General features: G+C 41.0%; 2 protein-coding genes across 3 annotated transcripts; both read left to right on the forward strand.

Annotated features, from left to right (window-relative positions):
- Positions 1–24,260: 24,260 nt before the first annotated feature.
- On the forward strand, positions 24,261–58,887 carry LOC148011738 (cell division cycle protein 48-related / CDC48-like protein). Of its 2 annotated transcripts, none has more exons than XM_087669927.1 (12): positions 24,261–24,560; positions 25,021–25,212; positions 25,313–25,366; positions 25,447–25,542; positions 25,648–27,438; positions 27,526–27,714; positions 27,949–28,088; positions 50,951–51,193; positions 51,274–51,460; positions 51,545–51,610; positions 51,713–51,962; positions 58,236–58,887. In XM_087669927.1, exons 2-12 carry the CDS (start codon positions 25,075–25,077, stop codon positions 58,760–58,762), a joined length of 3,681 nt encoding a protein of 1,226 aa, XP_087526053.1. In that variant the 5' UTR covers positions 24,261–24,560; positions 25,021–25,074; the 3' UTR covers positions 58,763–58,887. The 2 variants fall into 2 exon arrangements, with proteins under 2 accessions (XP_087526053.1, XP_087526052.1); XM_087669926.1 differs by having other exon boundaries at positions 24,262–24,560; positions 25,447–25,545.
- LOC148011739 (uncharacterized) lies at positions 36,443–42,472 on the forward strand. The gene is made up of 3 exons (XM_087669876.1): positions 36,443–36,474; positions 41,269–41,674; positions 42,206–42,472. Exons 1-3 carry the CDS (start codon positions 36,443–36,445, stop codon positions 42,470–42,472), a joined length of 705 nt encoding a protein of 234 aa, XP_087526002.1.
- Positions 58,888–72,089: the final 13,202 nt, after the last annotated feature.

The following is a 72,089-nucleotide window of genomic DNA, read 5'->3' on the forward strand; positions in this document are numbered from 1 at the left end:
GGCTACAACATGATATCCTCCTCATGCTATGGAGGGCCTTGGAATCCACCCCAATGTCATAGTGCCCAAAGAGTACGCACTCTCAATAGATGGGGGGAGGCGGAAAACCTCAAACAAAAAATGTTTACAATTGGCAAAAGATGCTTGGAAATTTACAACTTAGCATTTTATGCTAAACCCTAGGCCTAAGGTTAAATATTGGCTAAGGTATTATTTTACTTTATTACAAGCCATCCCGGCATAAAAGAGCTTTGTCCTCAAAGCTACAATTGGGATAAATTACAATGAAGATTACAAGGATAGCACAAAGCATATGGAATTCTGCTCAAATGAAACTTCAAGTTGAAGAAGATTATATAAGTTGATGAAGGAGAAGTACATATGTTGAAGAAACTACTGTAAGCTATCCAAAACAAGCTACATTACAATTTTAGCAATAACTTGAAGTAGAAGTGTCCAATTTTCATGTGCAAACTATAGAAATGTGGAGGAAAATATGTAGTATTTAATCACACCATCAAAATCCAATTTTGATGAAGATAAGGCAATTAATTTCTGTACAAAATTTTAATACAATAAGTAGTTTACTAGTCATCGAGGAAAGTACCATCTTGAATAAGCCATGGAAATTGTTCCAAATATAAAGCATGTTGCCAAGAAGACTCTTTCATAGGAAAACCCTTCCACTTAATGAGATACTCCATAAGAATTCGGTTCCTTAGAACCTTCTCCCACTTGCCAACAATCTTTTTGGATTTGTAAATGATCAAACCATCTTCATCAAGGGGAGGTACTTATTCAAGAACTTGAATTTCAAAGCCAACATACTTATTAAGTTGAGATACATGGAAGACATGATGGATACGAGTAGTTGAAGGCAAATCAAGTTGATATGCAAGCTCCTCAACTTTCTTTATTATTTTTTATGGACCATAAAAGCAACGGGTAAGTTTATTATACCCTTCCTTAAGAGAAGCATAATGGGATTTTGGAACCCTCAAGAAAACCCATTCACCTTTGTCAAATTCTATATATCTTCATTTCTCATTCGCATAAGATTTCATTGTATCTTGAGCTTTTTGAATATTGTCCTTGCACCTAAGTTGCTTGGGAGATTTGGTTATAAAAGAAAGTATTGCAGCAACACAATGATCACTTTTGACTTTGAATGGCCGTTATAGATATGGTGATGCCACTTTTTAATAGCATGCAATATTGCTAGTATCTCTTGCTCATAAACATGTAGTTGGCATTCCTTGTCATTAAGATTTTGCCTCTAATAAGCTATGACTCCACGATTTTGATATAAAATAGCCCCTACTTCTCTTCCACAAGCATCTACACATATGATAAACTCCTTAGAGAAGTCTGAGCATGCAAGAATAGGCGTTGAAATTAGAAGAGATTTCAACTCATTAAAGCTTTTGTTGACTATGCAATCCCAAATAGAAAGCCTCTTTCTTAATCCTATCCATCAATGGAGCCATCACATGGGCATAAATATTGATGAACCTCTTATAAAAAGAAAAGAATCCAATGAATCCTCTCAAAGATGTCAAATTCATAGGGGTAGGCCATTCTTTGACACATTTCATTTTATTTGGATCCACTCTCAATCCTTGCTTTTCCATAATATGACCTAAGTATTCCACTTCATCTTCCATGAAAAAACACTTCATCATCTTGGCAAAGAGTATGTGTCTTCTTAGGGTATCAAAGACATCCCATACATGCTTCAAATGCTTGTCCTTGGACTTTCTATAGACAAGGATATCATCAAAGAATACAAGGATTGTTTTGAACAAGAATGGTTGTAATATTTTGCTCATAAGGGCTTGAAAAGTAGTAGGTGCATTGGAAAGCCCAAAAGGCATAACCAAGAAGCGATATAATCCCCTTTCAGTCTAAAAGGCTATTTTGAACTTATTCATAAGGGCTTGAAAAGTAGTAGGTGCATTGGAAAGCCCAAAAGGCATAACCAAGAAGCGATATAATCCCCTTTTACTCTGAAAGGCTATTTTGAACTTATCCTGTTCTGTCATCTGAATTTGATGGTAACCCAAACGAATATCTATTTCAGTGAAGACTTTGATATCCTTAAGCTCATCCAAAAGATCATCAATGCAAGGAATAGGATACCTATTCTTGACCTTGACTTAATTAAATCCTTATAATCAATGCACATGCAAAATGATCGATCCTTCTTCTTGACTAAGAGCATGGGAGAGACAGAGATGATTGACTTGGTTGAATTAAGACCATTTCTAGCAATTCTTTGACTTGTCACTCTACCTCTTCTCTCTCAAACTTAGATAAGCAATAGGAAGGTTTGTTAATGGGCTTTATGTTGGGCAACAAGTCGATAGGATGGTCAACCTTTTATTTAGGAAGTAAAGATGATGGGGCTAAAACAAGTCCTTACATTCCTCCAATAGCTTTTCCAATCTAGGTTCCCTTTTCTTTGAAGAAGAAGGTGGCTGATTTGGTAATTGATCTTCATCTAGTTTTGCAATCAAAAGAGTGAAAATACATGACTCGGCGTTGATTTTCTTACGCAATTTCTTCATGGAGATGAGCTTTATGTATTTGTGGTCATCAATACCCTTCAATTCTATGTACTGCCCTTGCCAATTAAATTCCATTTTCTTTCTTTCCAAATACAAAGTAAATTTGCTAAAAGTTGTTGGCCAATTATAGGCAATAACAACATCAATTGGTCCCATATCCAAAGTGATCAAATCCACTTTTATTGTGCAAGTAGGAGACAATTCAATAGAAGTACACAAACACGCTTCTTTACTAGACTCATAGGCACCATTTGCAACTAGTATCTACAAGGATGATTCCATATCAATGGGTAGCAACTTGGCCCACTAGAGGAGTTGGTATTGACAAAGCTATGAGTGCTGCCTATATCCACATGAATATATGCAATCTTACCATTAATGATACCTTTGAGTCTAAGTGCATTTTCTCCTTTACAGCCCATCCATGCATCATGTGAAATAGCACATAAGAAAGAATGAGAATCATTGGTGCCACCTAGATCGAATGGAAACCCATCCATGGAAAATTTCCTCATTTGTGACATCCTCTTTTTCATGCATTTCCCCACCATTAGATAAGCATCAATATGTAGTAAATTTCCCTCTTGTTCCTCTTCTTCTTTAACTTCCACATCTTGAGTAATCACTGTGTTGATTTTAGAATATTTGGCTTTACACTTCAACTTGTGAACTTGGGACCACTTCTCTCCATATGTAAAGCACAATCCTTTGGGGTGCATTTTCCTTGTCATTAGGAAGGAAGTTGCTATTGGAACAATTTTGGGTAAATTTTGGAGCATTTTCAGTCCTTCAAATTTTCAAATTTTCCTCAACCATATTTCTAAAAATTTATCCCTGTTTTTGAGCATAATTTCCACCCTATTTTGAAGCATAAATAGTAGAAAAGTTGGCACTTTGTTGTAGTTACTCTTATGACTACTGAAATCCTTGTTTTCTTGCTTGAAACCCTCTCTTGGCTGGCTAAAAAATTATCCATATCTTGTAGGTTGATTGGAGGAATTACTTCCCAAACTTCTTTGGTGAAAATTCCCTACATCTCTCTTGTATATCTGAGAATATCATTTAGCTAATTGAATTCTTAATGCAAAGTTTTGGGCTGTTGAGCTTCCACCTCTAATGACAAGGTGGGGTCAAGACCAAAGATATACTTATTTAACTTTGGAAAATCCAAAATGTCTTCAACATAGACATCCATATTCAAATAGGTATTTGAATAATTTCTAATGGACATTCCACTTTGGGCCCATGCATACCACCTTCTTTGAAGTCTTTCATTTTCTAAAGGAGAAACAAAAACATTAAGCATGGCTTGCTTGAACTCTTCCCATGGGAAAAAGTGTTGGGCAACATTGCATATATATTGCCACCAAGTATGAGCGTAGCCTTCAAGGTGAAGAGCCACAAAATAAATTTTTGCTTCATCACTCTGAGGATAGAGAGTGAAATACATCTCCTCAAGTTTATTTATCCACGAAGAATTTTGCCCCTTGAACTTTTCTTTGTACTCCTTCTCATTGTAAGATGGTTGAAAATTGTTATTCGGCTATTCATAAGAGTGTTGGTCTCCATGAATCCTTATTTCAAGAATGTTGCCTAAGTTCAAGTTGTCCAAAACCAAGTGACAGGGGTTGACCATTTGAGATGTGCTCTTTACTTGAATGATCTTGGGTTGATCTTCTTCCATCATTTTTCCCATCAACATGAGCTTGGTTATTACTGACTACATTCCCTTTAGGAATATTAGTGGGCTGATGGTAAAAGGATTTATAAAAGGGGTCACATCTATGATAATCTTCATCCATCCTACTGTCATCTCTTCATCTACATGTCTATGATCATCTTTAGGGCTTTTGAACTAAGGTCTCGAAGTATAATTGCTATGGGCTTGTGATGAAAAAAAGTTACCCCTCACTTTTGATGGTTCACCTCTTTCAAAAGTAGGCATACCAGACTGAGTACTTACCTTATTAGGATGAGCTAGATTGAAATCGCAAGAAACTCTATGAAGATCACCAATAGGTTGGGATTCTCTTCGAATAGAGATTTGTTGCTTTGTTGTAGCTCCATAATCCCCTTATTCATTTGTGCCACTCCTTGAGTCAACCCATCATTCATCTATTTCAAAACTTTATTCAATTTCTTTAAGTCATTAGAAATCTCTTCATTCATGTGGCCCAACTCTTTGGATAATAACAAGTAGTCATTGATTGTATGTGGCTCACGAGTAGCTTCAATCCTTTGATGCATGCTATAGGCAACTCCTATGCTAATATCTTCATCTACTTGCTCATGATTTTGAGTCTCATTAGTGTAATTTTGACCCTCACGAAACTCTCTAACATCATTATTCATTACTTTGAAAACAAGATCTTTCTTCTTATTCCTGGCCTTTGAAAGAAGAGTGCTATAATAATGGACTGCCTGTCAGTAAATCCTTTGTTTCTCCCCAAGTATAGCTCTAATCCAAGTGTTATATAGCTCAATAAGAAGCTTATGAGATGTGGATATACTATATTTAAATAGGTTTCAACTTGGAATAAAGATCTAGTTGAAATAATGTCAAACAATGTTACCTTGTTATGCTATTTGGGTGTTGTCCCACTGTACCTCATGTCAGTAAAACTAAAATATCTTGAGATCCCAATATTGTATCAATTATATTTTTTAATTCAAAATAGAGATGAATATCCCCTCTATGTATTAAGCTATCAAGCTCCAGTTATGGATCAATAGAGAAATTTCTATAATAAGATCTTTACTACTATATACAAGTTCTCTGCACCTTGTCTACTATCTATATATGCCCTATTTAGACCTATAAGAACTCCCTGAGTACAAAAAACCCTGCAAAACACCTATAGGGGCTTGGAAAGGGTTATGGGGAATCTATGGGAATCAAAGCAGACCTGTAAAATAATGGGTACCTACAATGTAAATCTATAAGACCTATAGAACCCTATAGATATTAAGAGAGTAAGAAATACTCTGCTCCTCTTCCACTGTTTGTTCCAATGTTTGAAGGGTTGAGATAATGTTGTGCCACTATCAACCATTGCCAAAGATGATATACCTGCACCTAAACTTGAAATTTGAGTGGGCTCAAAGACTTAATGGGTGTGCCAAGTTTCTCTTCAAGCCATTTGATACACCTCTTCACAGGGTCGTAATCAAGAAGGAAGGATATCTACTTTTTTCTCGTGGGAATGAACATGGCAATTACATGTTGTTTGGCTAAGAAAAGTGATGTTGTGTATTGACCAAAAAACTCTTTGAATCCTTTAATGAAATGCAAGTGGAATATAGTAATTGACTAAATTGAAATGAGCTAAGAATAGGGTATTACCCTTTTGCAGTGACTCATTGCATTACATGTATCCCACTTACCATTTTCACTAATATTTTCTATCATGTAGCATCAATGTTCAGCCACCAACAAATCAAATTCCATGTTAGATACAAAATGTAGGTAATGCACCAATGCTTGCAATCGATTGTGACATTGATCTTGAGTGGATAGGATAAATAAGTATGAAACAATCACAATCAAACCTATGTTAGGCTCTATATGCTCTTTAATATCAAGCTTGATGATCAATTACCCTTAATTTCCCTTTTCCAACAATAGGATTACCTCAACAATCGGATAATAAGAGAGATTAAAAGCATTAAGTAGTAGGAATACCTCTTGGATGGGCTTCAACCAATCAATCCCCCATATAATCCATCCTTAAACTGATCAAGATTGAGTGCCATAGGTTTAGCTTTAATCAAAATTAGGTCCCATAATGCTTGTCCAAGTATGTCTTCAACTTCTAGTAATAAAGAGTGCTCTAATGGATTATTAGAAATCCACGCTTGAGTAAAAGACTTTGATCACCATAGAAGAAGAGCCTTTGAGTAATGAAGAAGCACTAATTCTTGATGGAGATCAAGAATTGATGAAGATACCATATATTCAAGTGTTGAAGAGAGTGAAAATATCACTAATCTTGATGACATGCTTCAATATTGGCCAAATCTTGATGATATGGCTTTATTCTAGCCTTTCTTGAGTTGCATACATCATAAGCCCCATGGATTGAGCCTCATTGAAGCTAAAATAAAAAAAATTCGTGGCTACCCTTTTTTATCCCAAATTGGAATGAAGAGATTGCTTCAAATCTTGCCAAGAAGCTTCAATGTCAACTCAATTATGAATGTAGATGCTTGTCTTCAACTTTCTAAGGCAAGGATCATAAAAGCCCTCTCAAATCTTCAAGAAATGGTCCAAATATGCTTGTTGTCCTAAATCCCCCATAGCTAGGGTTTTGGAAGCTCCAAGAAGGTTCAATGAGAGTGAATATAGTGGCTAATGCTTCAAGAAAGAGAGTAAAGAACTGAAGTAGAAGCTTGTTCAAGCATAATGCAAGATTTTATGGTTAAATGACTTGTTGACACAATATATATAGCTTGAATGGTGAAAATGAAGCTTACCTCATGTTTGTACTCCTCTTTGATGCTATTAGAGGTCACAAAGATTCATGAAGGAGAGGTTATGATGAGCATTATCATGGAGGAGATGATATGCAGCAGTCGTGATCAACCTAAGGCCTAGAAATATGGCACAATTTGCAATGATATGCTGACTATCCACATGGCCAAAATCCCTTTCAATATGGTGCTTGTTGAGCTTGTAGAGAGGTCAAGAGTCAAGCTACGGAAGCCTCTTTGATGCTAGAAGTCAAGGGAAGAAGATATCATCAAGATTGATCTATAGAAGCTTGAAAACAAGCTAAGAGAAAGAAGAGAACCCCTTGTTTAACAAAAATAATGCTTATTTAAGCTTTTTTCTAATCTTTAATAACCCTAGTTATGCCAAGAACCTCCAAAATGAGTGTCCTCTTGACCATGAGCTACCAAAATGTCCAACAATCCACCATTTCCACTTCAAATCTTCTTTAGGAGCTCTAAATTTGGTAAAGGCTAACTACTATAGGAAACCCTGACTAGTCACAATTTGAACTAAACCATGTTCTGTAACCAAATCTTGAACCCTACCTTAGAATGGTGTTAGTGACCAATTCTAGACTTGAAAACAACCTTGCCAAGAATCAAATTCAAGGCTTTGATACGATTGTAAAAGAAGCTAATTTCCATAGCAAGCTAAAATACTAAAAATAAAAGAAATACACTAAAATGCCAAAAAAGTCATAGCCAAGGTAACTAGGTTGCCATGGATCATGTTACCACTTAATACAAAGGTTGAGAATCATTCATTAGAGGCTGTAGCATGATTTCCTCCTCATGCTATGGAGGGGCATGGAATCCACCCCAATGCCATGGTGGCTATACAGTATGGACTCTTAATGGATGGTGGGAGGTGGAAAACCTCAAACAAGAAATGTTTACAAATGGTAAAAGATGCTTGGGACGTTACAACTTAGGCCTTTATATCTAACCCTAGAACTTAGCCTTTTATATCTAACCCTAGAACTAAGGCTAAATATTGGCTATGGTATTATTTTGTTTTATTATAGGATCCCACACAGGTAACGTGGTCCATGGGCATGCAACACCGTGTTGCGTTTAGAACACATAATAGAAGCCAACTCAAAAGATTTTCCAAGAAGATGCCTTCACGTCACATCATGCACTCTTTGTGTCATGTCGCTTCATAAGGCTATCGTGCCTTAGATATCTCTTTCGCATTATAGCTCACTCATGGCATGCATGTCGCATTGATCTAACTTACACTTGGGTAACTTAGTGCTTGGAGTTGTTGGATCATGCCATAGAAAACTTTTGGGCTCACATGTATCTGCCTTCAACCTTCTTGGACCACGGTGCCACGGGGGTGACACAAGTAATCCGACGGTATCTGCCTTTAACCATATTGGACCATGATGCCACAAGGGTGATCCCACGATATCTGCCTTTAACTATCTTCGACCACCGTGCCACAAGGGTGACACGGGTCAACATACCACCTCTCCCCGTGAGTCTCAACTCCAACAAGTCCTGTCAACTTGAACTCGAAGCAAGGGACTCGGTTGCTGCAACTCGGTAGAGAAACTTGCACGCCAAGAGGCTAAAATGATGGTTGCTCCATGTGGCATGACCACCATGGAGGAGGGGGGGAGACACAAGGTTGTACAAAAGGTATACATAAGTCAATATGTTCAATTCATGGAGCTTCAAGTTATAGAGCGGTGAGTTTAGCATCCCATCCTTGGAGATCTAGGTGATAGTTGGGCACCTTCTCTAGTCCCTTTGGAGCCCCTACCTATTAAGTCTCTGGCTAAAGTGAAGGAGGAGACTACTTCACCACCACTGGATTCACCCATTTTGCAGCATCGATGGATTTTTTTAGAGACTTCAACAGAGGCTAAGCAATAAGGGGAATACTAGCCTTATTGGGCCAATGATACACTATGTGATTTAGGGATCAAGGGAGTCCTTGAGGAGTTGTAGTTATACAACAACCCACATTGTTCTTGGAGAAATAAGGAAAACTTCAAAGAGCTTTTTTGTACTAATTATTGTTTGTCGATGTCGTGTGCCATGCATGACAGAGAGGCTACCTATGTGAATGAGGTTTTATAATCATAGCATTGGAATAAGGCTATGGAGCATGATTTGGATACAATTGAGCAAAATGGCACTTGGGATGTTGTGACTTGGCCCACTCATCGAAAGGTGATTGGAGTCAAATGGGTCTTTAAGACCAAGTACCATAGTGATGGCAGTCTAGATCATAAGCATAGGGCGCATCTCATTGCAAAGGGCTTTGCACAATGGCCAATGATGGATTTCCATGATATCTTTGCACCTAAACTCAAATGGCTACCATTAGGGCTGTTCTTGCCTTAGCCCACCATAGGAGATGGCCAATTTAACAACTTGACATGAATTTTGCCTTTCTTAATGGAGATTTGAAGGAGGAAACCTATGTTGAGCACCCTCCTAGCTTTTCCTCATCTAATGACAAGGCCTATAGGTTGAAAAAGGCCCTTTACAACCTCAAACAGGCTCCACATGTTTGGAACAAGAAGATAGACCCATTCCTCCAAGGGAAGTTAGGGTTTTATCCCCAGTGGTATATGCACACCTTAGCTAGAGGAAACATGTTGCTCGTGCTTTATGTGGATGATCTCATCTTGACATGTCACCATACCCAAAGGTCAAGCAAACAAAGAAGGCACTATATGACATGTTCGAGATGATAGATGCCTTTTCCATTTCCTTTATGTCATGAGCTTTGGCAGACTCTAGGCGATTTTCATTTTTGAACAATAGTATGTGTAGAAGCTTTTGACTATGTTTGAGATGGAGGGATGCAAGTCTATTTCTACTCCTATGGATCTGAACTAGAAGGCTACAATCCATATAGACTCATTAGATGTGGATACTACCTATTACACACAATTGATTGGGTCATTGACATGGCCCCTTAACACTCAGATTGATTTGTACTTTCCTATAGGTTTGCTTGCATGGTTCATAAGTGAACCTAAGCTTATTCATTAGAAGGTTGCTATGAGTATTTTATGGTTCCTAAGGGGGACCCCTAATCTTGGTATTCATTGTCCAACATGGTACTAGTGATTCACCTTGGTTCTTACAGGCTGAATCGGAGATGTTGACCAACAATGGTCAATGACAGGATATTGCTTTGCTTTGGGTGTAGGTGTTATCTTGTGGAGCAGCAAGAAGTAGCCCACAGTTGCCCTTTCTTCTATAGAGGGGCAGTATATAGCGGCATCTTCTACCCCATTCAAGACAGTGTGGATTTGGAGGTTCCTAGGAGAGCTTGGCTACTATGGATAGGCTCTATGACACTTCATTGCGACAATGAGAGTTGCATTATTGCCTTGGCATGGAACCTTGTGTTTCATGTTAGGCTCAAGCACATTGAGATAACAAACATTTCATTTGGGAGAAGATATTGGATGGAACTGTTGATGTTGTATACTTGAAGACAAAGGAAAATTAGGCAAATTTGTTCACGAGGCACTTCCTCAAGTCACTCTTCACTCAACAACACACTATAGTTATACAATTAGTTCTCTTAGGCATTGTTACACATTTTCTATCAAATTTGGGCATTTTCAACGGTCATCGAGAGTGGGCACCTTTTAATGGGTAGGTCGTGAATAATTTGTGGGCAAGCAATAGTGCCATGTGGCACATCTACTACAAGCCATTCTTTTTATCATTATTTTATGTGCAGTTTTTGCAGTTTCACCAACTGGTCAGCTAATTTTAGCTAGACAACCTAGTCATTTTTATGGCTATTTTAAAAGTTATTTAGGCTAATTCCACATTCACTTGTGTTTTTAGGTGGGGAGATAAAGATCAACTCAAGGAGATACTTCATCAACCTGCGTTTTATATTTGCCTTCTTCATTTCAACATTCATTGATTGCAAATTTCCATGTTCTGCTATCTCTTTTCTCTCTTTCTTATCACTCATGTTCATGTCTTTTAGACTTGTCCATACACTTCCACATTCATTGCACTCTAACAATAATCATCACTCCTACATGATAGTATTGATGCTAAAAGTGTTCTTGCACAACTAGAATAGGCTTAAATGTCAAGATACACATGGCTAGAGAGAAAAAGGCAAAAAGAAAATGAGAGAAATAGACAAATCTCCAAAAAAGTATTTCTATTTTTTCAAAATTTATATGAAAAATTTACAAGAAAACTATACAAAAGAGGCCAAGGGAAACAAGCACTTAATGCCATACCAAATGCTAAGTTAGCCTCCAATTAGATGAATTTGGTTAAAATTGACAAAAACCCCAATATTTATTACAAAATTAAAGAGAATTTGAAGGTGCACAAGAAAAGCCCCAAAATTGTTGTTGATGACCAACACTAATTTTCAGTAAGCCAATGAAGAGATTCTTAAATTTCTTTTGAAACCATAAAATTGGGAGTGAATTCAATAAAAGCTTCAACAAGGAATCAAATTAAAACTGAAAAACCCTTATTTCTTAGATAAATTTCTATAGAGAAGTGGCTAATTGGGAGGGACAAACCCTTTGGTCCCAAGCTACATGGCTCGAGGAGCAATAACTATTGTTGAAGGTGCTAAATGATGGTAGCACTTGGCAAAAGAAAACACATGCATGTTGTATTATAGAGAAGTAGGTAGTAGAGGCTATCGAAACTTCAATAAGGTGATACAAAATTTGCACTAGTGTCATGCTAGAAGACCTCTAGAGGTAGTTTGAAAGGCAAGGTTGCTAGTGGTAGTCCAAGAGGAAGCATGAGTGGTGTAGAGTTTACAAAACAAGAGGGGCCAAGGTGGTGCATGCAAACTAAGGATGGTAGCTTAAATAGAAGCTATAGATGTAGATGCAATAGCAATAGACCTGGGTGGTACTACTAACTACACAAAACATAGCACAAGACAACATTAGTTGTGTTGGGGGTAAAGGCACCTCCGCTTAGCCGCTCATGTATTACTACACCGACAGTACCTGCCACTGCACACTCCAGGTGGCAGGTGCCCGTCACAGTCACTTATTCTTTATTCTTTTAGTGACAGTTTGAATAAAGGAAGGCATGGTCACACATTGTGGTTGTTGGAGTTCCCACTTTTGAGTCTCTCTCTCTCTCTCTCTCTCTCTCTCTCTCTCTCGGCTCTTGCTCTCCATCCACCATAGCTCTCACCGCCAAGCTTCTTCCTCCTAGGTTCCACTTCCCTTTCAACTAGTATCAAAGCAAAGGCATTGGAGCTTGCCTGACATTCTCTTCAGCCCAGACTTGAAGAGTTTCAACCCGAGCTTCAATGGCAACCATGGCAACTTCATTTGCAGGTATGTTTTGATCTCCCACCTCCTCCTCGTGCTTCCAGACCTTCATCGGCTTGTTCCCAGGCTGCATTGAAGCCCCCTCAACATTGCCAAGTGCCCTCGAGGACTACTGAAGACCCCCCAGCCCCTAGGAACAGCCAACGCAATTTTTGGCGCATTTTTAGGGGACTGGGCTGACCTGCTCTTGGCATTTCCATACTCTTCCTCAACTTCCCGGCACTCTTGGCAACCTTCCCAAGCATTGTTGGAGACTCCGACATTGGTGCTTGGCTCCCGGTGATCAACTTGAGTGCTTCCCCCTTCAGCCCTTTGTTGTATACATAGTCCCAGGACTATCAAAACAAGGCAACACTTGACATTTACTATTTGATGCTTCTTGGCATTGCCCTTTGATGCCTATTGATGCTTGGTGATATTGAGATGCTATGTTTATGCTTTGGGACTGATTTGGAGGATATTTGAACATCGTTTGAGCTTCATTTAATAGTAAATTTCTTACTGTAATACAGTGGAGTGAAGCTCATTTACTTGGTGTATGCATTGGTTCATGGATACAGGGTACTTGCTGGAGGTTTGAATGATCATACCGATGTATTTGGAGGTTGTCAAATGCTTCTTCTTGATTCGGAATGCTTTTGAGCTTGGAATAGGCTCCGCCTTGGTCATTATCACTAGCATTTGGCTTTAGTTGGCATGCTTTGGACTGGTTTATGCCTATGGTCACTACTTGACATTTAGGCTTCTTGCATTTATGCTTTGGTTAGATATGGATGCACTTGGTTTGCAAATGCTTGACAATTACTTGGAGCTTCATCTAAATGTATTTGAGCATTTTGGATCTATTGGGCATTACATTTGCTTATCAGTTACATGCTCTTTGAATGCTTTCAGGCTTATGCTTTATGGGTTTGAGATAGCTTGGGATTTATGCTCCGGATGTACCCTACTGGGATTTGGCATGTCTGATGCTATGTATTCAATGTATTAGAGCGTTGCTTGCTCTCTTTGCATCTGACTTCACTTCCAGTGGGAGTCTCTTGGTATATTCGGATGTACACAAAGTCTTATTTACATTTGAGCTTGAGCTTGTGGGATGGTTATATGCATTCGCTCTCTTGAGAGATTTATGTCTACACTTAGTCTGTAGTGGGTTGATTTGATACGCCTATTGGGGCAAGCACCTATCTCTATCACAGGTTTGTCAGTTTTGTATACATCTTGGATGGTTATGCATTGAGCTTCTTGCTCTATCAGTTGTGCTTGTGCTTGGTCTCTTCTCTTACCCTGAGACCCATTACATACATGACTTCTAGACCTATGAGATGTCTCTTGCCTGACAAGTCATTAGTTTGACAGTTCTTGGTATCTTCTTGCTCCTGGACGCTCACTGTTGGATGTATCTTGCTACCTGGCAGTTGTAGTGACATATGTATCAGTGATTGCTTCATTTTGGGACAGTTTTACATATTGCTGTCATTTATTACAACAAGCTGAAATCTGTAGATTTTGAGCATTTCTATGAGGGTAGTGCTTACTATTTGATGTTATCTTGGTCATATTTGGTAGATAAGAGCTTCTCTTGGTGAAATCCACTCTTTTAGCTAGTTTTAGCAATGGTTTTAGTGCATTTTCTCCTAATTACAGCAACCTGCAATTTTGCTTTTTTGCATTGATTTGGGACAGTATGGATGGTCATCTGAAAGCCACAACTCTCTTTAACATTGCCAAGTTGGATGGTACCAACTATGGGTATTGGAAGTCCCAAATATGACAGGTCTTGGTGCAGAAGTTGCAGATTAAACCCTCATGTTTCAAGGGTGTTAAACCTGAGGATATGGAAGTTGATGAGGTATGCAAGCCTACCATTATTTTGTCACTCTCAAAAGAGGTCCATCATAATGTTGTTGAAGATGACAATCAGAGTGCATGGGATTTATAGGAGAAGATTTAGGAGCTCTATGCGCAGCAGAGTCCTGCGTCACAAATGTATTGGCTGAAGCAGTTAATAGACCTTTGCATGGAGGGGACCTCCCTTTCATCTCATTTTAGTCAGTTTCATGCTATCATGAAGAGTATGTTGTCACAGGGTATTGAGTTCAAAGACAACTTTCACCCGTTGTTTCTGCTTAGCACCTTGCCTAAATCATGGGATGTCTTCCATACTGCCATATGCACGAATAAGCTTGATGGGCTGAAAAACAAAGATGTTGAGAGTGCTTTATTGACTGAGGAAATCAACAGGAGAAATAATGATGCTTTCTGCTCTTCACATTCATTGACCGTTAGAGGTGGCAGACATGGTAGGCATGATAATGATCATAAGGGTAGGGACTCTCAAAAGTCTAGGTCCAAGTCACGTGGTCGCAGTAAGTCCCGTGGACGAAAGTCTGATATTACCTGTCATTATTGTGGGAAAGCAGGACATATTAGGCCGCTGTGCCATAAAATGCAATGCACGATAATAAACGCAATGAAAAGGGAAAAGAAAAAGTGCAGGAAAAGTCTTCTGAGTAGAGTATTGTACCTGCAAAGTCTAGTGTGAAGATAGAAGAGGTTAATGTCATGCAGGCCACTGATTCAGATGATCATTACATACTTGTAGCTTCTTCATGCGATGCCTTACAAACTTCTGAGATACATTCTATGTATGCGCAGTGTTGGCTCTTGGATTCGGGTACATCCATTCATGTGACACCATGTAGAGATTGGTTTCATACCTATCGTACCATGTCTGGTTCTGTGCGTCTTGGTGATGACAGGTCTCTTGACATTGTGGGCATTGGAGATGTTAGGATGTAGTTTCCTTACAGTAGTTCTTTTGTCTTGCATGATGTACGCCATGTACCTGCATTGACTCATAGCCTTATGTTAGCTAGACATCTTGATGATGCAGGGTATTTTGTGTCTTTTGGAGACTTTGGATGGAAGATTACTCGTGGCACGCTTGTGCTTGCAAGAGGTGCCAAGTCTGGTAACCTCTATCCCTTACTTGTATCTAGAGCTACATTGGATCATGTTTTGTCTATGGGTTCTATTTCCCATGTATCCCTTTTGCATGCTCGTTTGGGGCATATGTCTCTTAAAGGAATGAAAATGCTTCGTGCTTTGTAGTATCTTCCACCTTTTGATTCTTGTGATCATTTTTTGTATGGCAGACAGACTAGAAAAACGCATAAAAGTTTGGTAAGAAACGCATGGGTGAGCCGTTGGCTCTTGTGCACTCAGATGTATGTGGGCCCATGCATTGTCAATCACTTGGTGGGGCAAAGTACTTTGTTACTTTCATAGATGATTACTCACGTAAGGTTTGGGCTTATCCCATAAAGAGAAAATCTGATGTCTTATACACATTTTAGCGTTGGCTTGCATTGGCAGAGAACCAGTCTGGGAAAAGGCTAAAATGCCTAAGGTCAAATAATGGGGGTGAGTGTGTATCACTTACTTTAGAGTAGTTTTGTGATGAGTAGGGTATTAAGCGTTAGTTGATTGCCCCTTACATCCCTCCCAAGAATGGTATGGCTAAACACATGAATAGGACCATTCAGGAAAGGGTCTATAGCATGCTTAGCCAGTCTGGCTTACCGCAGCACTTTTGGGCTGAGGCAGTTACTACTGCAGTGCATCTCATTAACAGGTCGCTAGGCAGTGGCATTGACTTTCAGGTTGCAGAGGAGATATGGGCAGGCAAGCCCCCCTCTTATGATCATTTGCGTGTCTTTGGATGTGAGGCATTCTGCCATGTGCCCAAGGACAAAGGCAATAAGCTGGATTCTAAAAGTGTCAAATGCATTTTCATTGGCTATGGAGATGCAGGAGAGATGGGCTACCATCTATGGGATATGCAGGTGTGGAAAGTGATCCGCAGCCATGATGTCATCTTTCGTGAGGACAAAATGCATGTGCAGCTTGAGAAAGTAGTTGAGGTACATAGAGTTATCTTTCAGGAGGAGCCACCTGTTCTTGTTCAGCCCGCTCCACGGCCAGCTAGATAGTGTTTAGCATCACCTGATGCTCATGGCCCAGATGTTAGATAGGATGTCGGTCAGGCAGCAGAGCCTGGGTTGAGGTGTTCTACTAGAGATCAATGACCTCCTTACCATTTTGCGTTCTCTATGGATTATGTGCCGGTTACAGATGCAGGAGAGCCTCTCACTTACGATGAGGCTATGCACAGGGGTGATTGTCACTCTTGGAAGAGGGCTATGCAGTTTGAGCTTGACTCATTGCATAAGAATCAGACTTGGGATTTAGTTTCCTTGCCTCAGGGTAAGAAGGCTTTGCCATGCAAGTGGGTGTACAAGTTGAAAAGCACCCTTGGACACCCCAAGCCAGCATACAAGGCTAGATTGGTTGCTAAGGGTTTTAAGCAAGAGCATGGTGTTAACTTTGATGAAGTCTTTTATCATGTGGTCAAGATGACCACCCTACGCTTAGTCTTGGCATTGGTGTCACAGCTAGACCTGGACCTGTACCAGATGGATGTTAAGACGGCCTTTTTACATGAGGACTTGCATGACGAGATTAACATGGAGTAGCGTAAGGGCTTTGCATACCCTAGCAGGGAACACCTAGTGTACAAGCTAAAGAAAAGTCTATATGCTTTGAAGCAAGCACCTAGGGAATGGTACAATAAGTTTGATGCATTCATGCAGTCACAAGGCTACAGCTGGAATACTATGGATCCGTGCTTGTACATGAAGAAAGCCCGTGACGGTTCTTTACTGATTTTGGTACTCTATGTGAAAGACATGCTTCTAGCAGGGACAACTCATGAGGAGCTAAATGCTCTGAAGGCTCAGCTCAACAAGAGCTTTGAGATGAAAGATATGGGACAGCCCTCCAATATACGTGGTATGTGCATTATGCGCGATCGATCTCAAGGGCTACTCTATCTGTCACACAGAGGGAGTACATTCATAAAGTCCTTGAGTGCTTCTGCATGTAGGATGTTAAGTCTATTGGCTGTCCATTACCTTCTCATGTGAAGGTTTCACAAGCCGATTGTCCGCAGACAGATAAGCAAAGGGTTGAGATGGCCAATATTCCCTATGCATCAACCGTGGGCAATCTTACATATGCCATGATAGCCGCCCATCCAAATATTGCTTTTGCAGTTGGGGTTGTGGCACATTATATGGCTACACCTGGCAAGAAACATTGGGATGCCGTGAAGGGTATCATGAGGTACCTGAAGGGCACAACAGATATGTCTCTTTGTTATGGCAATCAGGATACAGGAGTTGTGGGGTACACTGACTCTGATTATGTAGGACATATAGATAGTAGGAAGTCCACTTTTGGCTATGTGTTCACTTATGCTGGAGGAGCTATCTCTTGGATGTCGAGGACGCAGAAGTGTATGGCCCTTTCTACTATTACATCGGCCGAGTATATTGCAGCCACAGAGGCTTGCAAGGAGGCTATCTGGTTAGGCTGTTTGATTGCAGACCTTGGTATGACAGATGCTATGCCTACATTGAATTCAGATTCTATGAGTGCCATTCAGTTGGCCAAGAATTCGATCTTCCATGCGAAGACGAAACATATTGAGGTGAGGTATCGCTTCATTCGCAAGGTCATTGAGGACAGGTTTGTTGACCTTGTCAAGATTCCGATTGAGCAGAATCCTACAAACTTACTCACGAAGAGCCTCACTACTGAGCACTTTGCCTTCCTCAGGAGATTGATGGGCATTGGATGAGATGACATCTTTTTCCTCATCCTGTTGTACATGTGCACATGTTGTACTGTCTTTTATTTTTTGTCTCTCACTGGGGCAGATTCGCCTTTAAGTGGGAGGTTGTTGGGAGTAAAGGCGCCTCCGTCTAGCCGCCCGTATATTACTACACTGACAGTACCAACCATTGCACATTACAAGTGGCGGGTGCCCGTCGCAATCACTTATTCTTTATTCTTTTAGTGACAATTTGAATAAAGGAAGGCCCGACCACACATTGTGGTTGTTGGAGTTCCCACTTTTGAGTCTCTCTCTCTCTCTCTCTCTCTCTCTCTCTCTCTCTCTCTCTCTCTCTCTCTCTCTCTCTCTCTCTCTGCTCTTACTCTCCATCTGCCATAGCTCTCACAGCCAAACTTCTTCCTCCTGGGTTCCACTTCCCTTTCAAGTTCAACAGTAGTGTTTGCAACCAAACATGTTGGCTAGGTTGCCCTAGGTTGCGTTGCTAAAACCCCTTAGGCAATGTAGCATTGATTGTTATACAACATGCTAAGAAGTTGAATCACAAATTATATCTGCAATGGTAGCATGATGACAAACTACTGTGAATGGAAGTCAATTCCAAGAATGAGAACTAGCACAAGGGAGATGACTCAAATAGCAGAATTGAGTTGTGGTGCTCAATGGTAATGGTTGTGTGGAAAATTGTTGCCAGCAATGGCTATGAAAGTAAGTGGCTCTGATGCCACTATTGGCCCTGATGTGAAGTAATTATGCAATTAATTTAAAAAAATAAGATAATAAATAAATAAATCAATGCACGATGATACTTGATCACAAATGAGAAGTGATGTATTAATGAATAAGAGAGAATATAATGCTTAAGACGATTATAGTTAAAATGCCACAACTACATGTTTATGCACTCAGTCATGAGGAGCTAGATGCTCTTAAAGCTCAGCTCAAGAAGAGCTTTGAGACGAAAGATTTGGGATAGCCCTCCCATATACTTGGTATGCGCATTACACGCGATCGATCTCAGGGACTACTCTATCTATCACACAGAGGGAGTACATTCATAAAGTCCTTGAGCGCTTCCGCATGTAGGATGTTAAGTCTATTGGCTATCCATTGTTGTACATGTGGACATGTTGTACTGTCTTTTCTTTTTTCTCTCTCACTAGGGTAGATTCGCCTTTAAGTGGGAGGTTGTTAGGGGTAAAGGTGTCTCCACCTAGCTGCCCATGTATTACTACACTGACAGTACCCGCCACTGCACACTATAGGTGGCGGGCGCCCATCACAATCACTTATTCTTTATTCTTTTAGTGATAGGTTGAATAAAGGAAGGCCCGGCCACACATTGTGGCTGTTGGAGTTCCTACTTTTGAGTCTCTCTCTCTCTCTCTCTCTCTCTCTCTCTCTCTCACTCTCAGAGCTCTTGCTCTCCATCTGCCATAGCTCTCATCGCCAAACTTCTTCCTCCTGGATTCCACTTCCCTTTCAAGTTCAACAGTAGTGTTTGCAAACCAAACATGTTGGCTAGGTTGCCGTAGGTGGTGTAGCCAAAACCCCTTAGGTAATGTAGCATTGGCTGTTATACAACATGCTAAGAAGTTGAATCACAAATTATACCTGCAATGGTAGCATGATGACAAAATACTGCGAATGGAAGTCAGTTCCAAGAATGAGAACTAGCACAAGGGAGATGACTCATATAGCAGAATTGAGTTGTGGTGCTCAATGGTAATGGTTGTGTGGAAAATTGTTGCCAACAATGGCTATGAAAGTAAGTGGCTGTGATGCCATTATTGGCCTTGATGTGAAGTAATTGTGTGATTAATTTAAAAAAATAAGATAATAAATCAATCAATCAATGCACAATGATACTTGTTCACAAATGAGAAGTGATGTATTAATGAATAAGAGAGAGTATAATGCTTAAGACGATTATAGTGAAAATGCCACATTTACATGTTTATGCACTTAGTCATACCATTCTAAGGTGGGGTATACGAGGCTGTCAATTGACGCTTAATGTCCTTTTCATCACAAAACTACTGAGAGGATTTAGATACATATTCATTTCCATTGTTAGATTATAGGCATTTCAACATATATTGAGACTAGTTCTCAACGAGAGTAAGCCAATGCTGAAACATAGCCAATATATCTTATTTCTATTTTATGGGATATTCCCAGACCTTATCTGAGTAATCATCAATGAAAGGAACAAAAAACTTCATTCCACCTAACAACTAATAGGAGATTGGTCCACAATTATTAGAATGAATGAGAGCTAGAGGCTCACCCATGCATGTAATGCGAGTCTTCTTATGCAAATTGCGTGTCTATGTACCAACCATAAAAACAATGATCACAAGAATCAAAATATTTATAAATAAAACTATAAAATGAAGCCTTTGAATTGCATAAGTAGATGAGGCATCAATAGATTATGAAACATCAAGAGAAGAAGCTACAAGTATGTAATCATAGTTCGAATTAGTCTTCTGCAATACATTAATCTCTTCAATCTTGATGCTGGACTTACTAAGGATAATGTTGTGATCATCATTCTTATCCTACACTTTGACCTTTTCCTTTTCCTTGCACTTGTCATTACACAATTGATGCATTGTGACTGAATATGATATGGCTTTCCACAACAATGACAAGTCAATGTGGAATTACAACAGTTGAATTTACTACGAGACTGTCCACATGATAAAAAGGAGACTTCTGAGAGTCTCTCCCACAACAATCATTACCACTCCCAACATCCTTACTGCCTTTGACTGTCAAAACATGAGAGCTACAGGAAGCATTAACATTTTTTATGTTAACTTCTTCACTCAATATTACACCCTCTACATCATGTAATTTCAACCCATTAGCATGCATATTTACACCCAGTACGGAATATGTCCCATGATTCAAGCAATGTAGCCAGCAAGGACGATGGTAGAAGATTCTCCTTAAAGTCAATCCCGATGCAAAGACAAGTGGCTGAAAATAAAATGAAACTCATTTAAGTGGGAGGACATGAAAGTCCCCTGCTTTACACATAAATCCATGATTTGCTTTAGTCAATACATCTAAGAGGTAGAGCTCTATTTATCATAGACATTATGAATCTTCTCCTATAATTGCCATGTATTCTACCCTTCAAAGACAACATTGTAGAATACCTGCTTATAGAGTGACAAAATGATAGCAAATTTATATAAGTCATCCAATTCAGCCCAATCCTCATCATCAAAGCCTTTGAGCTTGACACCCTCGTATCTCAATGACTTAATCAACAAATTTTGCACCAAAACTTGCCATATCAAATCAAAGCATTTGCTCTCATAAAGAATGTATAAACTTGCAATTATTGCACTATTGTAATAAATGCAACAATGAATCCAAGACTAATGGGATAGTTGCTCAATTTAATGCAAGCTCACATTGCTAGGTGTAATGCAACAAATGGGATATGTAAGATCAACTAACAATGAAGATGCATACAACCGATACTAAGATCTGTCATAATCTCAATGTGTCAGGGAGAGATACATTTAATGGACACAAACATCATGCTATAGTAGGTATAAGGAGTAATAAAAGAGAATTGCTAAATACACAACCAATTGAGCAAGGGTAACAATGCTCAATATATAGCCAAGCAAGATGTAGATATCATTGACATTGCTTTGACAAAAACATGTGTCGACATCCAAGACATGTAATCAGATTAGTCCACAAAAGAGTAACATGTATCCAAGAAGCATCAATAGAGGATATACATATCTCAACGAGTCCCATTGTCTCAATGGAAGGAACTAACTCCCACTAGACCAAAATTGAATGTCAACTGAGCGAGACAAGCTCCATACATCATGTACATGAGATCTAAGCATCCAAGGTACATGAAGTATAAGTTGAGAGCATAGAACCCAATAAAATCTTCAAGCTCATATGTAATATTGTAGCAACCAAAGTGTATAACCACAACTCCAAGCCATGTAACCAAGCTCAAAGCATTTCATGAGCGTAGCTACGTGCATACATAGCAACCAAGTATCAATGTATCCAAGTGGTATACTTGTTTAGCATCAAAGAGCATTAGGCATAATTTTCTCCCAAACAACACTTGCTACCCTATTTATTATAGTAATGGATATCTTTGTATAACTTGAGCTATTTCAGCTCAAAACATCCCACAAAGCATCTCAAGACATTACCTAAGCATCCTTTAATAATCTTAGTACCAAATATGCATCAAACAAAGCACGAATAAGTATCAAACATTGAGAGTATGCTGTCCCAAACTTGTGAATAGTAGGTCTGTTGTATATTACTACAAACACTGAGGTTGGGGAGCTCACAAGCAATGCTCAAGAGCAAACACTAATGCTGGGGATTTGCCAAGAGGTTGCCCAAGTGTCAAAGTGTGTCCAGGAGCTGGCAATGCAATCAAACCAAGAAGTAGGTTACCAAAGTAGGCATGAATCACACCACAGTGTTGATCCCTTGTTGCTTTTGTGGCTTAGTTTTGGAGCTCACACACTATTAGGCAAGGTTCAATGTAGCCTTGAAATAAGTCTCAAGAGGTGGAAATAAGCTGAGATGCAAGAAATATCAAGTCCATACCATTGAAGCCATGGTCACCACGAATGAATGGACTGTAGGTATTTGAATTGAGCTAAGGCGATGGTAGGTGAAGCTCCTCGATTAGGGCTATGATACTAGTTGAAGAGAGAAGCTTGAGTGGAAGCATGAGCAAGCAAAATCAAGAGAGATGCAAGCTACGGAGAGAGAGAGAGAGAGAGAGAGAGAGAGAGAGAGAGAGAGAGAGGTGTGGGAACTCCAAATAGTCGCACTGTGTGATCATCAACCTTCCCTTATTCATTAGATACTAAAAGAATAAAGAATGAAGTGACAGTGGTAGGTGCTTGCCACTTGCAATGTACATGTGTGTGGGTAGTGTAAGTGCAGTGAATGCACATGCGGCATAAGCACATGAGCCTTTAAAAAAAATACATAAATCATATTTTTTTAAAAATTTTTAATTTGTTGATTGAAACACGACAGAGCACCTTGTTGTCAATTATCATGTTTAATGTGGCCAACACAACGAGGATAGCAAGCATGTCAGTTTCATATGAGTGTCGAGGTGGCAATGTGGTAGATAGACAATTTGGATTCAAGTATTGGATTTAGGCGGTAGGGATTAGGTGTGTGGAAAGTGATGGGCAATCAAGGTGGCGCTCTTGGGTAAGGCATTGACAAGTGGCAAACAGGGTAGGCTATAGGTTGATTAAAGACATACAAATGATTTGGTAGCCAAGTAGTTGGGGGAGGTTCCACAATAACATTGTAGGTGTGGTGAGTAGATTTCTACTAGTTGGTGGCAATAGGAGTGGTGCACATATGGGGGTGATGCATGGACAATCATTTGAAACACTAGAGGCATAGAGTTGTTTGTGCACAAGTTTTAGGTGGCATGCCAATCAAGGCAGATTGCAAAGTTCTCATAACACATGATAGGCACATAAGATGACGACATTAGTGTGGCAACTTAACAATAGGCAAGTGAAGGTCTTAACACTAGATGTGTAATTGCCAATGAAGAAAATAGAGACAATGGGGGGACAATGGCTTGTGTGACAACCGACTAAGCAAGAGGAGCTCAATGGCATTGGCTGGTGGCGGATGTCACAAGTAATGGTGATGGCGACAAAGGTAAGTGGATTTGATACCATTGTTGGCCCAAGTGTGGAGTAATTGTGCGATCAATCAATAGAGAATGATTTCTAATGAATGAATTGATCGATGCACAATGATACTTGATCACAAATGAGAAATGATGTACTAATGAATAAGAGTGAGTACAATGCTCAAAGTGATCGCAATGAAAATGCCACACTTATGTGCCAGTGACACAAACTGTCTTTTTATAATAAAGGCTAACCCTGTATGACTTGACTGTCATATGAAATACTAAGTGAAACGATAACCCTAGTGTCTAAGGGGCAACAACTATGCTCAATTATAATTCAAATGCCTAGGGAGCTCGAATCATGGATTGCCTCCTCTTGCCTAGCTAGGAGATAGCATCTTACAACTTTTGTTGAATTGGGTAGCATAAGAGTCCACAATAGGCGAGAGGTCACAATTCCCTTCCTCGTTTGGCCCATTGCCACTTGTAGCTTAGTTACAAGACTTGGTAATAAAAATGATGATGATGATGATGAAATGATGAAGTCCTTGCTCGTGGCAGAAGGCCTGCCTCCACGAATAGATGAAAAGAAAAACTCCCGCGTCCATTATATGAAATCATTCTGCATATCGCATTTTGCATCATGATGAGTGCCAAACACATAGACGATCATCCAACGTAGGTCTGTTTTTTGTCTGCATTTCATGGCCTCAGGTAGGAAGACGAAGTGGCCTGCATGATCCGGTGGCTGCACCAAGCTTCTCAGGGCGCAACAAAAGCCAATGACAGGCAACAAACAAGAGAAGGTATGCTTCCATCAGCCTTGTTACGTTAGGCTTTGTTTTTGAGGAGCACAGTGAGTTCATGCATTGGAACCCTAATACTTGAGCAGATTCTGATCCTCAAGATCTGGTTGAGGTTTGTCCCCATCCGTAGCTCACACCTCCTGCGTATCATTATCATTAGACTGCAAGCTAACGAGTCTCCAAACTTGTAAAAGATATGGTTGTGTGCTCGGTTGACAGCAAAGCTGACATTTTTGATCTCTCTTTCTCTCTTTCTCTCTCTGTCCGTGCTTTATCTTGCTCCTCCTGGGACATGCTTGTAGTATTTTGTAGTTAGTAGAGTCAACAGTCCCGTGTAATAAGATTCTATCACTGTCCCTGCCGTCACTGCCTGTGTGGGATCACTGATTAGGAGATATCGTAAATTTTTGCACGATTTGCAAAAATGCTTTGGCAAAATCGGGACCATTGTTTCTAGCAGAACTAGAGTGAAGGCACCTTTCCTGGATTACGTGGATGTAAGGCGGCCGAGGAGATGTCCCCTGTCCACACTCGCACGGGCCGAATTACCCGACATCATTTCCTTCGCCATCATCTCTACTATAAGCCCAAGTCCAAGAAGAAGGGCCGTGACAAGAACAGCACTGCTCGAATTGTTAAGATGTTGCGCAGGGTGCGTTTATGTAGAATCTTCTCTCACTCATTTGCTTATATATGATTGTTCCTTTTGCACATCATTCTCAAGTTTGGATTTACTATTTGGCATCTCCTAGGGGCATGCTTCATCCTCAACCCGTCCCAATCGAGACAGAACCATCCAGAATCAGGTTGGTGGGTTTACTTGTTTCATTACTGTGAGTTGACAATGCATAGCCTTATTAAATGCAGTGTGGCCTTTTTTCTTTAGTCGACAGTCAGCCTGAGGAGATCTTCGAGGAAGAGAAGACCGGCTGACCGGCAAGAGTACATCTCATACAGTGACAATGAAGAAGACGATTTTGAGGTGGTAAGACACTTACCTTTTCAAATTGGTGAAGGCTGTTGACATAAAAGCTATAAAGAAAGTATTAGTCATTTGCTGATAAATCTCTGCAAAACCTTCATGCAGAGGAGACCTTACAGGCAAACAAGGCGTAGTGAAGCTAAATCTAGTCAAGACGAACAGAATGAGCATCGTGGTGCCCCAAGGCGTGAGGGCCTGAGACCACGCAGAGGAAAGCGAAATCTGAGGCAGGAGTCTCCCCAGTCATCTGATGATGAAGACCAGGAGTCCTCTGAGGAAGATGATGGCGAAGATGAAGAAGCAGATGATGAAGTTGGTGAAGAAGAAGGGGAGAGAGACGATGGAGAAGAAAGGGAAGAAGACGATAGAGAAGAGGAAGAAGAAGAGGATGAAGAGGGAGAGGAAAGGGATGGAAGGAGGCGTTATGAACTGCGTGCTCGCACTGAAGTTCAACGTTTCTCACCCCAGCATGAAGAGAGACCGATTTCAAAGCCGTTCACCTTCAGATCCAGTGTGAAGCGGAATCGTGAGGGCAAGCGTGTGGGCTCAAAACCTGATAAAAAGCATCGGTCATCCAGGGCTGATGATTCAGATGATTCTCTTCTGATTGATGAAATAGTTCAAATGCAGGGTCCACCATGGCTAAAGGGAGGTTCTGCATCAGGGCAGCCATGGCTATTTGGTGGGCTTGATATGTCAGCATTCCAGAGTCGTGGCATGAATGCAGCTGTAACTGGTTGGGGACACCATAGTGACCAGTGGACCACTGGAGTTCCTACTGCAGGCTTAAGCCACAAAGGTGGAGCAGATATTCAGCCACTACAGGTGGATGATTCCATAACATTTGACCAAGTTGGAGGGCTCTCTGATTATGTCCAGTCACTGAAGGAGATTGTGTTCTTCCCTCTACTTTACCCAAAATTCTTTCAAAATTATGGAATCAAACCTCCCAGAGGAGTTTTACTCTGTGGCCCTCCAGGGACAGGGAAGACTCTGATAGCAAGGGCACTGGCTGCATCTGCAACACGTGCAGGGCAAAAAATTAACTTCTACATGCGCAAAGGAGCTGATGTGCTAAGCAAATGGGTTGGTGAAGCAGAAAGACAATTGAGGATGCTCTTTGAGGAAGCACAACGAAATCAGCCTTCCATCATTTTTTTTGATGAAATTGATGGGTTGGCTCCTGTACGGTCAAGCAAGCAGGAGCAGATTCATAATTCTATTGTCTCTACACTTTTGGCACTGATGGATGGTCTGGATGCACTTGGGCAGGTCATAGTTATTGGAGCTACCAACAGGGTTGATGCCATTGATGGAGCCCTGAGAAGGCCAGGTAGGTTTGATCGTGAATTGACATTTTCGTTACCTGACTCAAAGGCTAGAGCAGAAATTTTGCAAATACATACCAGACCATGGAAGGAACGTCCAAGTGAGGAGTTATGCAAGGAACTGGCAGATGCCTGTGTGGGATATTGTGGTGCAGATCTGAAAGCTCTCTGCACTGAAGCAGCTATTGGAGCTTTTCGGAAAAGGTATCCTCAAGTATATACTAGTGAAGATCCACTTCTGATCGATGTGAACAGTGTACAAATCAAACGAAGGGACTTTTTGGAAGCAATGTCAACAATTACTCCAGCTGCACAGAGGGGCACCTTAGTTCATTCTATGCCTCTATCTTCAACTGTAGCTCCCTGCTTAGAAAATCAGTTGAATCATGTTATGGACTTGATTGCAAGCTTCTTTCCTCTGAACAGAAGTGAAGGTGGGTTAAAGGTACCTTTAGACAAGGAGGGTTCTGATCAACTTGCTGCATTCTCCACTCTCAGATATGGATCTTCATTTCCTTTTGTTTATCGGCCTCGACTCTTGCTATGTGGGTCGGAGGCTGCTGGACTTGTAAGTTGATAGTTTCTGAAAGTTCTATGAGAATGTGACTTTTGCTGTATTTGTCACAGAAGGTGGCTTTTGTTTCTTGTCGAGCAGGAGCATCTTGGTCCAGCAGTGCTTCATGAGTTGGAGAAGTTTCCTGTACACTCACTTTCATTACCTTCCTTGGTATCTGACTTGGGATCAAGGACTCCAGAAGAGGCAGTTGTCAATATTTTCAGAGAGGCCAGAAGAACAACTCCTGCAGTTTTATTTCTGCCCCAAATAGAACTTTGGTGGGAGACGGTAAAGTTGCCGGCCTGACAATATTTGATCATTCACACAACCACGTGATATATGCTTGTAACCCTATTGACACCATGATTTAGTTTTAGATTTGGCACCTGTCAACTAAATGGACATGTCTGGGATGTTGCCTGCATCAAGAATGTGACATAAGTCAATGCAAAATGTTGCTTCTTCAATATTGTGAAGAAGCATTGCAGCAATTATTGTTTATAGCTTGGTCTTCTGTTGCAGGCAAACACTCAACTGAGAGCTGTTTTGGTGATGCTTCTATCCGAATTTCCTTCAAATCTGCCTGTACTGTTTTTTGCAACAGCAAAAGTACCTCAATCTGATCTTGATGAGCAAATAGCAAGTATCTTTGGCAGCTCTATGTAGGTATTTTGTGTTGTTGCCGTTGTGTTATCTAAGAGAGAGGCCGATCAGCATCAAGTTTTTCATTAATTTTTTTTTCAGTACGTGCACATTGTTGCTGCTTTGAAGTACCTTAAAAATGAGGTAGCTTTTAATGGTTAGAGTTTGGTGAAGCTGTGGGACATTAGGTAGCAGCAGATGAGAAGCTTGCTCAGACTGCAAGTTGTACTTGGGATATGGTTATGCATGGGTCACATATATTCTAGTTTCTAACAGATATTCAATATTTACCACAGGTTTTAGCATTTCTTAAATGAGTACTAGGCATCTAAATGGGATAACTTACCAGTTCAGGACAAGGGTAGGAATGGGATAACTCTTTAGGCAAAGTATTCCCCTCAAGGCAACATGCTGAGTGTACACTCACACACACATGCAAAGAAATTCTCTACCACAGAAAACACAACATAAGCATATGATAAACACACAAACTAATAAAGAAGCAAAGTTAGGGTTAGGGTAATGCAGAGACAATTAATGTAGTGAATAAGAATGAATAAATATTGAATACAATACAATGCTCAATGCAAATTAGGAAAGGAAGAAGAAGAGTTACCAATCTTTTTCTTGTAATCACCCCTTCTTGTATTACATACATGAGTGGATCTTCAATGGGAGATTTTCCATGATCAATATATGGCACTCTAGCTTCATCTTGATCTTTATTATTATGGTACAAAGATGATGAAGGAAAAGCAATAGAAGGAACAAAAGTGGAAAGTTTTGCACCTTGTATCGAAGTAGGAGAGAGAGGCTGAAAGTAAGGGACATACTCCGAATCTCTTTCTCCAAGAAGGGGGTCCATCCCTAATGGAGGTCTTGACAGCCTTGCAACATCATTAGATTTATAGGCAACATCTCACGAGAGAGGATTGATTACATCTTCTTCCCGTAGCTTTTGATTGAAGGCTTGTCTTCGAAGCTCTTTAGACCTCTTGGCTTTGTGAGCCAAGATCAATTGCAGCTCCTCATTTGTGATGGAATAATGATGCATGTCTTCAATGTAGTCAGAAGGATCTCCAGCTATGTTGGAACCTTGTGGAGCTAGCAATGGATGCTACTCCTTAGTTCTTAGCATAGGATCCCTTCAGGATTGAGTAGGGGTGGAAGCATTTGACGTCATCCTTAGATAGATTGCACGGGGCCAAGTACTTTAGTCGTATTGCTCTTAGATCAGGATACCATCAAATCCGCATGGCCAAAGAAGATATCCCAAAAACAGACTTCCACACCCGATATGGTAGTTTTGAGTGGTTAGTATTAGGATTCGGCCTAAGCAATGGGCCAGGCACAATTTGTGACCTCATGGATAGAGTCTTTAGACCGGAGATAGATATCTTTGTCATTATCTACATAGATGACCTCCTAGTCTATAGCAAAACCTTAGAAGAGCACAAGCAACACTTACGCTGAGTTTTTGAGAAACTGCGGTAGCATGAGTTATATGCCAAGCCTGAAAAATGTGAATTCGCAGTGAAAGAGTTGGAGTTCTTAGGCTTTATTGTAGGAGCAGATGGAATCAAAGTGGATCCTAAGAAGGGGAAGCTGTCCAAAGATGGCCTGTACTAAAAATTGTAAGAGAAGGAGTTTCTCGGCTTCACAGTATTTTGCCGGAGATTCATCAAAGATTACAGCCTCATCACAGTCCCTCTCTTCCACCTCACCAAAGAAGATCACTCTTTTACATGGGGGACCGCGTAATAGGAAGCCTTTGAGCAGATGAAGAAGTTATGAGCCAAACTCCCGTCCTAAGGGTGCCGAATTTCACCAAACCCTTTGAAATTTCTACAGCTGCATCCGACTACGGCATAGGAGGTGTACTGGTGCAGGAAGGTCACCCCATTGCTTATGAGTCCAAGAAATTTACCGATGCTGAAACAAGGTGGAGTACACATGAGAAGGAAATGCTGGCAGTCATCCATTGCCTCAGAAAATGGAAGCACTATGTTCAAGACAAGCACACAATAATCTTCACCGACAATATCTCCCTCAAATACTTTCAATCTCAACCCAAGTTATCGGCAAAGCAAGCCCGCTGGCTAGACTTCCTAGCAGAATTCGACCTGGAGATTAAACACAAGCCCGGCTCCACTAACAAGATAGCAGATGCCTTGAGCCAGAAAACTGACTTGAAAGCTGCCAATGTGGTCAGCAGCAACTTCATAGAACTAGTCAAGGAGTCCCTAGAGCAAGACCAAGAGATGCACAACATAATCAGAGATGTGGAAGCAGAGAAGGCCCCACATGGAATGTACACCCTAGAGGATAGTATCCTATTTTTAGGCAAGAGATTGTATATCCCCAACAATTTGGAGTTGAAGAAACTCATCGTGCATGAGATACATGATGGCAAAATTGGAGGCCACAAAGAGCAAAGCAAAACCTTGGAGGCCCTTAGGAAGCAGTTCTTTTGGCCGAATATGAAGAAAGAAGTAATAAACTATATCAAAACTTGCCCCACTTGCCAATTGGTCAAAGCACCACGATCAAGACCAGCAGGACTACTACAACCATCATCGGTACCCAACCGCCCATGGGATGTCATCAGCATGGATTTCATTGTGGAACTACCCTAGAGGAGGGTATCCTATTTTTAGGCAAGAGATTATATATTCCCAACAATTTGGAGTTGAAGAAACTCATCCTGCATGAGATACATGATGGCAAAATTGGAGGCCACGAAGGGCAAGGCAAAACCTTGGAGGCCCTTAGGAAGCAATTCTTTTGGCCGAATATGAAGGAAGAAGTAATAAACTACATCAAAACTTGCTCCACTTGCCAATTGGTCAAAGCACCACGATCAAGACCAGCAGGACTACTACAACCATTACCAGTACCCAACCGCCCATGGGATGTCGTCAGCATGGATTTCATTGTGGAACTACCAGAGTCCCATGGGTACACAATCATCTTTGTAGTGGTGGACTATTTTTCCAAACAGGCCCACGTCATCCCGGCCAAACCACCACTAAATGCCAAGGAGGTAGCACGCCTCTTCTTTACACATGTACTCAAACTTCATGGCTTACTACTAGCCATAGTATCAGATAGAGATGGAAGATTCATGAGCGACATGTGGAAGGAACTTTTCAAGACCTTGGAAACACAATTGAGATTCTCATCATCCTTTCACCCGGAGACAGATGGACAGACAGAACGAGTCAACCAAGGCATCGAAGACTATCTCCGAAGCTATGCTCGAGTGGACCAGAAAGATTGGGCCCTGTACCTTGATGTCTTGGAATTCTACTACAATAGCTCCATCCATTCGGCAACAGGGTACACCCCCTTTGAGTTAGCCACAGGAAAAGAAGTCATCACACCACTGGCCTTAGCATCCAAAGCAGCCAAAGCAAAAGATCAAGATGCAGAAGAGTTATTGAAGAAATGGAGAGATCGGAACGCAGCAGCTAAACAAAGCCTCGAGCAGAGCAAGATCACCATGACTGAGCAAGCCAACAAGAAGAGAAAGGCTGTACTATTCGCCAAAGGAGACATGGTGCTAGTCAGCTCTAAGAATATGTCACTTTCCAAGAACATGATTCCCAAGTTCAATCACCGCTACTATGGACCCTATCGAATCACTCAAGTGTTGAACGAAGTCACCTACAAATTGGACCTGCCAGACACTATTTGTGTTCATAATGCGTTTCATGCTGGTCTTCTGCGCAGGTTCTATCTAGACAACCAATGGGGAAGGCGCGTACCAATGCTCCATTCCAACGGTCCCTTCGAAGTAGAAGCATTCCTCCGACGCCGGAAACAAAGAGGCTTCCCCGAATATCTCACCAAGTGGCGCGGGTGTCCACTCAAGGAGGCCACTTGGATCTCAGAAGCGGAGGCCCGCGAACGCGGAAAAGATGCCTTCGCCCTTTGGCTCGAGGAGAATCCCCCTGCCCCTTTCAACGACCCTTTGAGCCTCTCCAAAAAACCAAAACAAAGCGGTTCTCAATCATAGACTCCAACGTGCCTCCACTCCTCAAATGTAATTGAGTGGAGGGTGGACCCGCATGGTGATAATTATCAATAACTCCAAACAGAAAGCCCCAATAGTCCAGTTTAGATTGGCAGACATTGGCCAGCTTGCTAGAAAAGGCTGTGTGAAGACCCCTAAGTCCTAGTGCGGCAGACACTGGCCAGTCTGATAGTATAGACTGTGTTAAGACCCCGCGGTCCCCTTAGACCGGCAGACACTGACCAGCTTGCCAGGAAAAGCTGTGTTAAGACCCCGGATGAGTCAAATAACAAACGCTACCCTTAGATTGCTGAGGACAGCAATCCAGTAAGTGGGGGTGAGTGTAAGGGCTTTGTAGCTCTACAATGCCATTGCTACCGAATGCATCTATATAGGGAGTAGTAGTGACTTAAAGCCCTGCCTTGTTTCCACACTACGTGTGATTCCCTATACTCTGTGGTGAATCCTCTTATGTGCGGCGTCACAAGGGTGTAGTCTTGGGATGTGTCTATGTTGTCCCGCTTTTTGGATTGAATAATGCAAGAGTATACCTTGAGCTCATATATTGTGTTACCTTTCTGTGTTGTGTTGAGTGCGTAACGAGTGCAGGCTTATCACCCCCCTCTCCACCCCCCTGCCCCCCTCCTGCCCCCCCCCCCCAAAAATCATGCTGTCTATTGTAGAATCTCCACATCTAGGATCCTATATATGTCCCTCCTAACCCTAACAGAGTGGACAAGTCTAACCTCTTATCCAACCTAGTGAACATGGAAGCCCTCCTGTCACGATCTCGAATCTATGGATTTTAGATAGCAAGCTTTCTATCAATATTCTCCAAGCATGGTGGGTGTTAATCCCAACTCGAAGAAAGCAAAAGGAAATAAAAAAGATGCAGGGCAAAGGCGGAAAAAAGGTAGCTCGACAGAAGAAAGAAGAAAAGAAAATGCCAAAAGCGCAGGGGCAACCTTAAAAAGCCAAGGCAAATGAAAAAGGGGAAAGGTGCATTTTAAAATACAAAGGCGCCAGGCAAATGAAAAAGAGGGCTAGACGGTGGAAAATCCGGAAAGCTAAAACAGAAGACAAAGACAAAGGCCAAGGCAAAGAGAAACGGAAGACAAAGGGGCACAAGGAAAAGCGCAAGTCAAAACTTTTGTAAAAGAGCGCAAGCGCATCATGGTTTAATTCAAGGAGTGCTGGGTTCTCACCCGTGCAATTTGTAAATGTAGACGGGCGGTGGAAAGGAAGCTAGGAAGATAGAGGAACAATGGGAAAAGGCCCTAGGCCACGGCTGACCATGTAAAAAAAGGGGATGACCGTCCAAAAATGGATTAAGGGTTTTGTATATAAAGTTGAAAAGTGAATGAGAAGCTCATTCTTGTGTGTGGCCAAAAGTAGCTCTCCTCTTCTTCTTCTTTTTCTTCTTGTTCTTGCTTGCTTGAGCTTGTGCTTAAGAGAGGGAGTGTGAGAGTGTGAGGGACCGTGGGGTGGAGAAGCTCTCTATCTTCTTCTCTCTTCTTCTCTTCTCTTCTCTTCTCTTCTCTTGCTCGTGGCGATGAAGCTTGGAGCTTGGAGCTTGGAGTGGGAGGATCGAGCTTGCTTGAAGCTTGCACTTGGATTGTGGAGCTACCGGAGTGTGCGGGAGAGGAGGCAACTCGATCGGCATAAAGGTAAGCTCACTACACTCGGTAGGCATGAGAGCGCGTAGGCTATGTGAAAGGTAGCCATTAGCATTCGGCTTGAAACGCTTGAAGCAATAAGCGGTCCGTGGGTCTTGGCGGTTGAGCGTGAGCTCCCATTACATTTTGGTTCCGTTGCCGGGACCTACGGATTCAAGCCTTGAGTGCTTGCTCGCTCCACATCGAGCATTGAAGTAGGGTTTTTTCCGAACCGGTGCTTGAGATAGGTAGGAAGTGAGGGGGTTGAAGATGGTATTCGATCTTCTTGGCAAGTAGGTTTTTTGCTTTTTTGAGATTTATGTTGTGAGATGGAGTAGTGTAGGTATTTACTTTGTGATTTGGATGCATTAGAGTAGGAGAAAACAAAGAAAAACAAAGAAAATAAGCATTAGGGTTTCTGCTGTCAAAACAGGGAAAGAGGGTTTGATTTGCTTGCCGATTTGTACTTTGGAGGTTATTTGCTATTCCAGGGATATAGAATCCTTCATTTATGTCTATTCTTGCATTTTGGAAGTTTGTGTGACCCCTCAAGACCAAAATCATAAAAAACGAAGCATTATTCGCAAATCTGCCAAAACTGCGCCGCGTTCGGCTTGCCGAGTGACGGCCATTCTGGGCCGAACCCCAGAATCGGTCCTCGGTCCTTGCCCATTCGGCCCTCGGCTCGGCTGACTCGGCCCATTCACATTCGGCCCTAACATTGACTCGGCCCGTCCGAGCGATCCACTCGGCCCGGCCGACTCGGCCCAAAAACTCATTCGGCCCGGGCGACTCGGCCCACTCGGCCCACACCCATTCGGCCCTCGGCCCTCGGCCGGCCGAATCTGGGACTCGACCCAAAAACTACAATTTTTTCAGAATTTCATTTTGGCCAGAAACTAAGTTGCCACCACCAAAATAGACTCCAGAAATCGTATAGAGCCAAAGGGACATCATAGATCTATCACCAGGCTAAAATCCACCGCAAATAGTTCAAAAAATTAGCTACCAGAGGTCCTCCCAATCATGCATGGTATTTATCGTAACGGCCCTTCGGGCCGGGGGAACCCCCCCCCTTCTGCACCTCCCTCGGTAGGCTGGAGAGAAAGCACACGCCGCAATAGGTCCTTCGGATTAGGCCCTAGTGTAGTAATGGCTCTACACAAGCATAGATCTTCACTTGCAAAGCAGCAAACAGAAGCCCATATCCAAACAAAGACAAACAAAGACCTTAGAACCTTAACAGGCCAAGCTAGCCATCAAGGGCAAATAGGCCACACCACAAGAACACATGTACATTGTGTTCAAATTGCGTCTAGTCGAAGTAGAATGCAAGATCATCAAGCTATCAATGCGAGGATGACTAGACATGACAGTCCTGACGATAGATGCACCTTAAGCAGCGCTGCACAGACGACCCAAAACCTCAGTAGAGAATCCACGTTTGACTGTGCAGTTAGGGACTCAAAGGCATGTATCAGAAGGCTTGAAGCTGTAAACCAAGACCCGAAAGATGAAGACATAGTGCCACCTGCTTATCTTAGGATCAAACTCACTATAAAAAGAGAGCATAGTGTTGATGCTCTCATTGATGAAGGAGCAGATTTCAATATCTTGACTTACGAAGCATGGACTCTACTAGGTCAACCAGAGCTCAAATCGACTGATGCAACTCTTAATCCTTACGGGGAACACCCACAAGCACTTCTAGGGAAGTGCAGAATCCTTGTAACTATTGAAGCAGAAAGCTTGCCAGTCCTGTTCTATGTTCCTCCAAATGGCGAGAATTGTGGAAAGGAAATCCTCTTAGGAAGGCCCTTAAAAAAGGCAACGAAGTGTGAAGCCGACTATGTAGCACAGAGGATACACCTGATACTACCAGGTGTAAGGATAGTCATGACCTTTAGCAAGGGTGACCTCATCGAACCTCGAGGGAAAGGCAAGGAAGGTGCTAACGTAACAGTCAAGCCTACTAATGAGAGCTTACTAATGAGAGCAAGGAGTTGTTGAAAGAGTTGATACAAGCGCAGGTTGAACGGAGAGAACCAGTGAGTGAGGCCATACTTGAAACAAAAAGGTTAGGAGACAAGGCCAAGGATAGGGTTTGGACTTACAAATATCGTAGAAAACCATGAAAGAAGCCCAAGCCTTATAGACGGAGGCATCGATGGAGAGCTAGTGTGCACAAGGTCCACTAGTGCCCAAGGAGCCTTTGACTTCCCAAGAGGATAATGAGCACCACAGGCACAACATTGCTTATGATAAGGCTGATTGCTTAACAAAGCTAATGACAGAATCGTCTAACAATCACGAGCAAATTCTCCAGTCAGTGCCAAGCCCACGTAGGAGTCCCAAATCTCCTACATCCTCTTCACCTAAATGGACACGCGAAGCACGGCAGCAGCAGCTTCGTGCCGCTGCTCAACTTGCACAATTGAATGCTTAAAGGGCAACAAAAGACACGACCACTTCTGATTTGCCTAAGGACTTGACACCGCAGTCTACCAATGGTAGCCAGTCCACTGAACTAGCCACCACTACTTCCAATTAGGAACCACAACAATCACAACCTTTGGCCGTGACAACACCCATTGCGGAACATGTCCTTAGCAATTCACCTTTGGAATCCTTGACACGTCCAATCCTTACAAAGCACCTAAAGCCTAGGCTTGAGGATAAATCTCTCGAAGACTTGGCCGAAGAAATGGCGCATTTGACCAATGAACCAGAGATGAAGTGCATGGTGAAGCTTGATCACAAGCTGACAGCCATCACACGTGCATACGTCCATGTGGACATCGTAAGGCCAACACCAGAGCACACAAAGCTCATAGCTGAACCACCGACTTGGTATGAGCAGCAATATGTTTGTTTCTGCTATGCAGCTATTGTTGAAGAAGTCATGAAGGACATCCCAAAAGCCACAACTAGAGAATTGCGCTTGATACCCTCATTTTATACAGCTCTATGTGAGACAAACAAGGAAAAGCTTGACGCAATCAGACGGAAAAGGAAAGGACAAGGTACCTTTGCACAAAATTGGTACTCCAACCAAAGTTTGGCAGCCAAAATTGGCCACCGACTAATGACACTTGTTGAGCAAAGGAAAGCCCTTTGGACATCAATACATGATTCCACATACGTTGCCCCGACCTCATTGAGAGTGTTGGCAAGTGCCCATGATGTCCAGCTTCCTACCACTGCCCAAAAACATCCCTTGTATGATAAAGTGCTTCTAGAAGAAGATCTACATGTGGCTAGTAGGTTAGGAGTAGGGAGCATGGTACTTGATGTTAGCGCATGTCTTCTGCCTCACTCAAGACCCTGCAATCCTAGATCTCTATGCTTTCCATCAATACAACCGTGACTTCTTCAATTGGTTTCTTCCAAGCCTACATGACAAAAACCCTAAACCGTCTCAGGGTTCTACACTAGAGTCACCCAAACCTCCAGAGCAAGAGAACAACAGCTCTAAACACAACACTCACCTTGACAAGAAGCAATGGAGACAGGTTCTAATAGATAAGGACAAAAATCTAGAGTAAATACCTAACCAGGAGCAACTGTCAATGCAATCGAATGCGGGGCTGAACAGAGGAGAATTAGCTGGACAGCTAGACTCTCCAAAAAGAGAGGTAGTTGAACCCTCGCAACCTAGCAAGGCTGTTCAACCTAGTGAGGCCGTAGCAAAATCCCATGACAACATGCCACAGAAAGAGAATGCTAAGGTCCAACCAAGCACATCAACTACTGACCTAGTTCAGGGTCCTGAGTCCTTAAAGGATACACCTCTAGTGTCCAAGAGAAAGAGAAGAAAACAACAAAAACAACGACAGTTGCAAGCTACTGCAGACGACAAGAAGATTGGGACCAAGAGTACTGAAGAGATGATGAACAAAGCGTCTGGTTCATCCATAGATAAACCCATTGCCATCTCTCCTAACAACGGTGAAATCTCAGACACATCCATGTGTTCTGATAAATCAAAGCAACAATTACCGTCAACTATTGCTTGCGACACTCAATCCGCCGATAGAGAAACTCGCATTGATCAATCAAGAGTGGATACAACACTGTCACAACAGGATGCTAAGACCACGCCGGTCACATCCGAGGAGAACCATGACACAACTACCATAAAGCCTCAGGAGAAACATGAAAACCTCGAAGGCATAAGCAATCCTGGCATTGATCAATCTTGCTCATCTAGGCCTGAGCCCCCAACTATGCTAAAGCCTGAGGAAACCCTTAGAACTTTGCATGAGATAGCAACCAAGCAAGCCCTCATAGAACATAGAGATGTCGTAGAGTGCTTGACCAAGTGGGACACTAAACTGAAATTATTCGCACGTGTCTATGTTCATGCAGACATGGGCACATTCCCTAGGAGCAGCTTGAGGAATATTTGCCTTATCCGCTATTGTGGGAAGAGCAAGAATATCTTGACGAACATTATGACAAGCTCTTACATGAACGCATGCGACTCATCTCTGACGAGGAGGCTGACGAACTATGCTTAACCGTGACATTGAATGAAATGCTGTGCCAGCCAAATCTCTTAGAGATAGAGCAACTAAAGTGACAATTAGAGGGTAGCAGCCAATTTGAAAAACGTTGATTTGAAAACCGCGCTACAATGGCCGAACTTGGAGCCCAAATCATGACAGTCTCAGAGGAGCGACTGGCCAAATGGTGGTCCCAAAGAGACCCGACCTATGTGGCACCAACTTCATTTCGAGTTCTAGCTACAGTTCGAGGTATAGACCTAGCTAGAACTAGCCTAGAGAGCCCTTTGATTGATAAAGTTCTTATTGAGGAGGAGCTACATGTTTCCAGTAGACTCGGACAAGGCACCATGCTACTCGATGTTGCCAAATATTTATTATTGCTAAGTAGGCTACCATAGAAGCCAGATATGTGTGCCACACTCGAGTATAATCGTGAGTTCTACAATTGGTTTTTATCCTCACGGAGTGACATGGTTTCATGAACATGTACATAAATAAACAACATGTTTTGTGACTGTGTAAATAATACCAAAAGAAGCAAAGGCCAACATACCCCATGAGCAATGATGACCAAGTGCAGGTGATACACATCAAGTCAAAACTAAGGGATTCAGGTTGGCGATGTCTTGTGTAGCTAGACATTTTCATTATGGTTGAAGCATGTGACTTGCATGTACTCTCACACCTTTCCAAGTGAATGCAGAATGACACAGGTCAATGCCTAGAAGCGTTTAATATCCAAGTCACCACAAGATCACCAACCCCACAAAGAACCATTATGGAGGAAGTGACATGAATACCAAGAAACAAAAGCCATGACGGAAGTGCCACTGGACGAGAACCCAAGGATACCTTTGCAGAAAGCACATATTGCAATTGAGCATGGCCAAAGCATAATCATCGATTACCTCCTCCTTCTTGGCCAAACTCTATGTTCGGGCAGGAGCCACGCTCTCAACAAGGGCGAACTTCTCTTCATCATTCAGGATTCAATTCGGAAGATGCTCTGCTCTTGTCCATGCACTACTCATTCCAAGTGCTACCTCAATTGTTCGATGTCTCACATGTTACAAAGAGGTTTGCAAAATCTCAAGTGTATCTCTTCATCTCAACAACAGTTCCTCTAGCATCAAGGCTGGTGACACAATCATCTCTGTAATATCCATTCTTCATAGCCTTTGGATCCCAACATTTCTCAATCCAAATGAAAGGCTAACAGCCTCAATGTATGGCATTGATTGTATTCATTTTTTCCACCAACAAAAAAAAAGAAAGAAAGAAAGAAAAAGAAAAGAAAAGAAAAGAAAAAAGCAAACACGATCACAGCACCAGACCTAGGGGTCCTCAAATTAGGTACGTCCAGTGACCTTGGTCGGCTGGCTCCGTCCCTAATCCCCTAGCCCTTTGTACATCCCCCACAATTGTTCAGGCCACATCAAGGGCAGGACATACCTAGGGAGCTCGCCTCGCCTATGGTTAGATCTGCCACCTTGAACCACTTGCACAATTCTTTTGCACTCCATCTCAATGCCATTACAATCAACAGTGGTAAGCAAGGCATGAAAGATAATGGAAAAGTACACCATATTTTTCAAGCACTACAAGTAGCCACTAGCTACCAAAAGCTAAGACATCAAGGAGCTCAATTATGCTACATTGCCTTGACAAGACCATAATGATGTCTCAAGCAATCTTCAAGTGTACTCTCCGTCTTCATCGAAATTTTTTCCATCAACTTAGTCCCTTGCTTCACTGACCCATTGCTATACAAGGAACCAGGCCGACAGTCTTCTAACTAAGTAATACCTAAATACGCACGTGTACTCACTTAATATTCACACTATAACCTATACACGGTTTGGGTCCTCAAGTGCAAGACAATACTTCAGGCTTGCTTAGAGTTCGACCTGTCTTCCCAACTAATCAAAATATGTCTTGTGCACGATAAGAAGACTAGCACTACCCCTTAGAGAGAGACCACATGAGAGGTTTTCTAATTGCAGGTATTAAAGACTTCAACGAAAGCGCCGTCACCTCTACATCAACACTCAACTCTGAACTCTTGTCCTTTACTTCATCATGCAAGACCACCAGAGAATCATCACGAGCAAAGTCCACCATGAGCATCCCAAGAACACCAACACCCGTGCCAGCTATGAGTGACCATTCCCAACAAAGAGTAGCCCTATCGCCACCTACAACAATCATATCACCAGCCAATTAGAACAGCAAAGTGCCACCAACGACCTTCATCCGCACCAACATCAGAACTCCTCCAAGGCAAGCCACAACAGCCCCTTCCACGCACGTCTTTGATGCAAGCTCCGCATGCTACCTTCGACGAAGAGTGCCATGGGACTGGCACTCGTTTAGGAGGGGGGTAATGTTAACCCCAATACGAAGAAAGCAAAAGGAAATAAAAAAGACGCAGGGCGAAGGCGGAAAAAAAATAGCAATCAATTGAGAAAAGGCAGGAGTTACTTGACCGCATAGCCACATCTATGGGGAATTCACATGCCAGGAGGACGTCACATATAGCAGTGGATCCAACAACATGGACTCCAAGGCTAGCAGGGCATGGTGCTTCATGCAGAGGACCACCAGGATTAGTGGCTACGCAGCCTTCTCATGGGCCATCAATGGCAACAGGTCGTGGTGCTAAACAGAGTTCATTGCACACTTCATGGGAACCAAAGAAAAAAGAGGAAACAGATGCAACAGTGGCACGCTTTTTTAACCATGACCATATTGCATTCAAATCAGCCAGGTCACCTTATTTTTTAAATATGGTGACAAAGATTGCAGAGTATGGACCCACATATAAGCCCCCTTCATCAGAAACTATCAGGACTACATTGCTTCAAAAGGAGAAAGTAGCCATAGAGATTGCAACAACAAATATTCGCTATCAATGGGCAAGAAATGGAGTGACATTGATAGCAGATGGATGGAGTGACACACGCCATAGGTCCATACATGGTGTTATTTCATATTCTTGTGGAGATGTATACTTCATTGGTAGTCATGATGCTTCAGAGACCGGAAAGAGTGCAGATGTATTGGCATCCGAGTGGTGCGAGGCAGTGCAGGCTATTGGGGCAGAAAATGTAGTGCAGTTTGTGGCAGATGGTGAACCTACAAACAGGGCAGCAGGAAACATTTTAATGGCAATGTATCCACATATCACCTTTAGTCCATGCATGGCGCATTGCTTGAATAACTTGTTGAAGGATATTGGGGACTTGCCATGGATTGCATCTCTTGTTGCGAAAGGCAACAAGATTATCACATTTATATGTAATCATCAGTACTTGCATGCTGAGTTTCGCAAGAGAAGTGACAAAGAACTTCTTAAATACTCGGATACACGATTTGCATATAACTTTCTTATGCTTGGTCGATTGCACTATTGCAAAGGTGCAATTAGGGAGCTATTTGCTAGTGATGAGTATGAAAATTGGACTGGGGCTGCCACTACTACTACTGCGTTATGTAATGCATATGTTTCTGATAGAGATTTTTGGGATGAGGTTTATCGCACCAACCAAATGGTTGATCCTATTATGCACATGTTGAGGCTTGCAGATGGCATGGATCCATGCATTGGGAAGATCTATGAAGGTATGGATCGCATGATTGAGAGGTTGGAGAGTTTGGAACCAAATGTAGATAGGTATGAGCAGATCAAGGAGTTATGCATCAGCAGATGGAATGAGTATGACTCTCCTATGCATGCTGCAGCATATGTGCTTGATCCTGAGTTTCAAGGAAAGATGCAAGAAATAGACCTTGAGGTGGTTAAGGCTTGGAACACATTGCTTGCAAGGCTTTATCCTAGCCGTGAAATGCAACGTAAAATTAAAAATCAGCTCTTTGTATATCGGCAAACATTAGGGATGTTTGGTACAGAGGATGCACTAGAGGACAGGACAAATATTGGGGCTGCTTTATGATGGGAGGACTACGGGGCAGAAGCTCCAGAGTTGCAGAGTTTGGCTATTCGTATTCTTAGCCAAACAATTAGCTCTTCTTGTTTAGAGCAACTATGGAGCTCATTCAATCACATTCACTCAAAGAAGAGAAATCGTCTTGGTACAATGAAGACGAATGACCTAGTTTATGTGAGCTCCAATCTTCGCTTGCTAGCTCGTACATCAGTTGCAAAGGCTGATTCTTTTATATGTTGGGAAAAAGATGACGATGATGATGGGCAGGATGTTGTTTAGCAGGATGAGCATTCAGGCACAGTGGAGCCATCTTCCATGAATCAGAGCACTTATAGCTAGCCTTTTGGAACTTTAGAGTATTGACTTGGAAATTGGAGCTCTTGTAACTTGGATCTTTACTATTTAGGCTTTAAAGTTTACTGTTTAGTGCATATTTTGTGTTTTTGCAATGCACACTTGTTGCCAGTTGGACTTATGCAACATTGTTGATTACAATGTTGAATTATGAATGCGACAATCCATTGCTGGTTACAATGTTTTGAATCTTTATTATTGTTGAAAGTTGAAACTTGATTATTATGTCTCTAGAGTCTAATTTCATGAATTATGGTTGATATGATCTCTCTCTCTAGATTCTAAGACAAGTGTTGACTCTCTCTCTCTCTCTCCACACACACACACACACACACACACACACACACACACACACACACACACACCGTTCCCTCCGTTCCCGTTCCCTCACTTTGGGTGTTCCCCCCGTTCCAGGGGGTCCCATTCCCGTTCCCGTTCCCGTTTCCGTTCCCCGTTCCTGGTAACTATGGGCACAGGTCTTGTTTGTGCTCTATGTGGATGATTTGATTTTGACATGTGATTATGTACAAAATGGTCAAGCAAACAAAGGCATCACTTCACAAGAAGTTCGAGATGACAAACATGGGACTTCTCTATTTCTTCTTGGGGCATGAGAACTACAGACTCCGATGGGGATCTTTATCTCCCAACAGCAGTATGTGTAAGTGCTCTTGACTATGTTTGAGATGGAGGGATGCAAGTCCATATTGAGTCTTATGGATCCGAATTGGAAGGCCATAGTCCATGTTTATTCACTTTGGCAGATGCTACCCGTTACAAGCAACTTATTGGGTTTCTGATTTGGCTTTTGAATACTTGTATTGATTTGTGTTATGCTATAGGTTTATTAACCGGGTTCATGAATGAACCTAAGAAGGCACATTGGTAGGCTGCTATGAGGATGTTGCGGTTCTTGAGGGGAACCCTTGATCTAAGGATCTTCTATCTAATAGGCATAGATGGTTCAGATCTTGTGCTTACAGGTTGGAGCAGTTCAAATTGGGTTGGACATGTGGATCATAGGATGTCTACGATGGGTTATTGCTTTACCTTGGGTGCAAGTGCTATTTCATGGAGCAAGAAGAAGCAACCCACATTTGCCTTAATTCGACTCAGATGGAGTATTGAGTGGCGTCTTCTACCACATGAAAGACGGTATGGCATCGGATATTATTGGAGGATCTTAACTGTCAGCAAACAAGTCCTACTACACTTTAGTGTAACTATGAAAGTTGCATTGCTTCGGTATGGAACCTAGTGTTTCATGCTAGAACGAAGCACATTGAGATACGGTACCATTTCCTTTGGGAGAAGCTTCTAGATGAGACTATCGATGTGGTTTATTGCAAGACAAAGGACAAGCTCGCAGATTTGTTTATGAAGGTGCTTCCATAGGCATTACTCTTGCAGCATTCCAATCCCTCAGCCTCATGTCGTGTCTAGATCTGAGAGGGGGTGTTAGAGATATGGTCATCCCCTGGACAACATGTGTTAGATTAGGCAGTGTTCATGCATTTTCTTGTTAGATAGGCATTCGAGAGTAGTTTGTCAGACATTGTGTGATGTATGTGCCATGTGCGGGTTGTACAGTCATCACTGGAGTGCCATGAGGCAGCGCAGTGTAGGTTTGCACGTGTGTGAACAGTTGGATAGGTGCATGATTGCCATGTCAGCAATCGGATAGGTTTTCCTTGCAGTTGTTCATATTTTTGCACACACTTAGTCACTTCAGATCGCAAATTTCCGGACTGAGATCGTGGAGGTTGCAACAGACTTTGAGGTGTACATCAAGGTGACATCATTGAGATGGAGATACGCAGATATATGCAGTGTGCTCGTGTACATATCTGCATTCCTTATTCAGCATTCTTCGATCTTCTATGTTCTTTTGCCTCTCTCTCTTTCTCTCTCTCTCTCTCCTCACCATGTTCACTATCTCTCAGTTTTGGTCGTACGCTTCCGCATTGTTGCACTTTGGCAGAAGGAGAAAGAGGAAACTATATGTTACATGATGAGAATGTGCATGTAGCAGGTGCCACTTGGATACTATTCCTTGTGGAGAATTATTCACTTGCCCAAGTGCCCTTTTACAAAGATGATGATGCTCATGCAATGCAAAGGAATGGTACAACAAGGAAGGGAGACCGATGTGGAAGGCAAATGTTGAAACTTGTAGAATACCAATGAAGGGTAGGAACCCCATTACAACCATTGATATTGATGCGGAAGGAGGAGGAGGAAACTTATGTCGGTCTTCACATGGGTCTTCATATGGCGCCAAGAACCATGATGAATTTGATGGAAAAGGTACACTTGACACCCCTTAGTCGGAATCGCTAAAGAAGAATCAGCCTTTTGTATATGTAGAACATCCTGTACTCAATCTTGAGAAAGGGTTTCAATGCCGATCAAGTGGCATAGGCAAACCCGAATCTCAACCTTGGGAGATGGCTCCATGCTAGTCGGAAAAGCACTAGGAAGCACAGTTAAAACGCAGTAACTCAACACAATTAACACAAAACCTAAATGCAAAATGCAAAAACACAAACACAAACAATGAATCGATGTTGTAAATGAATGAGAAAATGTACAAAATGCTCAAGTGCAGAGTTGGCCAACAGCCATAGGCTCTCATGGGAGTGGGCTGTGGGGGGTGTTGACGTGTGTCATTCATTGGAGATGAATCCTGAGTGCGGTAACCACTAGTCAGAGCAGAGATTGATGAAGAAAAGTGCCGAAAATGCAAAAACGACCTATTGTAGATGAAAATGCAAATTAGGCCGATGCTGGAAATGGAAGGGTAGTAGGTTGGAAACTAAGATGCAATAGTCTCTGGGGTTGGAATTGGTAAATGCAACAATGCAACAACCTAAAGATAATGGCAGTTGATCACTGACAACAATTGGAGGCCGAGCGACAATTGTAGACTATGTAGCAGCAGTTGCTAGGGGTTGGACCTACAAGACAAGGATGGATTGAATGGTGGGTTGCCTGTCTATTTATAGATGAAGAAGGATCCTCTCAAAATAGGGTTTTGCTTATGGGACATAGAAACTCTTGAGGATTGGGCATCATTTAACGACACTTTTTGTAATTTACATGTTTTGGGGCTGTTTTAAGAGCTATTGAGATTGTAATGCATTTTTAGCTCAACAACTTCTGCAAAATTAAGAAGAGGTAAGGAGCTAGGGGGCAATGCCATCAAACTAATTGTTGCGGTTGGAACTTTGTGCCTCTCCTACCCCAATGATCACTTTGCTGGTAGCCCATCGAGATCTTCACTTCCATATACCAAGATTTACACCAAGTCACAACTAACTTTCTACCCATGGGCCATGAACTGTTTTGATATTTTGCAATTTTTGTTCAATAGAAAGTCACCACACCAACCTTCAATTGAAGAAGATTCATCCAAACATTCAACTACTTTTCAATTTGATGCCCTTCGGAAAGATGGCAAAAGGCAGCTGTACACTCTTATAGTCCACAATGTGTTTACTCAAACTATCAACCCCTCGGTCTTAGACCCATAGACACTAGGAGTAGATGAGACTTCCTAACCTTCTAAGTGTGAAGTATTGCTAGGGTTTGCACTAAGAAAACACAGAATGTACGAACATGACTAAAAGACAAGAACGTAATAAACACAAAAACAAAAAACACAAATAGAGAAAAAATAACTCTGAAGTGTATGAATCAATGTTGTAAATGAATGAGAGAATGTATAGATGCTCAAAGGCAAAGCAATGGGAGTAGTTAGAGAGTGACGTCCACTAGAGACAGATCCTAAAGTCTATAATCGCTAGTTGGAGCCAAGAAAAGGGTACCGGCAGCAAAAACACAGCCTGTAGGAGTGTGTCGGAGAGGAAGAAAACCACTAGGAACTCTACAATAGCTAAAACAACTAAACAGGCTGAAAACACAGCTCTCTACCAAGGTTGAATGGGCTGTACGGTAACTAACCAGTCAGGTGCTGAAATAGTCAAGGGAGCTGTCCAATGTGGAGATGACCAGCAACTATTGCCTAGCTGCAGAAGACCAAAACACAGACTGAAACAGGTGGCTGTAATAGGCTGAATGCTGACATCAACTGGGCAACAGTAAATGCAGCTGAAGGGCACCTCCTAAGGACTAATAGCCAGCTAAAAACTGGGTGCCTAGTGTGGCAGCAGAGGGCTGATGGCTCGAACCTGAAATCTGCAAGAGAAAGGATAAACTGAGTGGCTGGTCAGCCTCCTATTTATAGATGTGGATCCTCCCAAAATTAGGGTTTTGGCTTATGGGACATGGAAACTTTGGTAATCTTCAGAGTTTTGGAGCTGTTTTAATGAGGTAATGAAGATTTAATGTATAATGCATCGTTTTGAGCTTAACACTAAGGTGATGACACCTGCATTAGAAGAGCCCCATATTCATATTACTAAGAATTCAAAGGTTTCCTACTTCCACCTAGGTTCCACTTCTTTCGATACCTGAATCTACTTTCCAGTTTCTCTTGTAGCTTTGGGAAGGTATAATACGGCTATATGTCACGTGGAGGATGAAGAGGACAAGTTATCTGTTTTGAGTTATGTAGAAAGCCATAAACTAAAACTTGTTCTTTACACATATATTCAGTGAGGCTGCTCATCACTATGCTTTATAGAAGGCATTAAATCCAATGTCATATAAGAAGGATAAAGCGTGCACAGAGTCTTACAAGTAAGCATCATTGACACTATCTTGAAGCTCTCTTTACAGCTTTTCTTGCATAGCATGCAATTTGGGAATGTGAAATATGGTTATTATCCTAGTAACTTCAAATCAAGTTTTTAGAGGCTGCTAGTGGAGAAGGACGAGCCTGTTAGCATTTGAGTCATCCCTTGGACAGGCTGTGTTAGGGTTTTTGCACAGTTAGGGTTTGGTACAGCAGACAGATTACAGAGCAACGTCAGCAGCCAGCCACGTCAGCAGATTGCGCAAGTGCCACGTGGCAGCCTGCAGTGCAGTTGGACAGTTTTTTTGGCATTATTTTATAGCAATCGGCATGCAGCTGACCTGTTTATTTTATGCCTTTTATTTTTGCTTTATATAGCAGTCCTCCAGCACATTGTTGGCACATTATTCAGTGATTTCAGATTCTGATCTTGAGATCTGTTGGCTGAGACAGACTGTCCTCGGGCTGATGGAGTTCGAGGTCATCAAGTCGGAGACATACGCAGTTATTTCCTCTGCCCCCTTGTGTATTTCTGCACTCTTATACAGCATATCACACCGCAGATTTTCTGCGTTTACACTGTCTCCTTTTCTCTCTCTCTCTCTCTCCTCTCTCTGTGCTTACTCTCTCTCAGTCTTTGTCCTACGCTTGCTCATCGCTGCACTCTGACAGAGCCCATATACTACTGAATGCTGCTAGATTTGGGAATTCTAGCATTCAGCAAGTCCATATACTACCGGGTGCTGCTAGTGGATGACAACATGGTAGATTAAGGGGATTAGGGATGAGACAAATAAGATTTTGCAAGACAAGCTGGAGGACCTCTCCACTGCTGCTAATGTCAAACGGCTGCGTGTAGTTCCCATCAGACGGCAAATATCCTTGAACCCTTAGTCTTATCCCCACCCTCAACAACTCTCCACAGTTTGGAAGATGGTCAAGGCTGAAGTTGAAGAAGAATGAGAGGGGGAATTCTAATGCAATGCATGAAAAACAAAGATACCTACATGAGATAGTACCAACAACTCCATAAAGAAAGATGAGCAGGCCTGCATATTGCAGTCCTGGCCTCATTGCAGCCATCAATTTTTCTCATGCAGCAGCACCTACTAACTCATAAATAGAGAGATTTTCAATTGACACCATTGGTGAAGGCTGAGCAGTAGGAACAGTTCAGGAAGAACACTGACCCATCTGAACAGGAAGAAAAGATGCATACAAAGAAGGGAGTAGAAGAGAGCAATAGAAAAAAGTAGCTCTTGCTTGACAAGGAATAGGACGATGGTTGTCTTGTGAAGCAAACAAAGTGACAATGTGGAGGCACGACAGCTTACCATTACTTCTTTTCTGGATGTACCCCTTGTCTTCTTCTTCCCTCAGCCCACTCCCTTGCCTACCAGTTGGCTGCCAGCAGGCAGCCTTCACTGGTGCATTCATACTACAACCGAACATAGTCTGCCAGAAGAGTACAAAGAAGATTGAAAGGTCAAAGCTCTAGTTGGTCTTATTAACTGCACAAGAGGGTGTCGAACAAGAGGACAGGGCAAAGGCTTGATCGTTTGTTGCCTTCTCTTTGCTCTCTCTTTCTCTCTTTCCACCCCCCCGGATCCTGCCCTGCGCAGGGCATCCACCCCTGCCCTTTTCACCTGCCTTGCCCTCTTGGCCTCAGATTCCGCCTTGCCCTCAAATTCTGTCCTTGTCTTCACCCTGACTTGATTTGAATTGACTTGTCCTGCCCTCACTTGACTTGCCCCCGACTGCCTTGCACTTTGTAAAATCCTACTAGAGACAGCCCAAGGGGGGTGAGGGGACCCCCTGGAGGGCATGATTTTCCAGCCTTTTCTCCAAGTTCAGCAGCAGCAATATGGACAGGAAGAAGTCTTTTGCTGCTGCTTTCAGGAACTAGTCACCCTCAGTTCCTTCATTGGTAAACCATTAGCATGCAAGTCCTATTTGTTATAGAAACTCAAGAAATTATAAGGAGAGATGCTAGCTGTGAAGCAAGAAATGATATAAAAAAAAGAAGAGTAGATTATGGAATTATAGGAAGAAGTGAAATGCATGCAAGCTGGACAACACAAAGTAAAGAGGAACCCATGCAAGAGAGGCTCCAAAAGGAGCTGAAGGTAAATTCAAAGTCAGCACATTTTTTCACAGAAGTGGTCTTAGTAATGAAAGAAAACGAAAGGATTGAGAGCAACAAAAAGGAGATTAGAATTGGAGGGCTTCCGAGGAAGGGACAAGCACAATATTGTACTAGAATTAGAGGGGGATTTCATCCTCAGAATAGATGTGTTGAATTAATAATTGAGTAAAGTAGTCCCATTTGTGGACTTAGGGGAGCCTATTGGTATAATACCCAAAGACACGCAGGTGAGAGTAATGTATAAGGACATGATAGAGAAAATAGCAGTTATGAAGCAAACAAAGTCTCTCCAAGGGATGAAGGTATGGGTAGCAAACGAGCCGACTCCACTCCAACTAAAGAATCAACCAAGAGAATTGGCTGAAGTTAGAGAGCAAAGGAAGAATGGCAAGTGGGCAGTGAATAGAGGGGGAAAAGCAATCAATAGAGACTTCCATACCCCACCTTTGAAGAAATAAATCTATGAAAGATTACATCTATCTTTTATACACATGTAATGGTGTAATGATGTTTGCTATAGTAACACTCTTATGAGTCAGAAGAGCACAAAACTATCGTTTTATCCTCCTTTTTGTTTTTCTTTTGCCTATATGGCAAGATGCCCAAAGTGGATTGTAGCAATGGATGTATATGATTAGTCCTATAGGCCAATTCTAGGCTCATAAGGGCGTTAATATGGTCTCTCTCTCTCTCTCTCTCTCTCACACACACACACACACACACACACACACACACACACACAAAGGGGGGGCCATGACGAGGTGTATGAGCATAGAGACAAGGAACGCCCGTTCTGGCACTTAGGAACGGATTAATGCACTCCGAGAGGTATGAGCCTAGGAAACGCTGGCGGAACGTTCTACCCTGTTTGCTTTCCCCTTTCCGCTTGTTCTGCCTCGTTCCTTGTTTGGAACGGCTGTTCCAATGGAACAATTTATTAAAAAAAAAAAGGGTAAAAACCCCCGTTTCTTGCCGTTGTGCGTCTCTTGCCTATCATTTGCGTGCGTTGTGTCTCGCTTGTCATCCACCCCCTTTGCTTGCGATCTCCCTGCTCTCAGCGTGCTGCAGATCAACAATCACTTGTAGGCTGCCCACCCCTCTCTCTCTCATTGTTTGGACTGAGGACACACACTCTCTCTCTTGTGCACACTTTAGATTAGTCTTTGTTCCAAATTTAGGGATGATTCAGCAGGGATTTTCCCCAATTTAAAGCATCTATGATTCAGGCTGCAATCTCCCCCAAGTTTGGGGCATTTTGGATCAGTTGTTGGCAGTTGCCCCAAAATTTGGGGCTTTCTCAACAAGGATTGGGGTCCAAACGTGGCTGCAATGTCCTCAAATTTGGGGCATTGGGATCTTGGGATTTGAAAGAGCCCCCAAATTTGGGGCTTAGTCAAAAATTAATGTCCATGTTTAGAGAGGGCTCCATCAATCTTGTTATATGTGTAATGTGACAAGTGTGAGAAAAGACAAATATTGTTGTCCAAGGCAGAGAAATTTACTGTGTTTCCAGTGTGGATGCACTTTTTTGCTTCATATGATGTGAGACCTCCTTTTGCAGCTATGAGGTTGGACTTCCAAGGTCAGAAGACAGAGCCAAATTCTTCTCCCGTATGCTGGAAACATCGCTGAATCTTCTTGAGCAGAAGTTTGATGAAGGCACTAAGGTTGACACACTCCCAGAGATTCCAAAAGCACCAAAGAAAGAAAGAGAGCTAAATGAAGCTGCATTGCAATCTCAGTTTGAGGAAGAGCAGCATGCTTTGAGACGAATGAGAATGTGCCTTCGGGAAGTTTGCAACAGGTACATATGGTGTATAGCTGGTCTATTTCGTGCTTCCCTCACAAACTTTGTCCGCAGTATCTAACTTATGTTTGGTATAGGTTACTGTATGAAAAATGCTTCAGTGTGTTTCATTATCCTGTGACGGAAGATGAAGCACCTGGTTACCATTCTGTAATTCAAAATCCCATGGACATTTCCACTTTGCTGCAGCATACTGATAGTGGTCATTATTTGACACGGTCTGCCTTCTTGCAAGATTTGGAGCTGATTCCGAAAAATGCAAAAGTGAGAGATTAGCTTCCTTCTTTTTCTATTTCACTGATTAGATTCCTTGAATCTAATGTAGGGTTAGAACTATATTGCTTGCAGGCTTATCATGGAGATGATTACAATGGAGCTCGAATTGTGAGCAAAGCTTATGCGCTTCGTGATGCGGTAATTTTGCCTTCCTACTTTGTATTTGGCAAAGTCAGCACAATTTAGATAAAATGATTTGCATGTTTAATTAACTTGAAAATGCTAAATCTCTGTAACCAGGCCCATGGGATGCTTTCCCAAATAGATAAGGAATTGGTTGCTCAGTGTGATGAAATTGTTGCAAGGGGTGGACCATTGAAACTGAATGGGTTGGAAGCTGCAGGGGATAGTAACCCTCCTGTGGCCCAGCCGACTTATGTTACACGGGCAAGTGCAAGGCTTCGGGGATTCCAGCCAGAAATTGATGTTTCTCAGTCGCTGGAGGTTCATGTACGGCGGTCAAGACGTAACAGTGAAGGAGACACTGGAGGTATTTTTTTTGTTAAGTGTACTGTTTTTTTCTAGTGTTTCTTTTTGCGTAAACTTCACAGATCTTCTATCAATAGTAAGAATTCAACAAGTAGAGCAATTAGTTGGTCTGTTGGAGTCCTTTATAATACAGCTGCACAGATTCACTCTTGTGACAGTGTGTGCAATGTACCCTTGAAATCGCTGTCAATGAACTGTACAATACGTACCAGGGGAGGGGCACAGAAAGACACAGAAAGATAAGCAAGGCCTGCCCCCTCAGTGCTACAAATGAGGCTATATATGGAACGTGGAGACATGAAAGGCAAACGCTTCTCCAGAAATGATCTCTTTTAATGGGAAAAGGGAGAGGAAGCAAGTCTTCTAACCACAACTAATCGAAGAGTCTTACCAGTGGATTTGCCTCAGTCCAACCAGTGCTTCTCACAACAGCCATGCACCTTGGTCCTTCTTGCTTGTCTCACGCTACTTGCCTTGTTACCACTGCTTCAACCAACTCCCTACCGGTCATACATCTTCAACCATGTGTCACCGTACATGTACTGCATGACCTTCTATGAGTTTGATATCATGAGAATAAGGGCGGAGAGTCGTCAGGGGAATGATCTCTTTTAAAGGGAAAAGGAGAGAGACAAGTCTTCTAAGTGACTATTCAAAGAGTCTGCCATTTGATTTGCCTCTGCCCACAAATGTTTCTCACAACAGCAATGTGCCTCGGCCATCTTCTTGCTTGTCTCATATCACTTGGGTTTCACCGGTCTTTGCCTTCACTAGAGTGGAGGATCTTCGCTGCTAGGTGAGCAGATCTAGCTCTGATACCATGTCAAAAGATGACGTACCAGCGAGACAATAGGGTTTGCGAGGAGGAACATGGAGTGAACTCAGCAAACATGGAGAAGAGAAGAGAAGAGAGAAGAAACTTAGATGAATGGAAGGATGAAGTTTTGAATCATGGAGTGAATGTGATACAAGGGAACAAGGGTGCCGTAGCACAAGGAAGATGATGAAGACAACCACGAACCACGAACCACGAACCACGAACCGCAATGTCCTCCTGAAAGGGTGTGAGGGTAGTGGAGAGGTTGGAGAGAAGAGGTGACGCATTGAATGAATCAGCCGTTAGGAATGAATGAGAGAGTGGCTTATAAATAGGCACAGTCAGTCTAGGATGGCGCCCCTTTTTGGGGCTGCAAACCCTAAACGCAAAACGCAGAAACACAAAAACACAAACTGCAGGTGAAGGGTGAAGGGTTTCTGAACAGTTACATGTGAGTGTTAAAAGTTAGGAGGGACGTATCTACTATCTAAGCACTTGCGGGTATATGTATAAAAGTTAGAATCTAGTAGGGGATTCTTACAAACCAAATGAGAAAGTACTTGGCTCGAATTGGAGTCCTAGAGATTAGATCTCTCATAAGAGCTATTTTTAAAAAATACGGCAATAGCTAGGATGATTTCTCAAAGGTGCTTAAGGATGAGTAGTTTTTGGAGAGTGTTGAATGGGTAATGAAAAGAACCTTCTTGGAAGGGTTGGTAAGCCCAAAAAGGGATTAGTAGTAAAACAAAATTGGTACGAGAGTTTGATTGTAGGTATGAGCTTGGGGGGACGCACTATATGTAAATCCTCTATATCACATATGTTCAAGGGCTATTTAAAACAGGTTTGTCACCTTTGGATGTATGCTTGATTATGTATTTAAGCTTCACTGGTTATATGTAATGGGTTGGTTGAAAATTGGTGGATCTCTGTTGCTTTTGGAGATCTCTTATGCATAGTTGGCTTATATACATGCTACTCTTTTGCTTGTTATCATTCTTTATGTGGATCATATGCTGCTCATTGGACCTAAAGAGAATTAAATTGTAGGTTTCAAGGTCGAATTGAAACATGGATTCGCTATGTCAAGTATGGGTTGTTTATACTACTATTTGGGGATTCAATTCACCCAAAATCAGCATGGCAATTCATGTTATAGTTACAATAAGTGGACAAGCTTTTACACAGGTTCAATATGCAAGATTGCAAACCTAAGTGCACTCCTAGGGAGCTAGGGCTAAAGGTGTCTATGCATGATAGTGAAGAAATGACTGATCTTGCAATTTACAGCCAGCCTGTGTGCTTTGTCTTATTTATCTTTGCAACATACGCCTTGACATTCAGTATGCAGTATCTCAGGTGAGTAGGTTTATGCACAGTCTACGAACTCTACATTGGTAAGCTATTAAGAGGATCTTCAGATATTTGCAAGATACTTAGTCACATGCATTATTATTTCCTAGAGGAGAGACTTGTATCTACATGCTTACAGTAATTCAAATTGGGCTAGTTATTCAAACACTAGGCACTCTGCTAGTGGACACTATTTCTTTGTTTGCTATTCATTCATTTCATGGCTAAGTAAGAAACCACCTACAATGGCTACCTTGTCTTGTGAGATTAAGTATAGGGCAACATTCACAACAAAAGTGAAATGTGTACGGTTGTATAGATTATTGGGTGATCTACATATATCATTGAAGGGTCCTACACCCATTTTTTAGTTAGAGTGCTATTGTCATGGCATGGAATCTTGTGTTTCATGCTTGCACAAAACACATTGAGGTGCATTATTCTTATATTGGAGAGAGATGCTATGTAGGAGAGATCAACTTGATGTTGTTAGCAGTCTAGATAGCTCTTGTGAGTCCGAGTTATGCCGGGCATGGCTAGGCATTTTAGGCATTTTTAATGCTCATTATGATGTATATTTGGGCATTTATTGGTGGTTGAATAGCATTAAATGTTGGCCAACCCGTTGCTATTTTGGCATTGTTTTCTCCTATTTATATAGGGCTCCCTCAATTAGACACATCATCACCTACATGTTTTGTGGAGAGGGAGCCGGTGCCAATGCCTATGAGCTAGTGACTCACTATTGTATACATCATTCTCGTGTTTGGTATATGGATTCCATTCCTCCAGCATTCTTTTGAGTTCTCTTCTTTGCAATGTTCTTTTGTATCTCTCTCTTTTGTCCTTATGAGCAGTTTATTACAACATCTGTTTGTGCTTCCATTGTTGCATCCACTTCTGACATGGTATTAGATTTCAGGTTCTATGCATTTTCTGTTGATTACAGATTTTCGAAGTGCTGCTGTTGATCAGGTGATCTCTGATGCTAACAATTGAGCTATTTCCAGACTTGCCACATCTCCGTTTATTGCATCGTCAGCCAATGTTTTACTCTTCTTCACTTGCATTTTGAGTCTGCTATGCTTGTGCTGCATTAGGCGGCTCCTGAATTGCCGACAATTGATCAACATACTTGCAACGGTTTTTCTGTGGATTTTTGTGATTTCAGCATTGTGTTTTTGTGATCAACTGGTTTGTGTGTGCATTGTTTTGTGCAAATCTATGCTGTTGGTTGGCTGTACCTTCTCTCCCCTCTTCTTTCCTTTATTTTCTCTTCCTATCCTCTCCAAATGGCTCCCCCCTCGTATTCTATTGATGATGCCCATGCATATTTGCCCCCCTTCATTGCATTTTCAAAGTTCTTTCTGTAGTCGCTGCTTCTAGGACTTCTCCTGTGATTTGGGTGAAGCTTCAGATATTGTACATGGCTCCTTCGCCTGTGTGCGCCATCACTCTTTATGGACAACTCCAACAAATGAAGTCTGAGCTGAAGGATACTATTCAATCTTTTTTACTTTGTGTCACACAAGTACATAACTAGTTTTGACACATGCTCTCCTCCCTTCTAGAGGCTCATCTTGTGGGGATTGTGCTTTACAAACTTCCCCCAATGTTTCATGGAGTGGCCAATGCTTTGAGGGCTTAGACGTCATCGGCACCTGTCAGTTTTCTACAGATGTCCTCGATGTTGCTTGAGCATGAGACGTCTTTGCAGTTATTTACAGGGGAGGCTTCCATCGTAGTTTGGTGGATCTAGTGAGGCCTTTACAACTTCAAAGAGGGGTGATAGGAAAGATGAAGTTGAAGGCCCAATGTTATCATTGTGGTAAGAAGGGACATTTGTGCAAGGATTGCAAAGAGTTAGTAGTTTTGAGGAAGAAGAAGGTGAAGAAGAAGAAGAAGCAGGATTTGGACTCCTCCATTGAGTCATCCTCTTTCTCAGACTTTGACTTGGATCCTCTGTCCAAGACCAAGGCATAGATAGGGACATCTTCTTTAGTTCAAGTGAAGGGCTTGGCAGTCTCACCTTCTACTTTCTAGTGTGGGTGATTTGGTTATCCCTCGTGACTCTCTAGTGTCAGAGAGGGAATGCGAGGTGAGATGGGGTTGATGAGCCTCATCTATATAGGTATACATGTGTATGGGTACTAGAGAGGGACTTCCTCGATGCATCACATGAAGTTTGGGAGGTTCAAGTCATGGAGTTGGGATTGATATCTAGGTTTATGATGGGCGATTCCAAAGAGCAAGATTGGCTTCTAGTCCGAGCTCAGATGAGGGCACACTTTGGCAGTCTTGGTCGAAGGGGGGGGGGGGAGTCCATGATCATGTATGTCCAAAGGCATTTTTGATAGGATGGTCTTATATTGCAAGACATTATTGACAGACACAAAGATCGGTTATGACTCTATTTTCAGTAGTTGGTATGATCGACATTGACATCACATTTTTTTCGGGGCACCTTGGTGGTGGCTTGATCACCCACTACTTGGGTATCCACGGCTCTATTTTGGTGGTTCTTTGTTGTATGGACTTATTAGACTTTATCAATGTATCATAATATTGTATCAGATTATCCATGATCTAAGAGGTGTTAACAGTCTAGATAGCTTTTGTGCGAGTTTGAGTTATGTTGGGCATGGCTAGGCATTTTAGGCATTCTTAATGGTCATTATGATGTATATTTGGAGCCTGGGCATTTATTGTTGGCCGACTAGAATTAAATGCTGATTTACTTGTCGCTATTTTGGCATTGTTTTCTCCTATTTATATTGGGCTCCTACACATCATCACCTACAAGTCTTGTGGAGAAAGAAAGCCGGTGCCAGTGCCTATGAGCCAATGAGTCATTGTTGTACGCGTCATTCTTGTGTTTGGTATATGGATTTCATTTCCCTAGCATTCTTCTGAGTTGTCTTCTTTGCAGTGCTCTTTTGTGTCTTTTTCTTCTGTCATTGTGTTCAACAATTTATTACAACATTTGTTTATGCTTCCATTGTTGCATCCGCTTTTGACAGATGTATGCTCGCACATAGGAAAATGTTGTAGATATTTTTACCAAAGCATTACCAAACGAGAAGTTTGAGGCTTTTCGAAAGTCTTTGAACTTATTACCCTTTGGTGATTTATCATCCTTGTACTTCATCACATTGGCATTGTAGGGGGGTGTTAGAATTTTCCAATTTTGGATTGTGCCCAATGTAATTTGTGTCTTAGAACATTAAAGTAGTGACACTAGGCTCTAGAGTAAATAAACCTAACTCTAGTTAGTTGGTGGAAGACTGATTAGGTCAATTCTTGATTTAAACATTAGTTGTACTTTCACTCTTATCTTTCAGTTTTGCAAGTACACTACTCTATTTTGCTTCAGCTCATACATTGTCATCGTCTCTCTTTTCTCTCCTCTCTATAGCTGGTGCCATTTCTCACAGTAGATACATGCCTAGATGTGCTTGCTAGGTCATGCGTTTGCATCATGATAAAAACAATGGTCATCTAGCTTTGTGTAGTTCTCATGGCAGAATGTATCATTGTACAAAGTCATGGCCCATATATGCGTGTGTTGGGATGTTAGGAACTCTTGCGTGCTTTTCTCAATACGGAATATGGATTAAAAATGAATACACAAGAACTCTGTATTAAATTGACTGGACATTTGATGTATTCATTCGTACTTGCAGCTGAGGTGGATTTGGGACTGAAAACTGCAATTTGTTCCCACATTAAGTGATGAAGTGCATGAACCTGTAATATACCAATGTTGGCCCCTAATCATGATTGTCACATGCAGGAAGGGTAAAAGTTAAATGGTTCACTCTAAACAAGAGGTTAAGAAAAGTGGTCAGTCTTGTTGAACATGTTTCTTGAAGTAGCTGGTAGGGTAATTCAATCCCAACCATGGATTTTCACATTTAGAGACAACCTACACATCAAATTGTAAGGCTGTACACTGGAGTTGCACAATTGACCTCCATGGGCTAAATAATGCTAATATGAGGACAACTTGCTTCTTTGCTTGTCAGTAGTTTTTTTCACACAGTTGCCTCATTGGTTCTTACAGTTCATTTTGCCTTTTAAAAATTTTTTTGGGCCTTGCCACAGGTGATGGGCTAGCTGAGCTTGCAGGACAAGCACACATGGAAACTGTTCTGAAGTCCCCTGATACGGAATCTCAACCAGAAGCCCAGGAGAGGCGATCACTATCTCCTGCACTCCAGTCATCTATTCGGATTGAGTTGGAGGGACCAAAAGAGTTATCAGTGCAGCTAACACCTGACAAACCAATGGATGTTGGTCCAGACAATGAGTCAATAGCTTTGTCTCCTGATTTGCATGGGAAGTCCTTTTCTGAACATAAACACGAGGATAGCTCTAAAATGGCTGTAGACCGTCCAAGAATGGATATAGCTTCAACTGAAGTTGAAAAAATTAAGAAAAGGTTTGTGAGGTCTACCCGGAAATATGGAATCATGGACCTTGAAACCATACATGCAAGGGTTTGTCAACATGTACGTAGCCAAGGTGATCCACATGACAAGTCCTGGGTTTTGAAATTTTTGAAAGAGTTTGTTACAAATATAGAGCCAAAGTTGACCTCTGGAAACACAGAAGCTTCAGTTGCCAGGTAAAACTCTACGAGTGATGTATGGTAGATCTTGAAATACATATGCAAAATGCCCTTGTAGCAGTTCTAATAAGCATGCTAAGAAGTGTCTTGGCTTCATAATACCAGCTCCTGGAAGTTATTTTGGTATATTTCATCTGGGTTTGTCATTGTATGGGTCAAGACATAGGGTAGTTTTATGACAGACGCTCAAATCTTGTTCCACCAATTGCTTTTGCTAAAAGCTATTTTTTGCCTCGCTCTGAGAATGCAAGAGCTCGAGGATTGTGCTTCAATTCTTTGAGAGAGCTTGCAATGAAATATCTTCCAATCAACCTACATGCTTTTAAGTGCTATAGGGTTTTGCTCTATGTAGCTTTGAAAAGTTTTGCATTGCTGAGTATTGAACTAGCCTTCCATAGATAGTTTCACATAAAATCTTGAGAATGCCAACGTTTCCTTAAATAGCCCAAAATCATTCAATGAGACCAAAATGTCTTGTTCTTGAATAGCCATTTTGTCTTTGTTCCTGGAACTTCTGAACATGCAAATATACTCGGAATAGTTCTTGATGGACTCAACCTCTAATAAAATCCAAATTGAAGTGAACAGGACAGCTTTACTAATTTTCAAATTGAAAAATTTACTAGTTTAACTGGTTATTTGGATGCTCCATTTCAAGGATCAAAATAGACTGTCGTGCCCAGGCAAAAACTTACAGTATTGCATAAAAAGATGCACTTGACTATCTCATGCCTTTCCTGTTTGCAGCATGATAAAACAATGGCCATCCAGCTTTGTGTATGTTTTCATGGGGAAATATATTGTGGTATGTAAGTCGTGATCCATGTGTCTGCACGCGTGCTTGTATCATAGGTGGACGTTAGGAACTCCTGCTTGATTTCCTCAATGAGGAACTTTGGATTAAAAAAAAAACACACGAAAATTCTAAACTTCAACTACTAAACATATGGTGCATTCATTTGTTACTTGTAGCTGAGGTGGATTTTAGACTGCATGCTTAAGAGTTTCAAAGAATATGAGCCTGATACTATACACCATATTGGCTTTGAGCATGATTGTAGCATACATGAAGGATGAAAACTAAATGTTTCATTCTAAAGAAGAGGTTAAGAAAAGTGGTCGTTGCCTTGTGGATGCTTTTCCAATAAGTAGCTGGTATGGTGATAGAATCTAAGCCACGTGAATTTTTACTTTTGGGAAGAACCTTTAAATCAAATCGAAAGGCTAACTTACCTCTTGATTGCTTGGTTTGTTTTTTAAATGCAGTTGCTTCAGTGGTCCTTGTGGTTACTCCTTGCTTGTTTTTGGGCCTTTGGCGTAGGTGATGGAAATTGTTATTAAGTCCCTTTGTTAGAAATATCGATTGGAAGCCCAAGAGAGGAGGTGACTATCTTTGGAACTTACAATCATCTTTTTCGGTTGGGTTAAGAGGGACCAAAATAGTTTAGTGTAGGTAGCACCCAACATACCAATGGATGTTAGTCTAGACAATGAACTGCTAGTTTTGGTAGACATGGAGATAATGAATCATGGACCTGGATCCAACATAATAAGTCCTAAGTTTTGAAATTCTCGAAAGAGTTTGTTGCAAGTATAGAGCCAAAGTCGGCATGTGTTGTTGAGGCATTGGGTGCCATGTAAAGCCACACAATTGATGTATGGTCCCTTTCAAAATATTTCAAAAATACATTGTGGTAGTTTGATAGGCATGCCAAAAAGATATTGTACTCCATTATATAGCTCTTGAAAGCTAGGGTTTGATATATTTCATCTTGCTTTGCACTTGTGTGCAGCAAAGTATAGAGTATTTTTAGATAGATGCTCAAATCATGTCACATCAATCCCATTTGCTTAAAGCTTTTTCTACTTCGATGTGAGAATGTAATAGCTCGAAGATTGTGTTTAAATTCCTTGAGAGATCTTCCTAGTGAAATATCTTCCATTTGTCCTACATGCTTTTGTATTAAGTGCTTTAGAGTTCTTGTTTTTCAAAAGCTTTGCATTGTTGGATATTGAACTAGTCTTCGTAGATAGTTTCATAGAAGATATTGAGAATGCTAGCATTTCTTTAAATAGCTAAAAATTATTGAATGAGATCCAAAGATTCTGTTCTTGAATAGCCACTTCTCTATGTTTGTGTAATGATACCAGATAATTTTACATGAACCCAACTTCTACTAAGATCCAAATTCAAGAAAGCATGAGAGCTTTAGTGATTTTAAGCTAGAAAATTGGTACATGCACAATGTCTGTTGCTTATTTGGATGCTTCATTTCAAGCATCAAAATAGACTAGGTTTGAGCCCCAAACAAAAGCATATAGTAAGTATATACTTATTTGTACTCCCTAGGTTATGCCTTTCCATCATGAAAAGAATTGTCATCTAGCTTTGCATCGGTTTCGATGAGAGTGTATATGTGGTATGTAAATCATGACCCATGTGCACATGTGTATCATTGTTGGGATGTTAGAAGCTCTCACGTGCTTTCCTCACCATTGATGTATTCGTTCAATACTTCTAGATGATGTGAAATTGAGATTGAATGTCATAGTTTGTTTTGTAGATGAGGTGAATTTGAGATTGAATGTCAGTTTGTTTCCATAATTTAGTGATGAAGCACATGAGCTTATAATGTAGTAAATTGGAATGCCATGAAGTGGTAGCACATGTGGCACATGTAGATGTATATGGTCTTGTGCGTTTGTGAGCCTTTTGAGGGACTTAGGACCTTTTTGGCCATTTTTGAACCCTCTTGGTGAATAAAGAAATTCTCTTAAACCTAAGCATATGTGCGTTCAAGGTCTACCACTTGGGGTGACTTCCAAGTTTAGTCCTTTGCGTGATAGCCATTTTGGGTTCTTGACAATTGGTATCTGAGCCTTGCCTTTGATCCTTTCATTAGCAAGACTAATCTACTCTAGTGATTGGGCTTAGTTGGGGTTAAGTCTAAGTTACTTTAGAGGAAAACATATTTCGATTGCTAGTTTGACCTTTCTTGCTGGAAGAAATGGCCAAAAATAGTAGTTCTTGATAATAGTTTCATCTTTAGGGGTTCCTTACTGGAGGTTTTCAACAAGTAGTGAAAGTTTTGGCAAAGCTTTCTCATTTTTTGTCTTCTCTCTTCTTGATTAGAGATTGCAAGCTCCATAACTCTCTACCATTGTTTGAGTTACTCTTGCAATTTTTTTTCACTTTTGAGTTTTTAGCTATTTTTATCAATTCCATCACCAAAGCTTGTTTCATCTTGCTCATTTCTCATTTCTAAGGTCCTCAACTTCAAGTTTCCTTTCGTTGTAGCATCAAACTCGAGACCACAAATAATCAAAAGCATAATGGAGTCTTAGCTATTATTAATAGTTGCATCGAAAATTTCGTTGAAATTTTGGGGAACAGTTTTGGAGGCTCAGGGCATCAATAGAGACCAATATCTTGCTCCACTCCTTCCCTCACTTTCCTCAAGCTTCATCATTATATTGGCTTGCTTGAAAAGGCAAAGAATGAGTATGCATGGAACTCCCAAGGAGCAATGATGGTTGTGAGAAATCGAGAAATAAGCATTCTCAACAAGATTTCACCTCTTTCGAAAGGCACTCTTGTCATTACCAAGGATGGTCCTTGAAAGTCTCATGAGCACCAAGCTCCCATGGAGTTTACGCTTCAAGTACATTAGGATACTCTTTGTTATTAGGTAAGCATGTAGTACTCTCACCATTAATACTCTAGTTTCAAGCCTATTTGATTTTGGATATTAGCTTTGCATGAATGGGAGAGGTAGACGTTATCAAGAGTAATATTCTCTTTCTCTTGGCATTCCTTGCTTGCACTTAGCTCTATGCAACCATTGTAATGGATAAACGATATAAATCAAGAGCTAAGTAAATTAATGTGGGCAAGTATCCTTATTTCTCTCATTGTACGCTTTGTGCTTGAACTTATTTCCTACAACCAATATTTCCATTTATGATACTAGCCTTGTAGAGAAAGAATATGGATTCCCATGGACATGGATGCCCAGTGATGATTGGCACCTACACTCCACTTAATCAACATGGCACAGAAAGGTAACATGATATGTGAGAGCAAGGTATACTCTTGTATAATTCAATGAAAGCAACAATATAACATAGGCACATCACAGGACTACACCCTCGTGACGCTGCACATGCACCTGCACTCGTTCACTTAATCAACATGGCACATAAAGGTAACATGGTATGTGAGAGCAAGGTATAATCGTATTATTCAATGAAAGAAATAGTACAACATAGGCAAGTTGTAGGACTACACCCTCGTGACTCCGCACATATGAGGGTTCACCAACTGGGTATAGGGAATCACACGTAGAGTGGAAACCAAGCAGGGCATAGAGTCACTACTACTCCCTATATAGGTGTTTCTGATAGCAATGCCATGGTATAGCTACAAAGCCCTTACACCGACCCTTGCTATCCTTTGCAATTTAAGTGTAGAGGTTATTTTACTTATATGGGGTCTCCACACATCTTCTTGTAACAAGATGGCCAGTGTCGGTCTAGGACTTGATACATTAGCGGGGTCTTAATGCAGCCTTTGCTATGAGACTGGTCAGTGTCTGTTGCACTAGGACTTGGGGGTCTTAACACAACTTTTCTTATCAAGCTAGTTAAGGTCTACCCATCTAGACTGTTTGGGTGCTTTGGTTTATTTTGGCTACCGTGCAAGTCCACCCTCGACTCAATTACATATGAGGAGTGGAGGCGTTATTAGACTTATGATGAGTTCTGTGGATGACTCATCCAAGTGGCTTCCTTGAGAGGGTATCCTTTCCACTTGGTGAGGTACTCAGGGTACCCTTTGTGTTCCCGACACCAAAGGAATGCTTCTACTTCGAAGGGGTCATTTGAGTGAACTAGTGGTATGTGTTGCCCCCATTGGCCGTCAGGATAGAACCTGCACAGAAAAGATGGGCATGAAATGTATTATGGACACAAATACTTTCTGGCAAGTTGAGCTTGTATGTGACATTTTTCAACACTTCAATGATGTGGTAAGGGCCATAGTAGCGGTGATTGAATTTGGGGCTCATATTATTTGGGAGTGACATATGCTAGGAGTTGATGAGGACCATGTTTCCCTTGGTAAAGAGTATTGCCTTTCGCTTCTTGTTGGCCTATTCTATCATGGTGATTTTGCTCTGTTCTAGACTTTGCTTAGCTGTGGCATTGTGGTCTCTCTATTTCTTCAAGAATTCTTCCACATCTTGATCTTTAGCTTTGGCAGCTCCTTGAGGCTAAGGCAAGGGATGTGATGACTTATTTTCCTGTAGCTAACTCAAAGGGTGTATAGCCTGTGGGGGATGGATTGAGCTGTTGTAGTGAAACTCGACCACATCAAGGTACAAGGCCCAATCTTTTTGGTCCGCCCGACATAGTTCCCCGAGATAGTCTTCAATGCCGTGGTTGACACGCTCTGTTTTCCCATCTGTCTCAGGGTGGAAGGAAGATGAGAATCTCAATTGTGTTTCTAGAGTCTTAAAAAGTTCCTTCCACATGTCACTCATGAATCTTTCATCTCTATCTGACACTATGGCTAAGGGTAAGCCATGCAGCTTGAAAACATGCGTGAAGAAGAGGCGGGCTACCTCTTTGGCATTCAATGTTGGCTTAGTAGGTATGAAGTGAGCTTGCCTTGAGAAATAGTCCACCACTACAAAAATGATAGTGTATCCATGGGATTCGGGGAGCTCCACAATGAAATCCATGCTAATGCATCCCATGGTCGGCTAGGTATTGGCATTGGTTGAAGTAAGCTTGCTGGCTTGGAGCGTGGTGCCTTCACAAGTTGGTAAGTGGGACATGTCTTAATATAGTCTATGACTTCTTCCTTCATGTTTGGCCAAAAGAACTGCTTTTTGAGTACTTCAAGTGTTTTGGTGTCCCTTATGCCCACCTAATTTTCCATCATGCACTTCATGTTAAATGACCTTCAATTCCACACTGTTGGGAATGTACAATCTCTTTTCTACGAATAGAATTCCCTCCTCTAGTGTATACATGCCATGTGGTGTCTTGTTAGCTTTCACCTCTTCTATAATCTTGTGCATGTCTTGGTCCTATTCCAAAGCCTCCTTCACTAACTCGAGAAGTTATTGCTGACCACACTAATGGCTTTCAAATCAGCTTTGCAACATAGAGCATTTGCTATCTTGTTGGTGGATCTTGGCTTGTGTTTGATCTCCAAGTCAAATTATGTAAGAAGTCGAGCCATTGGGCTTGTTTGGCAGAAAATTTTGGTTGGGACTAGAAGTATTTAAGGGATATGTTGTCTGTGAAGACTATTGTGTTTGTCCTAGACACAATGCTTCCATTTTATGAGACAATGAATTACTGCTAACACCGCCCTCTCATGTGTGCTCCATCTAGTTTTGGCATCTGTGAAAATCTTGGATTCATAAGCTATGGGGTGGCTATCTTGTAGCATCACTCCCCCAATGCTGTAACCTGATGCAGTTGTGGAGATCTTGAAAGGCTTGATGAAGTTTGGTACTTTGAGGACAAGGGTTTGACTCATACATTTCTTCATCAGCTCAAAAGCAGCATACTGCTTGCTTTCCCATGTGAAAGTGTTATCTCCTTTGGTGAGGTGGGATAGTGGCGTGGTGATGGGCCTATAATTCTTGATGAATCCTCTATAAACACCGTGAAGCCTAGGAACTCTCGCACTTCCCTCACGGTCTTCAACACATGCCAATTCTTTACGGCTTCTACTTTCTTGGGGTTCACTTTGATGCCGGCCTGAACCCTAAGAATAATTCCTTCACTACAAACTTGCATTTTTTCGGCTTGGCATATAGTTTGTGTTGTCTGAGCATCTCAAAAACTTGGCATAAGTGTCTTTTGTGTTCCTCTAGAGTTTTACTATAGACTAGGAGATTATTGATGTAGATAATGATGAAGACATCTATTTCAGGCCGAAAGACTGCATCCATTAGGCCATAAAAGGTGCCTGACCCGTTACTCAATCCAAAACCTAAGATTAGCCATTCGAAGCTGCCATACCGAGTACAAAAGGTTGTTTTGGGAATATCTTTTTCTGCTATGCAAATCTGATGGTACCCTGACCTAAGGTCTATACAGCTAAAGTATTTGGCTCCATGTAGCCTATTTAAGAGGTCCACAACTAGGGGCATGGGATACTTGTTCTTTATAGTGATCTTATTAAGATAGTTGACACATAGTCGGAATCCCCCATCATTCTTCTTGACAAACAACACTAGGGCATTGAAGGGGGATTTGCTGGGTTAGATTAAAACCTTCTCTTTCAATTCATGTAGCTGTTTCTTCAACTCCATGAGTTCACTGTGATTCATATGATAAGGGCTCTAGCCGATGGGATGGCCCCTAGAATGAGCGTCTTGTGGTCCACATCTCTTTTGGGTGGTAGGCCCTTGGGTAGTTCTGCTGGCATCACATCCCTAAACTCCTCAAGTATTTTTGCCACTTCTATATTACCAACTTGGAGTTTGGGTTTCTTAGTGACCTCCTGATCAATGGGTCAAATCATGCATAATTACACTATGTCCCCTTACTTTACTGACTTCTCCACTTGTTTGGCATTGTAGGTCATGATGCGAGGCCTAATATGGTTAACCTGGCAAGGCGATGCTTGGATTGGTGCTCCTGGTTGGTTTGTACTTGGTTTCGCTATTTGGCATGCGACTCTAGGCCTTTTCTCCTTCATTTTCACTTTGATTGATGTTCTACTTGGTGGCTCCATTCTTTCACAGGGTACTCTAACACCTTCTCCTTGCATGTCCAACATCATCTCGTTAACTCCCTTCCCAAACATTGCAATGACATACTTGTCATAGAATTCCAGCCCTAATATGACTTTAAACATTAGGGGAGTTTTGAGGTTTCGAAAATGCCCTGTAAGTGATCCTAGAGAGAGAAGATCTTTTAGAAACTAAAATAATTTTTTTGATTTTTGAAAACTTTATATTTTGGTAAGTAAATATATAAAAAATTATTAATAATTCATTGTCGTGATATTCTCGTGGTCACATCAAACTTAGAAATCTAGGTTGCCATAAAGGTGACAAAGATTGTCATAATGAAGATCTTACTCATCCTCATTAAAGTGAAAACTAATATTCAGTTTGAATTTTTTTTGACATTTGATTACTTCCCTCCATTCTCACTCTCTTCTTTCTTGCCTATCCTTACTAGTTTCTTCTTTGTTTTCCTTCTTGTTTCTAATTCACATACTTTTTCAATCCAATCTTCTAATCACATCCTTAGCTATGGATTAGTTATCCAATGATCTTTGTAGCTCTAGTATAAGGCATCTCTATCATCTTCATATTGAGTTGGATAGTGAGTATGAACTAATAAGGAAGAGAATAAAACCCATTACTATTACAGAGTCTACGAAATATATACTCAGGTTTGAAGGAAAGAAGAATCTTAATCTTTGGTTAGATGGCACGCTATATCCTAAAGATCCTAGCAAAAATAGCACTCCGCCTTTCTATAATAGCTATTCATTGTTAAGGTTCATTGGTGATGGTTATAATTGGTTTCTAGGCTATACACTTAACTTGGTTGCAGAAAAGGATGTCCTTAAATTGGAGAACCATCTTTAATCGAAACATAACAACGAGTTACTGCAGAAACTAGAAGGCTATCAAGAGAGGATTCATTTGTTAGAGAAATGCATCAAATCTTATCAACGAAAGCAAACTATTTTAGGACTTCGAAATCGACAAAAGGCTCTTAGAAATATTGAGAGTCTCAGAGGAGGAGGAGGTGGTTGTAGTAAAATAATCCAAGTAGCAAGGTACATTTTTTTTCACTTTAAAAATATGAAATATTACTTTGTTCATAATTAATTGTATTGATTTGTGATGTTGATTTTGTTTAGGTCTCTTCTTCAACCGAATGCAAGTGAAAGAGATTTTTTGAAAGCATCTCAGTTTTATTATCATCTTCTTCTTTCAGTAGTTTCAAAAGATATTTTGGAGAAAAAAAATTTAAAAGGCAAAGAAACAATGCTTGGAGTCATTTATAAAGGATATCTCTTTGGATACTGAGTTAGCACAGAAGATACTAGATAGTATTGGTATTAGTCAAGATGCTTATATACAACTTTTTTAACTTTTACAGTCAAATATGAAGCAAGGACAAGTACGTAATTGCATACTTCCAAGGCCATGTGTGATTAGAACTATTAAACAGAGAGTGAATAACAAGGTAATGGAGATTATGGGTGAGCCTTTCTATATCAAGGCTAGCTTCAAGGACAAGAAAAAGAAAGTTGTATTCAATGAATTTAACAATATTTTCCTTGACTTGCCTACCCTACAATGCTTAATGATTAGATTCTATGACTTGTCACTAGAAGAGGCACAAGGAGTGGCTAGATTTGTGATTAAACTTGATGAAAGTGAAGTTCTAAAATGTACAAAACTAGAGAGGGTCTCTATTACCTTGATGTTACATAAAGCACTTTCATCAGATCATTACAATCACTCAATGCCATTTAGTGTTCAATCGGAACACAACATTTGGTGGCTAGGAGCATTCGAAGTAGATACATAGGAATTTGATATATTGTATTAGGTTTTTCATCAAACACCAATGTTTGATGTTATTAAGAGACAACAAGCAAGAGAAGAGCTATTTGTTGAAGGATTTGGGAACTATAAGATTGAGTGGGACATAGCTGGTGACTTAAAGACACTTAAATGTATGTACAATGTATCAAAGGGAGACAACTCTAGATCTCCTTGCCTATATTGTATGTCCCAAGCCATAGAGTTGAAGTCAAGCAATTGGAATAGAGCTCCCTCTAGGCACAACAAGGATCCATAGTTTAAGCCAGTCCTAGATATTCCTTTAGTGAATGCCCATATCTGTACATTTCATGCGCTTTGTAGGATAATTGAAAAGCTTGTTCATCTTTATATAGGATTTGCATGGAAGCTGAAGCCATTGTCAGCTAGAACAATTGTTATAACAAAGATTGAAAAAGTCTTATCTACAATTGGTTTGCATGGTGGTAATGTTGTTATTCAATCACATCTTCAAAAGTCTAAGGATGGTAATTTTGTCCCCAAAAAGCCATCTATTGGTGGAGTGAAGGCTAGAAGGTTCCTAGACTTTCATGGGAGACTTGGTAAGATAAACTCTAGGAATGGTGGCTCAACTATTAGATACAATCAATGGAAGTGCCTACATAATGCAGTTAAGGATCATGTTGATAATGGATAAGCTCGGAATAGAAAAGTCAATGTTTGGAAAATACTAGACAAAGTATTCTTTTATTGTGATAAAATAGAGTGGAATGATGATGATCTCAAAGACTTCAAAAACCAATTGAATCTTTTTAAAAAGGCAATGATAGAAGCTTGGGGGTAATCAACACTTCACTCACTATATGATAAGAAGTTTGCATATGTATGTCTCTTTATTGTCCGACTCATATAGGGTTTTATAATTGAAAATTTTAATTTGTTAACTATGCAACATATTTTATACAACCATGCTCCATATTTTATCAAGAAACATGGATCTCTATTTATTTGGTCAACCCAAGGTATGAAAAAATCACATTATCAAGCAAGAACTAAATACTTTAGACACACAAGACATGAGGTGGAAGATACAAAGAAAACTGTTTATTAGAGGTCATTCAATGGTTCTACATACAAATTTGGCACAAATTCAAGCGCAAAGACACAATCACATCATGTAATACATCATCTTTGGCAAGGACTATATCCAGTATTACCTAAAGAAGAAAAGAGGGATATTTAAACTCTTGTGAAAAGTAAAGATATTCTAAATGGTTACAAACTAGACAAAGAGATGGAAATAGATGGGTCTCAAGAAACCCTTAGCATCTTTTAGTCTAACTTTGCTGTAGAAGAGTCTTTAGTTTTATGGAATTCACTAGGTCCTCTAAGGGAATCTTTTGTTTCATCCCACTCGATGAGACCTCTACATTTTAGGAACTCTTGTTTCCTATAGCCTAGAAGGAGCTTCAAATTCTTGGCATCTCCTACATGGGAGAGAAAATAAGAGGCAAGAACTCCAAAGTATCTTGCCCTAGATCCACTGTATCAAGGCATGAAGCAAAAACTCTTATAGCTTCTTCCTTCTCCACCAAAATTATCTTGTTTGAACCTCTATTGAAATCTTGGGATCTAATAACCTTGGAGATAGCTTTCAAAGCCATTATTGGTAAGCTTGGAGAGCTTGACAACCTGCTATGATAAATTGCAACTATTTGATTATTTAAGCTTCCAATGTAATGACCAAGGCCTTAACTTTTGCCAAGCTTCAATGGCTTTGAGCCCTTGGCTCTTCTAAGAAAGTTTTTTACATCTTTAATTTCTATCTGCACAATAAACCACAATAGTATAAGATGTTAGTAGATAAATTTCCAAAAATATTTGTCTATAATGCATTACATACTCTAATATAAATCACAACGGATATCTTAGAATTATCTTTCATACCTTAGGGTTTTCATCTTCTTCAAGAAGACTATCATTATATAGATTTATTGAACTTTTTGGTTTCTCCTCTAATGGAGACTTCAGTTTCTCTTCATACCCCATATTATTAATACCAAGTCTCTGTTGAATTTATAAGTACTCTCTTCCTCTGTAGTAGGTATCCCCTTCTTTTCATATTCCACGATCTGATCAATACAAGAATGCAAGGCTACAGAACTGTCTTGAAAATTCTCTCCCTCAACATCAAGAGTTGCTTGCAATTCCTCTTCATAACCTATAAAATTCTTATCATTTTGACCCCATGCAGCAAGGATTGCCAAGCAGTAATCTTCTCTAACATAAAAAAGATGTTGAATATCATCTAGCAATACATATCTTTTTTTGTTGATGAGATACTTGGGAAATATTGGTACACATTCAAGAGGACCTGTTTCAATCTCTACACTCAACTCTATCTCCTTTTCTTCCACTTTTGGAATGCTCTCACTTTTAAACAATGCAACATCAAATCCCTGCACTAACTGGTTCTCAATATTCTCTTGAAACATTTCACTCTGCTATTCAACTTCTTTGTTTTTGCATGCAATATCTTCCATCTTCTTCTTTTGTATTGTATTTGAAAAACAACTATCCATATATTGAAGATATACAAGAAATCCAACATCCTTCTATACAAGAAGATATTACTCACTATATTTTTCTAGCAATAGACTTTCATGTTGATGCTTACTATCTCCGTTCCTTTACTAGATGTGTAATGCATGAGCTCCCCTTCGATATACAACAAAAGATTGAGGTTCTTGATCCATCTATCTCATACTATATGAGGAGTGAGCTTGATGTAAGTGCTTTTGACCATTGGTTCAATTCAATTGACTTTGAATCTTTGGAGCTTCTTCTGATTCCATACAATGAAAAGTAAGTAATTTGATATTTTGTTAGATTTTATGAGATCTTGTTTTGCTAGATTATTGAAATATTTTGTTTTCAGTTCTCATTGGAGCCTAATTGGAATAGACTGTGTGAAGAGGTAATGTTTTCTCATCAATTATATAAAAGGAAGCCATGGAAATATCAAGTTGTAAGTTATATAATCTAGGGTCTCCTTGATATTTTGATATTTTTGTTGTAGGTACTCTAAATATTTTGATCTTTCTTTTGTAATAACTCTAAATTTTATTGCATTTTTGGTACAGAGTTGTAAATAGATTGATTGTAGTGCTAGAGAAAAGGTCTCCCATGCCTTTTGACTTACTTGCAACAATGCAATATAGACAAGTTGCGGTAAGATCTTGATTAATATGGTTGGAGCATACAAAGAAAATTTATTCTAAAAACTATCATAAACAAGTTTCTTAGTTTTACTTTATATTGTTGATTGTAGTGTCCTCATCAGGGTGATAGTTACTCTTGTGGTTGGAGAGAAATTGTAAATGCTAGAAGATTGGTTCAATTTATTAATCTCAATGATGATAAACTTATAAAGGTAATGTGAAACATACTGAAATTTAAGATAGAGTTTTATTGCAAAATAGTCCACTGTAAAAAATAACAATAAACTAAAATTATTTTCTTACAAATGTATGACAGTCTACAAGGGATTGCTATACAAGTGAGCACGTTTGGTATATAAGAGCAAAGATCATGAAGTATATAATGGCCAATTGTATACAATCGACAATAATGGACAATAGTGGGGGCTTGGACATTGAAGGAGACGAGGTGCATGTAACTACAACAGGTGAAGTTATGCCTTCAACACCTAAGGAAACCAAAGCATCAAAGATAGGCAAAAGGACTCCTAGAAAGGATGTCCCTTCTCCTAAG

Source organism: Lygodium microphyllum, chromosome 28 (assembly GCF_053477565.2).
Source record: "Lygodium microphyllum isolate KBCC chromosome 28, Lygodium_microphyllum_v1.1.10, whole genome shotgun sequence".
In the NCBI taxonomy this organism is placed as follows: Eukaryota; Viridiplantae; Streptophyta; class Polypodiopsida; order Schizaeales; family Lygodiaceae; genus Lygodium; species Lygodium microphyllum.

Coding starts and splice junctions, on each gene's coding strand:
- LOC148011738 (XM_087669926.1), top strand. CDS start 25,075: ATGTCCCCTGTCCACACTCGCACGGGCCGAATTACCCGACATCATTTC. Junction 25,367..25,446: donor ACAGAACCATCCAGAATCAG/GTTGGTGGGTTT, acceptor TTTTTTCTTTAG/TCGACAGTCAGCCTGAGGAG. Junction 51,611..51,712: donor CTTATGCGCTTCGTGATGCG/GTAATTTTGCCT, acceptor CTCTGTAACCAG/GCCCATGGGATGCTTTCCCA.
- LOC148011739 (XM_087669876.1), top strand. CDS start 36,443: ATGGCGCATTTGACCAATGAACCAGAGATGAA. Junction 36,475..41,268: donor ACCAATGAACCAGAGATGAA/GTGCATGGTGAA, acceptor CTTCATTGGTAG/TCATGATGCTTCAGAGACCG. Junction 41,675..42,205: donor ATTGCAAAGGTGCAATTAGG/GAGCTATTTGCT, acceptor TTATGATGGGAG/GACTACGGGGCAGAAGCTCC.